The sequence below is a fragment of the Lepidochelys kempii genome, chromosome 14 (assembly GCF_965140265.1).
Source record: "Lepidochelys kempii isolate rLepKem1 chromosome 14, rLepKem1.hap2, whole genome shotgun sequence".
NCBI classification, from domain to species: Eukaryota; Metazoa; Chordata; order Testudines; family Cheloniidae; genus Lepidochelys; species Lepidochelys kempii.
In genome coordinates, this window is record NC_133269.1 from 21,856,822 (window position 1) to 21,917,769 (window position 60,948).

At 47.0% G+C, this 60,948-nt stretch overlaps 1 protein-coding gene across 2 annotated transcripts; it reads right to left on the reverse strand.

Moving 5' to 3' along the window:
• Positions 1 to 28,277: 28,277 nt before the first annotated feature.
• PMP22 (peripheral myelin protein 22) lies at positions 28,278 to 60,616 on the reverse strand. Of its 2 annotated transcripts, none has more exons than XM_073310398.1 (5): positions 60,373 to 60,616; positions 57,357 to 57,457; positions 56,470 to 56,569; positions 36,273 to 36,413; positions 28,278 to 29,911 (listed from the first exon to the last, which is right to left on the reverse strand). In XM_073310398.1, exons 2-5 carry the CDS (start codon positions 57,432 to 57,434, stop codon positions 29,745 to 29,747), a joined length of 486 nt encoding a protein of 161 aa, XP_073166499.1. In that variant the 5' UTR covers positions 57,435 to 57,457; positions 60,373 to 60,616; the 3' UTR covers positions 28,278 to 29,744. The 2 variants fall into 2 exon arrangements, with proteins under 2 accessions (XP_073166499.1, XP_073166500.1); XM_073310399.1 differs by lacking the exon at positions 60,373 to 60,616 and adding an exon at positions 59,027 to 59,322.
• Between the last annotated feature and the right edge of the window lie 332 nt (positions 60,617 to 60,948).

Consider the following 60,948-nt stretch of genomic DNA (forward strand, 5'->3'; position numbering starts at 1 on the left):
GTGAAACTTATATCCACCGGGGGGTGTTTTTTCACACCCCTGACCGACAAAAGTTTTACCGACAAAAGTGGTAGTGTAGACAAAGCCTCGGTCTCTTTGGCCCAGTCCCTCACTAGCCAGGCAGCAGGGATGGTAATAAAGGCAAGATTTGATAGAAGGTTATGTTCTCCAGAAACTGCATGGAGGCCACCAACCTTGTTTCACTGTGGCCACCAAACAGTCAGAAAGATAACAACTTTCCATTGCTACTGGCTAGGCCTCCTTGCAAACCAGTGGCCTAGAAGTCACTACAAACCCTTATACCCTCCTTGCTAGCTCCCTGATCTACAGGTTCCAGACTACGGGACTCTTGAGGCAATCATTATTTGTAGAAAAGTAAAAACAATGGTCACACAACCTACATTTTGGGGTAAGGGTGGAGACCTTGAGCCTGGGGTTTGCAGGGACAGGACGCTCTGATGGCTGCTCTTGAAATGAATGTCCCAGCACCATTCTTCTAGGGGTACATTCTGTCATTCTCTGTGCCTGGTCCCATTGAAATCAATGGAGGCTACTCATGTAATAGGAAAGAGCAGCTGTATCTGCTGCTCATAAGCAGGACACAGCCCAGAAGACCACTGACTGTGCCGTGTTACCTATATTCCCTCTGGGGGCTGGCCAGGGGTAATTTCCTTTCCTCGGTCACTTTACACTCACTGCAGCAGTTCTGTAAACCTAGGGCAGATCTTTATCTCCAGCCTTCTCTCTGGCTTTGCATTAAAGATGTCGCCTGGGGCTTGCCAGCGGGTCTGAGCCTGGCTGCTAGGTTTCAAGGCAGTGGTGTTGATTCAGACATCTCTTGTTGAGGGAGGAGAAAATTCCAGGCCCAGCCCCAGCAGGGATGCCACTTTAGTCCTTGCTCATTCCCCCACCCCACGCCTCAGGGACCCTGGGGATCCTTCGGCTAGGGACCCTCCCCTCTCTCTCACCCACACAATGTATGAGCTGGTACCACCAGGAGTCCAGTTCTCGGGAGACTCCCCTGTGCTCCACTGCACAGAAACAGACTCTCCTTGTGCCAGGCTGCAACATCATTTGGCCTGGCAATCACTCCATCCGGACAGAGGGCCAGTAGAAGGTCCCGGAAGGAAGCAGGAGTTTTCTAAGGCTGACAACAGGAGAGCAGCTAGAGGGGTTTGCCAGCTGACCTCCCCATGACAGGGCCAGAGGCAGGAGAGCTGTGGAACAGCGAGAGGGTCTGGGGGAATGAGGGCCGCTTCCCTGGTAAGGATGATCCCCCAGCAGAGAGGCTGTGGCGGGTCCAGCTGGGGAGAGCAGGTTGAAGGGCTGGGGTAGCTGTCCCAGTACTGGCCCAGAAGAGGATGGACGAGGAGCCAAGGTGTGACACAAGGTGCCAGCATGTGGGCCACAGGGCATCCTGTCCTGGGATTTTAAGGACTCTGTACACTTGGGTGATAAATGGACTATTTTGGGGTCTTTCGTTAGGGACATATTTGCATTATAGTTTTGATAATAAGCTGACCTCAAAGAAGGGTACTGCTGAAGTCAGAGCGTCCTCAGGTTACCTGAGAGGGGAAACCATGGCAGTTGCACTTGTCATGGCATGGCCTGCCACAGGAGGGCACTCCAGGCAGGGCAGAGAGGTGTGTGTGTGTGTCAGATTCATCGTACAGCACCTAGCACAATCGGGTCCCTGCCCATGACTGGGGCTCCTAAGTGCTGCAGAAATCCAGATAAATAAATAATAATATCCTCTGCAGACCAGGACAGTAACACACAATTAAATTGGTTAGTCTCTAAGGTGCCACAAGTACTCCTTTTCTTTTTACACAATTCCCAGTAGGTTACACTTGCATGTTGTGTCCTCTTATAAAAAATGCTGCAAAAAGAAAACCCTTCAGAATAACAAATTCAGATGAAGTCAAGATCAGCCAGTGAACAGCCAAAAGTGAGGCTAGATTTGTAATAGGCCTGATGAATAGCACCACCTTCCATCACATACAATTAGCACTAGTTTCCTTCACTTATTCCACTGCCCCATTCCTAAAAAGGGCTTCCTTAAATTTCCCCTGATGGGGACCTGAGTCAGCCTGCAGGGAAGAGCTCTAGCTCCATTTCTAATGTTCCTAGGGCGGTGAGAAATGGCAAGCCATAGAAACCTGCTCAGACAGTCTGCTCTTTAGCTCTATAGGGCATGAGCTGACCTAGTCTGACCTTACAGCACTAAACCGTCTGCTGCAGCCCCACCAGCACTGCGGCTAATAGATTCCCCCTCTGCACAGCTCTGTTTAAAGACCACATCGTTTACATTAATAGAGATTTATTGGTTCCTCCTTTTTTTGCCCTGCATCAGCCTCCCTTTTCCTCGGTCTTTGTGACCATTTGGCTTTTCATGGACCAACCACAGAGCAACGTGGGGCTGCAAGATGCTGGGATTCTACCTGTGCAAACAGCATCGCAGAATTCAGCAGAGATGTATCTCAACCATGCTTAAGGACCTCAGTAATCAAGGCTTTGGCCACTCTTGAGATTTCAGTCATCTAGAATGCCATGATCGGTTGACACGGTGAAATTTATCAGCGGGAAATCAGACTCTCAAGAGAAACTTTATTCTCAGTCCAAGAACTGTACTACAGACCTGCCAGCAACAGGGAGTATTACTCTCAGTCAGTCTGCAGATAACAAAAGTAAGTTTGCTGTCTCTAGCCAAAGAAGCTTTTAAAAGCAAACAGTCCTTCACGTGGATCAGTTTGGGGGGGGGGGGGGCGGCTAATGGAGTCCAAGCTGCAGTTTGGCTTCTTTTGCCATTGTGCAGAGGGCCGGTATCATGGCTCCGCTGGTCATGTTTAGGTGTCAACAGTAGTGCCTAGTGGGCGGTCAGGTTATGCCACATCTCTGCGCTGTTGACGGTGTCTGAGCCTGTGCAGAAGCAAACAGGCAGCATCCGGCAGAATGTCGCCTAGTATTCCAGTGTGAGGTCAGTGGGAATTCTGTGTAGGAAGGAGGCGCAGAGACAATCCCTGGAGCTGGAAAGAGAGAGGCAGCATGGCCCAGAGAAGAAAACTTTGCCCTTCATTTGCACTCGGTGACGGGTGCATCTGTCTCTCTGGAGGCACAGGCTAAATCAACTATTACTTCATATTCATGGCACAATTTCTGCCTGCATCCCAAAGCACTCCACAGATATGAATTAACTGAGCCTCAGGTCAAACACCTCCAGCCAGGTAGCTAAGTATCACCAGTTTACAGCTGGGGAAACTCAGGCACAGAGCAGTTAAGAGATTCTATGCACTGAACTGCACCAGTGTAAATTACAGTGTGATTTTAAACAGATGTAGACAAACTGGCACAAAAGGCTGTGTAGACACTCCTATTTCCTTTAGGTTGACTTTTGTTTGGCTTAAGTCACAGAACAGGTTTAAGCTAAACAAAAACAAAAAAAAATTCACACCACACTACTCTTAAACCAAAATCAGTGTCCACACTGGGGTTTTGCCCACCTTAATTAAACCTATAACACAAAATGAATTTAATGAAACCAGTGTAAATGGGAGTGTTGATCAAAGCCCAAATGAGTTGCCGCATGTCACAGAATGTATCACTTGAACATAAGAACAGCCATACTGGGTCAGACCAAAGGTCCATCCAGCCCAGTATCCTCTCTGCCGACAGTGGCCAATGCCAGGTGCGCCAGAGGGAGTGAACTTAACAGGTAATGATCTAGTGATCTCTCTCCTGCCATCCATCTCCACCCTCTGACAAACAAAGGCTAGGGACACCATTCCTTACCCATCCTGGCTAATAGCCATTAATTGACTTAACCTCCATGAATTTATCCAGTTCTCTTTTAAACTATTCTAGTCCTTGCTTGAGGAGGTTGTGAAGACTAGGAGTTCCACAGGTTGACTGCATGCTGAAGAAAGAAGAATTTCCTTTTATTTGTTTTAAACCTGCTACCCGTTAATTTCATTTGGTGGCCCCTAGTTCTTATGGGAACAAGTAAATAACTTTTCCTTATTCACTTTCTCCACACCACTCAATTTTATATATCTCTATCATCTCCCCCTTTAGTCTCCTCTTTTCCAAGCTGAAAAGTCCTAGCCTCTTTAATCTCTCCTCATATGGGACCCATTCCAAACCCCTAATCATTTTAGTTGCCCTTTTCTGAACCTTTTCTAATGCCAATATATCTTTTTTGAGATGAGGGGACCACATCTGTACACAGTATTCAAGATGTGGGCATACCATTGATTTATATAAAGGCAATAAGATATTCTCCATCTTATTCTCTATCCCTTTTTTAAATGATTCCTAACATCCCGTTTGCTTTTTTGGCTGCCCCCGCACACTGCGTGGATGTCTTCAGAGAACTATCCACAATGACTCCAAGATCTTTCTCTTGATTAGTTGTAGCTAAATTAGCCCCTATCATATTATATGTATAGTTGGGGTTATTTTTTCCAGTGTGCATTACTTTACTTTTATCCACATTAAATTTCATTTGCCATTTTGTTGCCCAATCACTTAGATCTTTCTGACGTTCTTCACAGTCTGCTTTAGTCTTAACTATCTTGAGTAGTTTAGTATCGTCTGCAAACTTTTCTGCCTCACTGTTTACCCCTTTTTCCAGATCATTTATGAATAAGTTGAATAGGATTGGTCCTAGAACTAACCCTTGGTGAACACCACTAGTTACCCCTCTCCATTCTGAAAATTTACCATTAATTCCTACTCTTTGTTCCCTGTCTTTTAATCAGTTCTCAGTCCATGAAAACTTACCCCATGACAACTTAATTTATGTAAGAGCCTTTGGTGAGGGACCTTGTCAAAGGCTTTCTGGAAATTTAAGTATACTATGTCCACTGAATCCCCCTTGTCCACATGTTTGTTGACCCCCTCAAAGAACTCTAACAGATTAGTAAGACATGATCACCCTTTACAGAAATCATGTACTACTTCACACAACACACAGTCAACCTGTGAAATTCATTCCCAGGGGATGTTGTGGAGGCCAAAACTATAACTGGATTCCAAAAATAACTAGATAAGTTCATGGATGATCAGTCCATCAATGGCTATTAGCCAAGATGGTCAGGGATGCAACTCCATGTTCTGGGTGTCCCTAAACCTCTGACTGCCAGAAGCTGGGACTGGACAACAGGGGATGGATCATTTGATAATTGCCCTGTTCTGTTCATTCCCTCTGAAAGCACCTGGCACAAGCTACTATTGGAAGACAGGATACTGGACTAGATGGACCAATGGTCTGACCCACTATGGCCGTTCTTATGTTCTCCCTCAGCCAAACACATCTAGTGATCATGGAGTGTTTTGCCTCTTGATTTAATTTGGCCACGATTCATTTTAGCTATATTTATAAAACATGCTTCCATTGCACAAAGCTCTGTCCACATGAATGCTTTTAGGAATTAACAATAATCACAATATATATTGCCTGAAAAATAGAGCATCATAGGTAGTTTTCCCACCCTGCAATAGGCCTGCAGAGGAGCAGAAGGATAGAGAGTTAAACATGCCATGGAGATTCAGTCCTAGAGCTGCTCAGGGCTGAGTTATGGTGGCAGGGAGGCGCTATGGAGGAAGCACACATTGCCACAGCCTAAGTCACCTCTGTTCTGTGGGGAGACAACTCCTGTCTCCAGGGCTCTGAAAATAGCACCTTTTGGGAGCAGTGAATTTGCCTCCAAAGAAAAGAGGAGTCACGCATGCATAGCTGGCATGTGCACAAGGCTTATGCTTTTGCATGCATAGGGGATCCAGACAACTGTCTGCTCAATACCATGCATGTTTATTTTTGCATGCAATTGCTTGCTTACGCCCACAAAGGCATAGTTTGCATATACAATTACCTCCTTGTACCTACAGGTATATAACTTGTGTGTGCAACTACCTGCCTGCAAACCCTGTGTACCTATTTTCCATGCACAAGGTAGGTGCCTATTGGTGCTGACAATCCAGTCCCTGCCCAAGCATTTTTGTTAAAAGTTAAGCTCCCTAGTTTCATTTTGTGGCCAAAGCTGAAGTATACCTCCCTCCCATCTCCCACAGCCAAGCTCTGCTCCTGAGCAACGGGGTCTCACACAACAGGGCTGGCTTGTGCATTGGGAAAAGGTAACCCATGGAGCTTTAACAATGAACTGCTGAGCCTGTCACTTCTGAAATATCCCAGCCACCATACCTGCTCCTCTGTGGCAAAGGGGTCAGGTGCAGGTCCACCTACAGCCATGTAGTTGGAGACACCAGCACTCAGGGGGTCTCTCATTAAGGGGAAGAAAGGAAAAAAGATTAGACACTGAATAATAAGGGAAAAGTAATTCATTATCTCAGCTTACTCTCAGGCCTATTAAATAGTCCCATCTTCTTGGCTGGGGAATAGGTGCTGGGAGTTGCTGCCATGTGCTAGGGCAGATGGGAACACTTCCAAATCACCCCCAGGTGCTTCACGGTGAATTAGAGGCAATGGCAAAGCAAGGGAGGGGGGTTAAAGGTTATGTAAAGGGCTGGGCCAGAGAAACAGCAGGGGGTTCCTCAGTCTGTATCATAGACACTAATTTAGTTTAATTTAGTTCAAAGACTTTCCTGTACACTGGGACATATGCAGGGGTCAGATCTATTTTTCCTGGAGAAAGGGGTAAGGAGAATACTCCTTTTTTCCTGAAAGCATCAGAGGGGTTTTACAAGGCAGATAAGAGAAGCGGTGGGAAGCAGGAGAAAAAAGAACAAGAAGGAAATTAAAGCACCACAGCAGTTTAAAATAAAGCCTGTCTCAACACAGAACCAGCAACCTAGCAATAAAACCACCATGCAAATGGCTAAACAAAGACTCCCTCAGAAAGTGCATCCCTGAGCGAAAGTTTAAAGATGTTTAATTACCCCAAGAGGCAAATAAATGGGAAAGGAGAGCAGAAACTCGGTGCTTTTAACCTTTAACCAGTCTAGCTGGGGAAGTGGCTTGTGAACTCTAAACTGGACTGTGAATGTTTTCACAGAGTAAACAATGAAGACAGATCCAGAGGCAGGCAGACCTATGGGGCATTGAGAATGATGAATCCTTAGCACTTTCCAGAGCGCTTGTCTCTTCCCAAACTTTCTGCAAATAATGACAAAGTTCCTCATGAATGCATTCGTCTACACACATTAGAACGGTCAGTTCAGTTTTGCCAACCACAAGTGCTCAAAAATCATGAGTCAGGTCCCCCAAAATTCCTGAGATTGGCTTAAAAATCATGAGATTGTTTAAAAAAAGCAGTTGCCGTTTTTATTTAGCTTCTGGTTTGGGAGCCTTTGGGGGCTCTACTCAGGTCAAGTTTGAAAACGTCTCTCCACAGTCATGATACTACAAACTCCCCCCACCCATGGAAGCTAAGATACTCATGTATTCACATAACTCCAGCAGTCAGGGCCTTAAGAAAAACACCAGACAGCACAAGGTTTGCAATGAAATTGTGAACACCGGCAATACAGTTAATGGTGGGGAGAGGGGAGGTTTGCTGAGGATGGTGTGATTCGTTTTTGGCTCTGGAAACCCAGACCCAGGATGGTTCATATCTAAGGTCACATTTTATACAGACCATAAAATTTTAAAAGGTTCTGATGAAAGATTCTAGTGTGGACTAATCAATGGCAAAACACTAGGGTCAGATCCTATGAATTGGCCTACATGCACTAAAATCAACTACTGTTCACAGTACTGTAGTACAGCATTTGGAAACATTACTGTAAAACACTTACAATATTTAGGGCTAGGTCCAGGGCTTTGCTGGTCTGTCTCCCAGGTGTCTCCCTGTTCTGTGGGGGAAGTAATCTACACCAGTAGTTTTTGCTCTACAGGCTGTTCTCCAGGGCTCTGTGTTAGGAGCTGTACACGGGAAGTCAATTGTCGCGGGTAACAACTTTACTGAATCCACTAATTTCCAGACAATGCCACTCACCACGATTGCGCACCCTGGGAGGCTTGCAGGGGCCCCCATCTTGGCACCCCCTGGTGACCACTTCTTTGGCCCCATGATGGCCTCTCTGTTTACACCTTCCATGAAGCAGCCCTCCAGTCAGGTCAGATTTAAGTTCAGTCCCCTTCCAGGGTAACGAAAGTCCAACCAAGGGGCAAGCCAACATCTAAACAAACTAGATGTCTGCCCATCTTGGGCCCTCCTTGGCTCAGCTCTCACCCCTTCTAGGCTCCCTGAAAGTCCTTCCAACTCTGTTATAGACAGCTGACTCCCAGGCTGCCTTGGCTGGAGTCCCTCTCATAGCCTGCAATTCACTGAAGTTCCCTGCACTTGGCCCCTGCTCCCACAGAGCTCTTTCCTCCTTTTAATGGAGCGCTGTCTCTCCAGAGACTCCTTTCCTCCAGGCAGATTCCCAGAGCCACTCCATGGCAGGGACTCCAGCAGTTTCTCCCAGTGACCTCCTTGTTTCTTACAGACCTATCTCAGGGCTTCCCCCAGAAGCCTGAGTCACTCCTAAGAGTATGTGCTCTTAAGCCTTTTTATTAGGACGCCCAGGTGTTCACCATCTTCACACCCTAACCCATTAGTCCCACCCCCTCAGGCCACAATCCAGTTAATCATGGCACAGGTGGGGCTGGCCCCATCTCCCCTTAAAGGGGCCTGCCCCCCTGCAACATCTCCCTATTTTTATGGGCCAGCAAATGATGGTATTTCTATTAACTGGCTACAGCCACATCTCTTTTATAGAGCACTCCTGCAACACCCCAAACCAAAAACTCCCAACCTTGCGATGAGGCTTGAGTTGGCTCAAAGCTGTCCAGGAGGAGGCTGTGTAAGATCTGTTGAAATGGGCTCCTTAAAATAGCTGCCCGACACACAGTGATTGCAGGGTGACCTATCTCATGGTGGGCTGGAAATCCGATGAAATGGGCTGTCTCCCAGAGATTTCTTTTTTTTTTAATCCATTTTTCTAGAGATGAAAAGTGCCCTTTGACAGATGGAGGCTCGTGATTATGAGAGTGAATTTCAAACCGAAGTGCCAGGGGAGGGGCGGCCGGGAGGTGCTGGAATCGGGCACTGTTTGGATTCCACACCTTGCCCCCATTGGAATCCGACTGATTTTTGGTTTGTTTCCTGTGTTTCCTTTTTGCTCTTCCCGCCTGTTATCCCTGCAATGAAAGTGTGTGTGTGTGTCATTTTTTAGATAACAAATAATAGAAAAGGGCAAAAATAGCCCTAGATAAAAAGTGACATTGACGAATGCAGAATCTAAAGCCGAGGGCTTGGGGTGGCCCTCCAAATCACAGAAGCAGCAGCAGTGTCTCAGCAGTCTCTGCAGAACATACTCAGCCATTTTAAGTAATGAAGAGCATTTGAGAGGCAGTGTGGTCAAGTGGGTAGAGCACCAAGCTAGCACACAGGAGACCTGACTACTGTTCCTAGCTCTACTACTGACTTGCTCTGTGACTCTGGGGAAGGTGTGTCCTCTGAGTGTGTGCCTCTTTCCCTGTCTGCCTGGCAAGGTCTCCAGGGCAAAGACTGTTTCTTAGTCTCTGTGTGTGCATAGTGCCCAGCATGATGGGCCTTTGCTAGGTGCAGGACTGTCAAAGTTCCTTCCCCACTCTGAACTCTAGAGTATGAACTCTGCATGAAACCCCCCCTAAGCTTATTTTTACCAGCTTAGGTTAAAACTTCCCCAAGGTACAAACTATTTTACCTTTTGCCCTTGGACTTTATTGCTACCACCACCAAGCGTCTAACAAATATATAACAGGGAAAGGGCCCTCTTGGAAACGTCTATCCCCCCCAAATCCTCCGCAAACCATACACCCCCTTTCCTGAGGAAGGCTTGATAAAAATCCTCACCAATTTGCATAGGTGAACACAGACCCAAACCCTTGGATCTTAAGAACAAGGAAAAAAGCAATCAGGTTCTTAAAAGAAGAATTTTAATAGAAGTAAAAGAATCACCTCTGTAAAATCAGGATGGTAAATACCTTACAAGGTAATCAGATTCAAAACATAGAGAATCCCTCTAGGCAAAACCTTAAGTTACAAAAGGACACAAAAACAGGAATATACATCCCATTCAGCACAACTTATGTTATCAGCCATTTAAACAAAACAGAATCTAACGCATCTCTAACTAAATTACTTACTAAGTTCTAAGACTCCATTCCTGTTCTGTTCCTGGCAAAAAACACCACACAGACCGAGAGAACCTTTGTTTCTCCCCCTCCAGCTTTTTGAAAGTATCTTGTCTCCTCATTGGTCATTTTGGTCAGGTGCCAGCGAGGTTATCCTAGCTTCTTAACCCTTTACAGGTGAGAGGGTTTTCCCTCTGGCCAGGAGGGATTTTAAAGGTGTTCACCCTTCCCTTTATATCTATGACAAGGACAGGCGCGGAAGGAGTTCAGGGGAGCAGGATCTGCCCAGGGACACAGCAGAAAAGTTTGGGTTTTTGTTCTGGGCAAAGGAGCAGCCATCAGAACCTGCAATTATCCCATTCCGAATTCCACTAAGTGTTTCTGCTCTGGAGGCAGCACACCATGCTTCTGTGAATCTGTCTGCGTTAGGGTTTTACCCTGAGGCCCATCGCCATCGCTGCAGAGCATCTCCCCGTATTGGAACATCCCCCACCTCATTCAAGGCCCTACCACGTTCCAGAGCTTCCTTCATGCAAAGAGAGCCGAAAACACTCAGCAGCAGCCAGACTTGGTGCAAGCAGACAAGCTCCATAAATTACAGGCATAAAGAGTCAGCGCTCAGGGAAGCGGTAATAATCACATTAAATAATTACAGGGGATGAAAGTTGACCATGTGAAAATAGAAGGACTCTGGGGTCAAAGTCAGGGCCCAGAGACAAGAGGGAGAGGTTTGAGGGCAGGTTTGAGTATTGGAGAGGTGGGAGGATTGGAGAGTTCTGGGGTCTAGAAACTGACTACAGAGCCTTTCACCTCCCCTCACCAGTTCAAAGCCTGCCTAGGTCATTAGGGAGATGCAAGAGGCTCCAGCCACCCACTCCGATGCCAGGCACCATTGGCCTGGAAATCCTATCCTGTGCATCTGGCTTTTGCTTGGGGTGGAAAGAAAATGTCAGACAAAACAATTGTTGTTAAAGTTGTTTGAACCTCAGGTTAGGTTTTGATTTGATTCCAGGTTTGGGTAAAATCTAGGGCCAATTGCCTAAAGCAAAACTTTGGATCCAAACCCTTCAGAATACTTGGGAGAGTCACAATACAAATCCCCATCTGGACTCAAACCTTGGAAGTGTCCCTGCTCTTTACAATGGGGCAAACCAATCCCTCCTCCTGAACTTGGGCAAATCAAATTATATTTCTCATTTTTACACCTTGAGCCCATTTCTAATTTGATCAGAACCAGCAGCCCCCATGAACATACCAGCTGTTGCAACCGGGCAGTGTTTTGTGGCCTTGTGGCAAAGTTGCGGCAGCAGCATGCCCGTGAGGGGAGGGTGGAAGGGCCATATGAGGTGCTGTGACAGCTGTGCCTCCGTTTCTCCCGTGCCTGTTTCAGCCATGGGCTTGACCTGGCCCTTTGCAGGGCCTCAACAGATTTCACCAGTAGACAGCACAACAACTGCATCTTCAGCCCAGCTGGGATCAGCTGGCAGCCTCCTCCTTTGCAGGCCAGCCCCAGCTTCAAACGGTCCCAACAGCAACCCAAGTTCCCGGGTTTCCCTCCCACCTCCCAAGGGTGGTCACGCTCTCCCTCTAGCCAGGGATTGAAGCAGGCTGCAATCCCTGATTGACCCCTGTCACCAGTCAGGGTTCCATCTCCAGACTCAGCCTCCCAGGCTTCTCTCACTCAGCCCTCAGCCCAAGAGACAAAGCTACCACTCTCTCTCAGCTGTCTGGATCTCCTCCTTGGCCCTCCTGCAACAGCCCTTTGCTCCGTCCTCTATGAACTCCCAGCCCCTCACTAGATGGGACTGATCACCAGCTATGCCTGACACCCCTCCAGGTGCAGCCCAGTGGGTTAATGGGCTTTCCAGGCCACTTTAATGCTTTCATCACTTGCGTGGGGCCTATTTGAAACAAACCAGGGAACTGGGTCAAGCGGGGCAGCGTCTCTTTAACAATTAACAAATATAATCAGATGTAGCATGACTTAGCGAGCCCCACAAGTGAAAGGTGCTGAGCACTCTTTCCTTGCCCTGAATTCGGTGGGAGCTGAGGGGCTGAGCAGCTGGCTGGGCAGGGCACTGGATTGGGTATGGTGGGGAACAGCGCGAGTGACAGACGTGGTGGCTAAACCGAGAGCTCCAGTTTCGGGTGAGCCCATTATAAAGTCAGGGTCATTTGCAAAATTCCGATCCCCTGGGAATTCAGGAGAAGAGGGGCTTGCTTCTGGCCTAGCTGGGGGCGCTCGTGAGAACTACACACACTTTAATAACATCTGGTTGCAAAGTAGGTGCAAAAATGTCCAAGACATGAGTGATCTCTGCAGAACCTGAGTCTCCTCTTCTCCCCATCCCCCACCGCACACACCACTGTCCAAACGCAGATCACAGGCTGGGGTTGTTTTCAGTGGGGAGGCCCTGTCCAAGGTCAGCTCCCCCATAACATTTTATGTCACATAAAACAACGGCAACAACAAAATCTGTGCCCCTTACCCTCCATTCTTGCAAAAAGAGAGTAATAAAAAATGACTGTGGATGGGCTTCTTTTTGTTTCGCTCATAAAAACAGAGTAAGCGGCTACTTTAACCAAAGCAGGAAAGAAAACGAAAAGGATGATCTGTACCAGGGCTGCTTGATTTGTGCCTCGTGCACAAACCAAAGGATCACTTGATCACACAGTTTTCTCCATGCAGCTTGGTCAGGATTATTAATTATGCATCGCGAACAAACTTTGCCGCTTTGCTAATTGACTTCAATACATTGCTCCCAAATCGCTGCAAGGTGTTTGGAAATGGTTTAGGCCGGAGGTATCCCAGGCCTGGGTTGCTTGATGTATTTATCTGGCCAATGATAGTTTCAGGCCAAGATGCTAACTAGTGATTTTTGGGTGCTCAGTTGGAGATGCCTTAAAGAGGCCTAATTTTTTTTGGAAATTTGCTGTGCTCTGAAAATTAGACCTCTTGAAGGAGTCTTGAACTGACACCCCAAAACTAAGGGACCCCAAATCACTAGTCACCTTGGAAAATCTTGGCCCCAGAATCTGCAGCCTAAAAACCTCTCATTTCTTTACAAAAAGGATATTTGTACTAGCCCTTATGGCCATGAAAGAAACTTTCCCTAATACAAATTGATGCAATGTTGTATATGACACACAGGTAACAGGTAAAGGGAACAAAGTTTGCCTCATTATTGTGTTAACTCTAGAACTTACTGGCAACACTTTAAGAGCTAGGTTTGCTAGAAGCTTAAGCAGGCAGTTGTACATGCAAATGCACACACAGTTATGTGTATAAGTACTATTAACGCACAAGCAGAAAGGCAAATGAGTCAATGGAGGCAGAAATGGTGAAAACTGCAAGAATGCCCTGTGTTAGTTTTCCACTGTGCAGTTCTGAATGCAACGATAATTTTAGTAGCTAAATTTCACTCATGCCCCGATCCCTCCCTCCACCTAGGAAAAGTGCAAATTCAGACTGGACTCCAGACTCTGCAAGTCAGGATTGACTGTAATGCAAACACGGATCCTCTGAGTCCAGTGACCAAGGAGTTTCCATTAGGAGCATTCTTAGGTTCCAGCATTTATATTTGGATTTCCACTGGATTTGTAGAGCCTTGGAAACCATCTAAAGACCCAAATAAAGGCAGATCTGATCTCCTTGTGATGTCTGACTTCCTGGGTGGTAGAAATACCCTGAAGAGGCCAGATCGGACTTTATTTCAGCCACGCCACCTCCCAGAAATGCCTAATAAACATATAAGCAATAACTGAAACTCTGAGGTCTTTGAGGCGTTTTGAATCCTTGCAGAAATCAGATGCACAGCCCTATTCTCAAAAAGAAAAGGAGGACTTGTGGCACCTTAGAGACTAACCAATTTATTTGAGCATAAGCTTTCGTGAGCTACAGCTCACTTCATCTGAAGCTTTGATTTGTCCTTTCAAACTGATTGTGCACTTTGAAATTCTTTACATTTTGTCTCATTTTCTATATTAGAATAGAATAGAACATTTAAATAGTCAAAATCACATGCCCCTATCAACCTGAAACCATTTTTTTCCCCAGAATTTTCTTTTGCAGTGAATTTTCAGGTCTCATTCCTAATTGGAATGAAAACAAAGTACAAAATCCGCCATGAAATGGAATGTCCATTCTTCGCACAAGCACTAATGTACAGAAGTGCTGAGTCAGACAAAGAAAGGATGTTACAAAATCACAAAGGGTGACTTCGTATAGAATCCTGCAACGGAACCAAGCTAATGAAATGGCCGCCAATAACCCTCCAGAAACAGGAACATAGGAATCGCCATACCAGTTCAGACCAATGATACAGCTAAGCTAATATCCCTCCTCCCCACCACACTGGGCAAACCAATGACCCACCTAATTTAGCATCCCTCTAGGTCAGAACACTGTCTCATCTAGATCAGGTTTCAGAGTAGCAGCCGTGTTAGTCTGTATGCGCAAAAAGAAAACATCCGATGAAGTGAGCTGTAGCTCACAAAAGCTTTATGCTCAAATAAATTGGTTAGTTTCTAAGGTGCCACAAGTACTCCTTTTCTTTTCATCTAGGTCCGTATCCTGTCTCCAGCAAGGACCTGTAGCAGTGGCTGTAGAGGAAAGTGTAAGCCTACATAATGGACAGTTGCACCTATGGGGGGAGTTTCATCCCACCCCTGTGGCTGGCTTATGCCCTGAAACATGCTGGTTGAAATCCCTTATATGTTTTTCACTACAGCTAATGGAACGGGGTTGGTTCTCGTTATTCACATAACTGTCCAAGCTAATGGCGCACGTCCCCCTGCTTTTGTATTATGAAAGCTGGGAAATAAGAGCAGCCACAGGACCTTTTCATTCCATTTGTTATTTTGTATCCCACTCTGTTATGCCCCGCCGTCCCCCCAAATTTGTCTCCTCCCTAACCTGTAGAATCCCAGGCTTTCCTCCTATGGAAGCCTTGAATCACTTCCTTTGTTCTTTTCTGAACGCCCCCCTTTCTGTGTTGTGGTCATCTAGTACTGCAGACAAGAGCATCCCATTCATTTATACAATGGCATTAGCATAGTCTCAGTATTGTTTTCCAGCCCATTCCATTCCTTATGCAGTCCAACGTGCTTTTAAAAGCATCCCTACTCATGGAGCAGAGATTTCCATTGAGCTGTCCAGAGGGCTTTTTCCCAAGAGGTCGTAGTGACCTTAGATCTGGTCTGTCAACACACTTTTCTACCTGAAATTTCATTTAAAATATGTGTTTTTAAAAAAACTGGGAGCCAGATCTTGACCTGGTTTCAGTGGAGTGACTTTGGTTTACAGCAGCTGAGGATCTGGCCCTGATTCAATATAGTGCTTCTGAACGTGATGAGCTAAGAGCCCTGGGTTTGACTGCAATCTAGTACATGCAGGTGCTGTGCAAGAAATACATACACATTGCTCAGCACATCGCGGTCCTCAGCCCTGTTGTCTCAGCCCGGGAGTTCCAGGCGTCGAGGCTGCCATTCCTGCTGAACTAGATTATGGATTTGTGATGGGAACAATAGGTTGAGATGAAGATTTAGACCCCAGTCTCCAATGCATTTAATGTGCATTCATCACCTCTTGTGCAGCTGCCTTTGAAACACATTAACCCTTTCTGTCACACCCCCAGCTCTCGCCCGTGTTTTAGTGCTGCGTAATACAAGCAGAACTACATGCTCAACCCAACAATAAAGTTTAGAGCCTCTGAGCTAAGCTGAATCTGACATGAACGTTAATGCCTGAAACAAACATCCTTGCGGCGCTTTAAATGTCTCATCTCTTGCTGCCTCAAGGGGGAACTTTATATGACCCCAGCTGCTCCGCAAACCCCATTCTCCTCTCCCTACCGTGGTAAAAATATCCTTTGTCTCCCTGCTACTGGCTGGAGTTCTTTAAGGGCCTGATCCTGCAAAGTGCTGAGCATCTGCCGCTACCATTGGCTTCTACAGGAGCAACTGGTACTCAGCACCTTGCAGCAGGTGCTCTGCCTCTCACAGGAGCAAGCCCTAAATGGCCAATGCACCTCAGTGAGCTCTAGATAAGCTATTACCAGCAGGAGAGTGGGTTTGTGTGTGGGAGGGGGTGAGAAAACCTGGATTTGTGCTGGAAATGGCCCAACTTGATTATCATACACATTGTAAGGAGAGTGGTCACTTTAGATAAGCTATTACCAGCAGGAGAGTGGGGTGGGGGGAGGTATTTTTTCATGCTTTGTGTGTATATAAAAAGATCTTCTACACTTTCCACAGTATGCATCCGATGAAGTGAGCTGTAGCTCACGAAAGCTTACGCTCAAATAATTTGGTTAGTCGCTAAGGTGCCACAAGGACTCCTTTTCTTTTCACAGGAGAAACAGCCTACTCTGGGTAAACACAGCTCACAAGCACCACCATGTGGTCCTGGAAGGGACTACAACTGGCTGGGCTAGAAGTTGATCAAAATCAAAAAGCTAAATAGTGCTTTCTAAACATTAAGTATTTTTTTAATTCCCACTATAATTTTGGAATTTACGAGGTAGTTATTGGAAGAGGAAGATACGGTTTTCTCGGCACATATGGCAAGAATATTTACTGCTGAGCGCAGTGGAAAGTCATTAAAATAATTACTTTTACGATATGATACCCATTAAAGAAACTTTCCAAATAGCGTTTTTTCCCCATCCCTCTTTGCAGCTCCCCACCATATTGTTGTTGTTCTCCTGTTCAACTGCCTGTTTTATGGGATTGTTCAGTTTTAATAGGCCAGCAGCTGCAGGCCATGCTGAAATTCCCGAAGCCAATTTGATTTGAAAGTGTCCTTTACAGCTGATCCGGTTGCAAGTGGTGAGTCCTGATTAAATGTTGCGCCTCTTCTCATGAGATGGGAGGAGGCGGATGGGAAGGGACGCAACAGAGAAGTCTGGAAGGAGACCTATGAGAACGCAGCGCAAGGTGCATCATAGCAACAACATGCCTCTGAACCTGGCCTCAGATATGGGGCTTACAATTGTTTGACAAGTGGCTATAGGCTTAGATATTGCAATGGTGGGAGCTATAAACCATCCTAGGTGAGATTAGAGAGAAAGCTGAACTCCCTCTGACAGGAGCAGAAGGGATTTCAGAATTGTATCCACAAGGCCGATGCACTGACTTTAAAGGAGAATGCATTGCGCGGGCACTAGCCGCCACAGCTGCCCCTGACTCGCTTCTGTTGGTGCTGAGCAATCTGAATGCGCACACAGGCAAAAACAGAAGGGGCTATGAAAAACATTTAGGAAAATGCAGCCTAGCCACTATGAAAGAGGAAAGGAGGGGGTTGGTAAACGTGCACAGCCATCCAATGGATGAAAGCCAATACAGAGCTCCAAAAGCGGGTGAGTCATTTGCTTACATACAGCAATGGCGGGGTGGGGGTGGGGGGAGAAGGGCATGGGGTGGGGTGGGAAATTGATAGGATGTTGGTGAGGAAATCCTAGTGGAGTCAAATTACAGACTGCAAAGTGATACCCAGCGGGATGGTAGAGCTGCAGCATAAATGTCAAACCCCATGTGGCAAAGATTGCAGTAGCGTGTTGGACAAGGAGGGGACTAAGCTCAAAGGAAGCAAAATTAAAGTACAGGAAGTGACAGGGAAGTGTGAGAGATACGTTTGTGCAAGCAGTAAAGGATACATGAGTGGAAACAGATTTGGCTTCCGCTGACAAGGAGTGGAACCTCCTCAAAAGAATGTGGCTTGTGGCAGCGGAAGAAGTATGCGGATGATACTGATGGGGAAGACAGAGGGCCAGAGAGGAGTGGTGGTGGATCAGCAAAGTGCAGGTAGCAATCCAAACCAAGAGAAATGGCAGGAATTAATAGAGTGGAAATGAAAGCAAATACAAAAAGGCAAAGCAAGCTGCCAAGCGGGCAGTGCAGAAGGTCAGGGAGAGTGCCGAGTTTGTAAATGACCCGTAGTTGGCTGGCAAAAAGATCTATAACATTACAAAAAGGAGATGCAAAGGGAAGGAGGCTGGCATTGTAACACGATTTGTAAATGACGATCGGAGGGGACTGCTAGTAACACCAGATCAAGTGAAAGAGAGGTGGGAACAATATTTGAGACTCTCTTAAATGAAGCAACCCTCTATAAAGCGGAGTTGCCAACATACGAGCCTAATGTGGCACCTGAGCCTGACAAAACGGAGGGGAGAAATGCAATCCAGGAAATGAAAAACGGTTAGGCAGCAGGACCTGAGGAAGTGACAGTGGACATGGCAAAAGTCTTGGGCAAGAGAGGCATAAAATGGATGAGCAGAGTGGTTAAAGTCATATGGAGAAACAAGAGAATTCCCAAAGACCAGCGGAAGTCTATCCTGGTTCCAATACATAAGATGGAAGCATCCATCAATGTGGAAACTATTGAGGGATAAAGCTATTGTCGCATGGAATGAAGATACTGGAACAGGTCCTGACTGCTAGGATTAGGAGAATGCTGGAACCCCTCCTTGAACAAGAACAGTTCCGCTTTAGGAAGGGACAAGGAACCCCAAACACCAGGTCTGTAATTCGGCAAGGGGTAGACAAGCAGCTAGAATACCAACAGGGCAGCGTCTGGGCTTTTATAGACCTAGAAAAGGCATAAGATAAAGTGGACAGAAGAATGCTCACACCATTGCTGACTAAATATGGAATGTCCGAGCAGTTAATAACTAGAGTGAATGCCCTGTAGAGCAGAGCACCTAAAACAGTGAGCCAGACAGGTTTTGAAACAAGTCGAGGGAAAATCAGACTGCACCAGGGGTCAGTGACTGGGAGGTGGGTGGTGGTAGTATATAGCCTTGTTTGTTAGCCTGAGATAGAATTTTGGGTTTGATTTCTGATACTTTTATATCCTTACTAATATGTGTGAACAAAGAACAAAGATACTGTGTATTGCCTTTCCCACAACCAGGTTTAGCACAATGAGAAAAGGTAAGGAATAGAGCTAAAGTATTGCTGGGTATAGTGGGAGTGTAATATACGAGCATATACTTGAAGGACAGTCCTGCCTCAACTCCTCTACCGAGAGAAGGTCAAGCAACCACTTGGGATGGGCGAGGGGGATGGAGGGTAAGGTATAAGAAACACTAAAAGCCAAAGAAATGCCTGCCCCTGACCGAAGCACATCCTCACTCCCTACCCCTTCCATGGGATACATAAGAGGTGATACCGAAGCCCCCAGACCCTCCAAAATGGAACATGACCATACATTGTAAGGGATGGGACTAGGGGCGTGCACTACAGGTATAATTATGCCTTCTAAGGAAGGGGAAACCGGGACACTGGGGAAAAGGCTCGACCGGCATGTAGAGCTATGGATAAGTTTGCTTGATTAATCCCCAATAAACATCGCCTTGCCTGCACTTTGGACTTCTGGTCTTCTGTTTTCTGGCTGCATGGCAAGAACCAGGGGAAGGTCAATGGGAAAGCCCTTAACAGGTGGTCATGCCTAGTGGTTAGCGCAGGAACCAGGTCTAGTGGTTAAAGCAGGAGTTGGTAGGCAGGAATCAGAGCCCAGTCAGAGCTGGAGTCGGAAGCCAGGAATCGGAGCCAAGGTCAGGGACCCGGTTACCTGGGGTGAGGGGAGACAGGAGAAGGGTTGGGGCCAAGGCAGGGAACAAGCAAGAGCAGCGCTATAACAGCCATAGGTGAATGCTCTGATCAGTCATTGAACTTTTTCTGGGCTTAAAAGCTGGTCTGCTGACCCTTCCCACCAGCCAGACAATGTAGCCAGTCAGGCAGCCTACTGCAGGCCAGCTGTGCTCATTAGGTTGCCCGGAGACTGGCTTTGCTGCAGGCCTCAGTTCCTTACAGGCCCTCAGGCCGCTACTACTTATCAGATTGATGGACTGCATCAGCAGGAAGATCCCAATAGGAAAAGGTGAGATGCTGCCACGTGCGGATGACAATAAGGGCATCCTCAGAAGAAGTTCTGGAGGACATCATAAACTAATGTTATGACCAGCTAAGCTGGCCTGGGGTGACCAGTTCAAGTACCTTGATGGCTGGTCATGGAAGATGGTGAGCATGAATGTGAGGTACAGTCTAGATTTGGGAGTGCTGGAAGAGCATGGAATAACATCTCAGGGGTTGTGTATGGCAAGTGTATGCCACTGAGACTAAAAACTCGACTGTGTAGAACAATGATGCCGCACGCAATGCTATATGCTGGAGCAGCATGGATGATAAAGAGCTGGCAGGTTCAATGCCTACAGGTGTTTGAGATGAGATGTCTTCACCCCATAAGAGGAGCTACATTAAGGGACAGATTTAAAAATGAAAGTATTAGGCTGGAAGTCAAGGTCCATGATGTGGCTGACAAAATTCAGGAAGTGTGACTTCTTCACTAGTTCGGACACATGCAGAGGATGAATGAAGGGGAGCTGGTGAAGATAGTATGGCAGGAAAGGGAGGTCGGAAAGAGACCATGAGGAAAGCCAAGGAAGTGATGGCAAGCAGGTAGCAGTTAGTGCCACATCACACATATGAAGAGAGCCAACGCTTGCATGATGACTCAACCCCAGTAGCTGAGATAAGAGGAAGAAGTAGGCAAGCGCTTAGGAGAAACCAAAATGCTCCAAGAGAAACTCAAGCTAAAAATTTTAACTAGAGCTGGATGAAGAAAGGTGATTCACTTTTGCGGGGGTTTTAGCTGTTTCAAAATGCAGTTTCATTCCTATTTAGAACAAAGCCCAAATATTTTGAAATTCTCTGTGAAATGGCAAAGAGTGGGTGCCTCATCAGCCCCCCTGCCAATGGCCCAGGTGGGTGCACTGGCAGGAAACCAGGTGGTGTTTCTGTCAGAACCCTGTCAGGGTTCCCTCAGACCTTCATCAAAACTGAATTGTCTCTGCCAAACCTTTCCAATTTGACTAAAAGAAATGTTACATCGACACCTTTCTGACTAGCTTTAATGCCACCAGAAAGCAGAAAGGCTACATCTGAAAGGGTTCAAGCGACTTCCCTGAAAGAGGGCCAGACTTTAGAATGATTTTACCCAGTAATGGCAGTCCCTAACCCAGAGATTCAGAAACAGAGCCTGGCTGTGCCCAGGTAGCATCTCTCGCAGATGAGCCAAGGGACACTCTCCCAGGCCAAGCCAGCTGCAGCCGTCCTAAGGTGGTCCCTCATCTAGAAGCTGTTCATACGTCACTGACATGCAATATTCATCTCTCTCTAGTGGTTGGTCCCAGTAGCTACAACAACCTGCTGTTACAGCAGGCAGGGGCTGTACAGGGTTAAGAGGCTGAGGCTTGTGCTTCTTGAACTGCAGAGCCAGGGTTCAAGCCCCACAGATGACTTGGTGGCCCTGCATCTGCAGTTAGGTTGTAACACTTGGTGGGGGCTGCTTAGAGTGGGCACCGGTGATATGTGAACCCAAAACGAAGCTAGGCACTTGGTTTAGGATGTGGGTATCTCAGAGACCACCTCACTCTTTGTGCTCTAAGACCCAGATCCACAAAGGGATTTAGGCCTCTAACATCCACTGATTCCAATGGAAGTTAGGCACCTAAATACCTTTGTGGATCAGGTCCTAATGCAACTGCTAAGATGCTCAAGCAGACAGCACCCCCTGTAGGTCGATGTGTCTACAGGGGCTGGGTGTGTTCACCAGAAGGCCCTCAGCTTCAGAACTTTGGTCCAACAAAGCCCAAATGTATTGATCCTCAGGACACACTCCATGGCATACTTATTGGCCCCTGCTTCCCCTGCAGGGGTGGGCTGAATAGAGAAGCTCCAGTCTTTGGGAAGGTGATAGTGGTGGCAGGGGAAATTCTCGTATTGCTGTCTAAGAGGTGGTTTCAGATTACATACTGTGTGTAGGGTCTGGGGAGTTTTAGGGCCTGCTACCTATTATGCTGTGGCTCACAATGGAAGCAGTCAGTGCTTTCTCTTCCCGCTCTGCCCCATGGGACAGTGGGGCAAACAGAGGAGAATGCCCATTACCTGCACTGTTTGGAGAATTCACTGTATAACCCTCTCAGGAGTGCATTAAAAAAACACTACTTGCAAATCCCCTTTAAAAGCCAGAGGCCTTCAGTCAACGTACAGGTTATTCATACAAAATGCAGCATATCCAGTGTTTTATTCTGCTCTATGCACACCAACTCTTCAGGCCTGCTAAGTAGAGCTGGCTGTGTTTTAAGATCTGCTTCTCATACTGAAAAGGGGGCATTTTATTCCCAGCTGGAAATTATTTTAGCAACCATAAGGGGAAAGTCTGCTTCTGCCTGTGCTGAGAGAAAGTGGGTCAGGTAATATCTTTTATTAGACCAACTTCTGTTGGAGAAAGAGAGAGAAGCTTTTGAGCTACCCAGAGTTCTTCTTGGTAGGTTGCACCACAAGGGGGCAGAGTTACACCACATTTCACACGGCCATGCAGCTGGAGGACTGGCCTGTGCAGGCATGAGAGAGAATAGATTCTGCCTAGGCAAGCGTGGCTGTCTGCGCTGTGCACAGGGCCACACATGCAACCTCCCTCATCAGGGCCCGAGCAAGACACAGGGCTGTGTGCAGAACCGCCAGCCAAACCGTGCTTCTCCGGGGCACTGCTCTCCAAGTCTGCTGCAAAAACCTCATCTGCAAACATTCCTGTGAGATCAGCATCCACTGGCCACCCCATGGGGACAGGGCCACTGCCTTTAAGATAATGAGATGACATGTCAGCTGATGACTTGGGCTGGGCAGGGCTGCAGGAGCCTTCGTCTCCCCTGGTCTTATTTGAGCCCATTTATTTCAATAAATTGCTCGTTTCTCTGCTTTACCATGGTAGCTGGGTTCATCCCCATAGTGCCACACCCCAGCTCTGCACCTAGATACCACAGGGCTGAGGACCATAAGCCAGAGTGGCCACTCAGGTATTTCCAGGTGCCGGACATTCTGGTACTTCCGGGAATGGCATGGGCCCACCACCGCCAGCGTGACCTCGCACACATGGACCATACAAGGTCACCCACAGATGCCATTTTGAAGAGTGCACCTCTCCGCCCCGACCAGTGCGAACTCACTCACATGATGCGTGCGAGGTCACACCAGTGGCGATGGAGTGGCATCCCCCGTCCTTGATCCCGGACAAAAGCAGTTTTGATTTTGTCTCAGTATCGGACAGGGGACAAACCACCTGAAAAGAGGACTGTCCGGCTTAAAACTGGACCAAGGGCCTGCCTACTCTAGTCATACCCAAACCAAAGAGATTTCACCTAGCTTGGCACACTGTCCTTTTATCATCTCAGGTGGCAATAGTGGGATGCAGGAATCACTGGTGAAATCCTCTGGCCTGTGCCAGGCAGGAAGTCAGACTAGATGACCATGAAGCCTGAAGATTTGTTAATGTAAACAGCTACATTCTTGTTTAACTCAAAAAAGGAAGGCAGTTTTTGTTCAAACATCATGGAAAGTTTCAGACTCAGAAGAGAATTTTGAAGGACTTGAAAGTGAAAACAGGGTTACTTTTAAAACTGAATTGCAACCATAACTGGAGCTCTCATGACCCTATAGCTTGTTGAAAAGGGTTTTTTTTGAGGAAAAATTACCTTATTATTATTATTTGCATTAGACTAGTGCCTAGGAATCCTAATCATAGCCCAGGCTCTCTTGTGCCAGGCACTGTATAAACCCAGAATAAAAGGATGATAAAAAAATGTAGAAAGGAGGGGCATGGGTGGGGGCAAAAATAAAAAACTGGACAAAGAAATGGAACTTTTCATTATGTTTTGCATTTGTCCATCAAAAAATAAAAAATCTCTGTAAAAAATTTCAAAATGAAATGAAAACTGTTCATTTTGTTTTTAAAATGTAGCAGAAATTAATTAGGATTTTTCTACTAGCCCTTATAGAAACTATCATATGTAGCTGGAGGGGGCGTTAAACATCTGGATTTCGAACTGCAATACGTAGTCCCTGGTTTACCTGGCTTGGTTCCCTCTATCCACCCTTCTTCACTGGTCTGGTATGTGGATTGTAAAGCTCTTTGGGGCAGGGGCCATCCCATCGCTTTGTATGTTCAAACAGCATCTAGCACTGCAGAGTCCTTGTCCATGCCTGGGTCTCATAAATGCTACCATAACAATAAAACAATCTCACTAGAGATCTCATGAGACTAATATCAGCAAGGATTTGTCTTGCCCCAAATTACTCCTCCCCACACCCTGGGCATTACACAGTATGTTGTCCTCCTGGCTGCCAGGATCCACCCCAGAGGAGGCTGCATTTCAGTGGGGGTGTGATTTGTTCTTGGTCAGGATGAAAGAAGGCTATGTCACGCCAGAGGAAAACCTGGAGCCTGCACAAAGTTCCTGGTAAAAACCTGTCATACAGAATGACCAACTGTTTCTCTTGCTCTTACAAGGGCCTGTTATTCCTGCAGCAGCAATGTCATGCATTGTACCCAAATGACCCTGCCCCTCTGCCTAATCAGAGCCCAGCTCTTAGCTAAGTGCTGGGGAGCACAGAGGCCCTAACAGCACTGCCAGGAAAAACAAGGTTCCTTCAGCCAGCCCTAACACGGGCCGCGAAGTTCCAAAAGCTGCCGGAGCTGTGTGAGAGCGGCCAGGCTAGCCAGTGGGGACCAAGCAAACTGCACCACACCCAGGCCAACTGCCAGAGCATGGAGTCCCTCACCATGCCATAATGGTGATGGGCATATTAAGGATACAGACAGGGAGACGTACATAAGAATGGCCATATTGGGTCAGACCAAAGGCCCATCTAGCCCAGTATCCTGTCAGTGGTCAATGTATTAATACAGCTGGTGGAAATCCTTCATGCAGAACATTTTCCCGCCAAAACAATGTGGTTTCCTCAAAACCTGTTTTCACTGGAAAATGTCAATTCTAACAAAAATTGTGCAGTTTCCTGCGGGAAACGTCGAAGGGGAAATTCTCGTTCTGAATCAACCTTTCGAAAGGCAGAAAGAACGTTCCTTTAGTGTCAGCAGCATGCTATTTTCTTTCGGTTTTAGCCTACCTCCTGCCGAAATAAAACGACATTTTATGTCAAAGCGTTAATTGGAAGCAACAAAATGTGTTTCGACTTAAACTATTGTCCCATTTAGGTATTTTTGTAAACTAAAACAAAATGCTATTTTAAGTCAAAGCAAAATGAATGTTTTTGTTTCCTTTCAAAAGGTCAATCCAAATATTTTTTCCCAGCGTTACCAATGGGGGATAAAATATCAGTTTTCTGACCCGTTCTAGATGAGGCAGAAGACTTTCAATAGAGCAAAAGGATTGTCCTAACCGAGGCCTTGAGAGACCAGGGCTTGAATCTCTGCCCTGCCACAGATTTCCTGTGTGACCTTGGACCTCAGGCCCAGACCCTCAAAGGTATTTAGGTGCAAACCCCACATTGAGACCGTTAAGGATCTGGGTCAAGCCTAGGTGATCAGGCTGTTGGACCACACAGAGAGTATGTCAGACAAGGCACCTCCCATCTCAGTGCCTTGTGTGTGGCCACTGCCCCTCAGGATGTGTCCTGTCACCGGACAACCCCACCAGTGGTTGCGGTCCTGGGCACTGCACACGTTTGTGTGGCAGATAAGCTTATTGGGCTCATCCCTCTAATTGTGTGACTGTTATAAGCTCTTAAGGGCAAGAACCATCTTTTGGTTCTGTGTTTGGACGATGCCTAGCACGACAGGGTCTTGATCCATGACTGGGCTCCTAAAGGCTACCGTAATACACTTAAGAAATAGCAATAATAAGGTACAACAGAGCCCTCGTCTATGCCTGGGACCCCTAGAACCTACCATAATACATCTAATAAATTACAATAATAACGTACAGTGTCTCACACAGTTGTGGCCTGGTCCGTGGCTGATATTTCTAGGCGCTACCATAAAACACCTAATAAATAGCAGTAATGCACAGCATCTGGTCCATGACTGGAACTCCTCGACTACTGTAATGCTATTACTGCTAATGATAATAATAAATTGTGACCATTTTGGAATGCTCCTTCATTCACCCTGGTCCAAATCCTGAGTTCCTTACTCAGCTGTAATTCAGTCTTTACTCATTCAGAATTCCCATGGACTTCAATGAGCAAGGGCTTAGTAAACTCTGAATAGGGTTGCCAATTTGGGTTGGACACATACCTGGAGGTTTTATCATGACATAGTCTTTAATTAAAGATTAATCTTTAATTCCTGGAGACTCCGGGACAATCCTGGAGGGCTGGCAACCCTAGTAGGGACGGAGTAAGTGCAAAGTAAAGGCCTCAGGATTTGGCCCAGTAGTTATAACTAGCCTCAGGACTTGGCCCATGGTGAACCATTGTATCTCTGCCAATCCCCTTGCTAGATGAGCTCAGATTCTCAGCAGCCAAAAGCAACGAGTGAATGGAAACGTGAATGTTTCACCACTAAGACAGTACATACTGTTCACAACCTGCTAATCCCCCAAGTCACCTTCCTAACTGCATCCTCAGGGCTTGGCACTTCAGCTCATCTTACCGGCACATTAGCAGAAACGCTTGTCCATGGAGGAACTGCAGAGGCCCGTCAAAGCTTGCTAGTGATGTGTGACACTTATCGATTTGTATAGCCCTACCCATCGTTTTGGAAAAGGAAGTGAGTGAGGTTGGGAAAATCTTAACCATGGCAGACGGAGGCTTTTCCGTGTGATGGAAACAAAGACAGGCCCAACATTAACCAGCAATGCAGGTGCAAAGGGGTGTCTGCCATAATTTCAGGACGCAGGTTGGCTGGTGCATGTGCCTCTCTTTCCTAAAAGAGATCTGCCATTGCTCACACAGCACGTCAACCAGGCTGGGCCTATTCAGCAGCCAGCTGAAGTTAGGCTCCAAACAGAGTTACATCTCAAAGAAGCAAAATCATTCCCAGATCTCCCACCACACACCTTTACAGAATGCAGCACGCTCCTTTGCATCCACCCCACTCAGCAGCCCTCACTTCTCGCCATTTCCTTTGGTGAGAGAGCAGTCCCCATGCTCAGGAGACCATGAAAGCACGACCTTACAGTGTTCCCTCTCATACCACTTCAGCTGTGAGGACTAGCATGGTGGCCAGCCAGTGGGCACTGGCTCCACCCATTGGCTCTGATGGGAAGTAGGCTTTAAGTGCAGTTCCACTCCCAGTCAGTACCCAGCCTGGCCCAGGGAAGCTAATGATCCAACCGGCGGACCAAATTCGGTGATGAATCCTGGTCACGTGCCACCTGAGGCATGTGGCACATATGCTAAGAAGCAGCAGCACCCACCTGCACCTGGGTGCCTGGACCTTGGATTCTTCCTGAAGCTGTCTAGCGTAGGAGGAACACCTAATAGTTAAGGCACCGGACTGGGACTCAGGAGACCCGGGTTCAATGCCAAATTTGGCTGCAGGCTGCTTGCGTGACCGAGTCACTTCACCTCTTCTGTGCTTCAGTTTCCATCTGTAAAACAGGTTGTGATGGGGTGTCCAGCCCCCACATGAAGGTTAAACAAGTGGCGGTGCAGTACTAGGCCAAGGTCATGTTCCTCAGCAGCTGCCTATGGAGGACCACGGAGCTCTGTAGGGACAGCAAGATGGCAGAGAGGCTGCAGCCACAGAGGCAGAGCGCGATCTATGGGGCAAGGATCAGGACTGTAAGGCCTGGCCCAGAGGCCAGGGCCTGACCAGGAGGAACAACTAGACTCAGAGTGGGATAGGAAGCACCCCCCTCAGGTTTAGAAATGGCTGAGACTGAAAGAAAACTGAAGGGAAAACAGGGAAGGGGATCAGCCTTCCCTGGGCTGCTTCCATGAGTAGCAGCCAGAAGGGACTCAGCCTCCGTGGCCTCTCCTCACCTTGGGCCAGGCCCAGACCTGGTGGAGAGGGTGGGTCCGGGTACCCCTATCCTTCCTTCCTCCCACAGCCTACTGAGACACCCTGGAGGGCTTGGGCGGAAGGGGGAAAAGAAACTAACTTGGCCATTGGGCCCCCGAGGCTATCCAGAAAAGCCCATCCCGAGACCCGGAGACTGTTTGGCTGCAGCCTGACCACTATGCCTGCTGGCCCCTGAGCAATGCCCACTTTACAGGGATACTTCCTTAAACAGTAGGGTGGTGCGAGGCTCAAACCCAGTAACGAGGTACTCAGATGCTACGGCAAAGGCACATAAGTAGATCAATTTGGTGCATTCACACTGTAGCCCTGAATAAATAAATAAAGCTGAACCAGTTGAGTTATTCTGACTTTTATTTCATTGCTGCTTAGTCCACACAGTCGGTATAAAATCAGAAAAGCAAAGCAAAAAAACCAATAAAAAACAAACAGAATGTCTGGAGTCTTAGCATCAGAAGGCACCGTATATGAATCTACAGTAAAATGCCCATACAATTCATTGCCAGACACACCTCTGAAGCACAGAAAGAGGATTACAGAAGCCGGACTCCAGAGGATGAAGACCTACGGGTTCCATCCAGAGATTTGTTTCTGCTACTCCTGACCATGAGGGAAAAAAAACTGGTTATAAATGCTTTTATTAAACAATAATACTAAGAGCAACTTGTCTAAGTACAAAAGCAGTTATAGACCACTTATATTACATAGAATTATTTATCATTTCTATCTTCTTTGTTTATCTCATAAAATTGTTAACTGAATTTCCAGTGAGTAAGGTTAAATGGCTAGTGATATAAGGAATGGCAAATAGATAGCACCATTTCACATATTTGGTATTTTATTTCATAGATATATATTGTTTTTGATTCTTTCCCATCTGTATCTACACGGCAAGGAAAAAATACATTTCAAGGTCATAGGCTACAGTTCTTGGGTGGTTTGGGTGTGTGGGGATGGGTATGTGAGAGTTTGTTATACACAAGGCCTAACACAGGAAAGTATTGGTGTTCTAAGGGGAAACTTCCAAAAGAAAAAGGGGTTAAGGTACACTTGTTTCAGTAAAATTTCAATGGACCTGGTAGGTAAAAATTTTAAACGTGCCTACGTGACTTAGAAGCCCAAGTTCCCAACTGGGTGTGGTTGGCAAGTTAATGGGACTTGGGCTCCTACATCACTCAGGTGGTTTGAAAATTTGGCTCTGTGCTCCTAAATTCCTGAGGCATGGTATTTATACATGCACTTCAGGTAATAGGATCGTGGCACTTTTAGGAGGAGGCAGATCCTCAGCTGATGTAAATGGACATCGCTCCATTCAAGCCACTGGAGCGACCCTGATTTACGCCATCTGGGGATCTGGTCTGACTTGGGGTTTCTTTGGTGGGTTGCCTCGCGGTGGGAGCTTTCAAAGAGGATTCCATTCGCATTCAGGGTAAAACAAAAACAAGGACCCAAAAAATACTGCACTCTTGTTACACTGTTAGGAGTAATAGTTCTTTAGGCACTTCTTTAGGCTTTAACACATAGCAGATGATCAACAAAAGCAAACAATACTATGTACATATATGTAAAAAGTGTTATAAATAGGTTTTTTAAACCATAGATACTATATACATCTTCAATTAACACAGTAACCCTTGGTGTGTTTCCTTTTGGGGTTTTTTTGGTTGGGTTTTTATTTGGGGGGTGGGGGTTTGGTTAACTTCCCCCCCCCCCAAGTTTTGTCATCTTTTCTTCCCCTGCCTCAATCCCCTCCATGGACATCATGAGTGCCCTTGTCTTGCCCCCCCCCAGCCTCATGCTTCATTATTCGCGCTTCCTCAAGATGACGTAGATCACCCCGCTGACGACGGCCAGTGGGAAGGCAACCCAAGCCAGGATGTACGCAAAGCCGAAGGAGGTATCACTTGTGTCAGGCTGCCAGTCCGTGTGTCTCACAGTGAAGATGGCTGCACCACTCATCACGCACAGGCCTAGGGAGAAGAAGTAAATATGGAACAAGCTGCACTGAGGATGCTCTGTGTAATGCAAGAGCTGCCCTTGCTTTCCTGGCCGGTGATGCTGGCAGGGACAATGCTGAACAACACTGATTAAACCCACCCATCCCACCTATAACCATGTGCCACAAACAGAGAAGCCTGATCAAAAATCTGGGTGTATGGGGATGCAGCTGAAAAAAAAGAACCGAAAACCTGCTGTGGTTTAAGAATGTAGGAGTTGATCAGAGCTCTGCATTCATTTAGGATTTTTGGACTGACATAATCAAGCTCGGCAATCACACTCGTGAGACCTGCTCATGGAATCTGATCTATTAAAAGGCAATATCGTTTGTGTAACCTATACTCTTGGGGGTGAACTTTCACTCCCAGGGGTACTCCCACTGAAGTTCACGGGACGAAGTGCTTACCAGGGTAAGTAAGGGCTGCATAATCTAGCTAATGACCCCACCACAGCGTACTGTGCGTGTTCCTCATAGACAGCTCTGCCAATGCGCCTCAATCCCGGTCTGCACCACTTGCCTATTTTACAATTCCTGAGCCTCTCTAGAGGAGAGATCACCCATCATGCCCACTTTTGGGATTTCCTCCAGCCAACTCCTGTTTCATGTGATCCAAGCCATGATTCAAACCCAGGGTCTGCAGGGTGCATGAACCAATGTTCCAGCTACAGAACCAGGCCAGGAGGACACATTTTGTGTCTTGAGGAATTAAAGCTCATAGGAGGGTTAGATACCTCAAATGATTTCAATGGGCCTCAGATTTGATACATGGGGCATTCAATGTTCAGGTCTTTTCTCTGAGCAATATGGCAGGAGCCCAGATTCATTTCCAAATTCTTGTGCCTTGTGTTAGGAGGGAGAGGCACAGAATTTCCCAAGGTCACTCCACACCTGCTGATGCAGTGATGCAGAGAGCCGTTCTGCATTTGAAATCTAAGCGTTCTTTAAAATGGGCCCCTATCCAAGCTTATTTGGTAGAGGTGTGCTCTCAGTCCCCCCTTCTAGTCTCCTCCCCATGCTCTGTGATCAGCTCACAGATGGGGGCAGGAGAGAGGAACACAGTGTCCAAAGTACATCACTGCCACCCTGGGAAGAGTTTCTAACTGTCATGGGATGAGTACACTGTCTCTATTTCCCAGCTTCCCCAAGCTCAGGGCTGCCAAGGATCAAGCCTGTGAGTCCTGTGTTTATGGTGGGCCAGGCATGACCCCTCAATCACAGCATCGACCAATACTCCAGCAGGGTCGCAAAAAATATCCACATTGGGGGCTGCAAAGTGCTCACACAAAGCCACCACTATCCCCCGCCAAATACAAGGGCTTTTAGTTGATCCCCGCAATTCCATTATCCATTCACGGTGCTATCGAAGCCAACTCTGTTCCAAATCTCTCCACCGGGCATCAGGACCACCTACAGCTAACCGCAGTGCTATTTGAGCTGTTATTTCACTTCACACTGCTCCTTTGTTCACAGAAAGTGCAGAAGTGGGAATATGTTTAATTAATAAGCTGCTGAATGCTGTTTCCATTTTCCAGGCACAGAAGAGAACTCCTACTGCACTGGCCCATGCAAAGAAAGCAAAATGATTGTCTGTTGACTCTGGTGGGATAGAAAACCAGCAAGCGACCATTCCAGAGCCACCTACGGATGGTTAGAAATACTGCAGTCAATTGTCCATTGAAGGAATCTGGTAGAAGTGAAGAGATGACAATGACTGCGTTTCTCTTGGAGATACAGAATTAGTGATTCTGACCCTGGGAATATACTCCGGTGAGTAAATTTCAGGGTAGGGTATCAAGAGAGCTGGGGTATCTTTCCCGTTCTGATGCGTACCTTGTGCAACTCCTTTGGGGTTTGATTTTCAGCCACCTGATGGTGCCGTTCAGTGCACAAAGGCATGTGCATTTGTGTGAATACCGATCTTCCAAGGGGCACTGTGATGTCTTAATTACCTGATGTCTGAAAAGCACTTTGAGATCCTAAGACAGAAGGGCACGTAGAAGTGCAAAGTACTGTAAGGTTATCCTGACCATACCTTGCCCTTGATACCCTATCTTCTGTAGCTCATGGTAGCCTGATGTGGCAACTACTAGGCTAGAACAGCCATGAACTAGGAAGAACTTTAAGTCTAGCCTCCCATTTGGGATAGAGCAGCGTGGGGAAAACTTGAATGCTGGGCTCTAGCCAACGTTCTCTTTTGGGAGCTTCAACACCAACATTCCCCTTGTATGGTCAGAGGAACTGTCCTTCAGAAGAAAGTTTAGCTCGAGTTCCTTGTCTGTTCTCACCGGTCTTAGGGTACCAGGGTTATCTTGCTACTCAGTCTACCATCCCCCTGTTGCACACAAGGTGTTCCAGCATGCAAAGCGGCGTGCAAGCTGTTGCTGGGTGCAATAGCTGCGGTGTTTGCGTGCGCAGCCACCTTTACCTCTCAGGGCTTTGCAAAATGCCTTGAGATGCATGGAATGCAAAAGTCAGTCAGTAAAACCAGTCTGTATCTGACAGAGCCTAAGCCACAAATTAGCCAAGTGTGCTGACTGCAGTCCTGGGCACTAGGGAACAAAAAAAAGACAAATGAAGTCCGAAGAACAAAAATTATAAAGGGGCCGGAAAGATGGACTTGCAAGTGTTCTTTCAGTCTGCCGACAGCCTGATTCTTCTTACACTTACACTGCATGTGGAATCCATCTAGAAATATTTGCAGCGTGTAGACACCCATGATAGATAGGGAGGAGTTTTTAAGGGTGGCAGAAGGGGGTCCAAATTAGGAATAACAGGGCTGAACTCACATCTAAGAATCTTTAGGCAGACAGTCAGGAAAAGCTTCCTAACAGTGAGATCTAGATGCTGGAATAATCTCCTAAAGGGAGGCTCACTGCATGGGTCCTAGGGAACATGCTCTAGGTGTACCCAGCACTGGCCCAGGTGGAAGGACTAGATATGAACTCATAAGTCTTGTCTATCCCCAATGCCTACAATTCTGTATGTTCCACGAGGCAGAGATACACGAAGGGACTATGAGCTGGGTCACCTCACCAGAAAGCAGCAGCAATGGTGAGAGACGAGCGTCTCCCCCGAGCTGAAAGGCCCTGCATGGATTGGAACCAGCACAGCCGTTTGGGAACATCAGAGCTCCTGCACTTGACAGCCCATTGGCTTCAGCCTCAGCACGGCTGATGAGTCAGGCTCCACAAACAGAGGAGTTTACACTGTGGATCCTGGCCCTGCCAGGGTGACTCACCCAGTCAGTGGGTTGCCCTGGAAGCAGGATCATCTGAACAGACAGTGCCAGGGCTGAACGATGTGTCTGGGAAGAGACATCTCCTCACCTCCCACAGAGGCACTTTGCAGCAGCTCCACCCAGCCGCAATGGAATTTCCATTGCTCAAACTAGCCTTGACAGAGACCTCTAGCAGGAAAGACACAGGCAGGCGATGGCCCGTTCCTGAAGGGATCCTGAATCACGGCTCCTCAGGAGTCAAGCCAGGCCTTTCCAAGGCTATAGAGAGGGAGAAGACTAATATCCACAAAGACTGGATGCCACAGGAATTTGCTCTTTTGGCTTTAAACCCCAGCCCACCTTTTTTGGTGCATGAGAAAATCTGAGAGGAGGGCAAGGGGAGACCAGCCGGCTCCTCTGAGCACGACTGCTCAGCTCTGGACCAGACCGCTCTGAAGGAGTGGAGGACATGGATTCTAGCTGCTGTTTACAAACAGCTATCCTGAAATTCAGGATAATGAGGCCTAACAACTGCCCTGAGCTTCTCCATACAGAAGTAGGGGCACGCACTCAAGCTCTTATTGTATCCATTTCTTTTCAGCCTGTTGCTTCAACAGAGGCAGAGATGCTGACGGAGTTGATTTAGGATGCTGCTGCCAGCATTTAGTTCCAGCCTAGCCAACAGCAAGGGTATGAGGACAGCGGTACCTGTAGTGCTGGGGAAGGACATCCTGTGTTTATCCACAAAACAGGTAGGTGCAGGCAACAGGGGTACAAACACCCCCACCCCACTGCCCGCCCACAAGCTGCCTCAACCCTGGCTTGGGCAAGAGGGGAGTTCAGTCGCTGTGGCCCATTCACTCTTTGCCTTCTTCTGGGACCTCAACAAGGAGCCCATCTGGCTGGATGTGGACTTGTGTCCACTAGGCAGTGGGCTCGGCCAGTTAACCGACACACACACACACAACCAACCATCCCTTGAAGTCAAGGCTCCCATTCTCTTCAAAGGGCATCAGACCAGGCCCTTCGCCTCCTCCCTAGCTGCTGGTATGTTTGCATGCTGTGAAGAAGGGACTGGAAAAGTTTTTGATCTGGGCTGAGGCCAGGCCTGTGACTCAGAGAGGACATGGATAATTTGGATTACAGGCTCCAGGGTTAGGGTCAGATCCTTGCCTGCACTTACCGCTGCATGCAGGGCTTACTTACAGAGAAGGGGGCTAGCACAGCAGGAAGCCCTCTGGCTGGGGGCGTGAAGGTGAGCTGTGTAGTCTGGCTGGACCCCAGGATCTGGTTCTAACCTCCAGTGGAAAGATACCCTTTTCCTTCTGCATCTTGAACAGTGCTGAGCACATCATCTGCTCACCACCATCATTAACAACAGGCCATATCCCTGTGTGTGTCCCTGGAATCATCAAACCCTTTTTCACCCATGTGCAGAATTTGAAAGTCAGATACCAACAAGAGAACCACATCCAGAAAAACCCTGCCTGCAGAAGTTACAAGCAGGAGAAAACAACTTTTTGGAGCAAACATAGCGCAGGGCATACCACTCAATAAGGAGAGGGATGCCCACTGCGGTCAGAACTATTAGATCGATTCTCAATTGGAGAACTTCATTACTAATGTAGAGTGCGTGGTTAACTATCAATATCCATTTTCTTTACTTGAATCCAGAGCTGTAATGAGTTATTAGACAAAGCCTCTTCCAGAGATCATTGCCCAATATAAGCTCACCACCTGCGTGAAGTCTTTCTACACAGGATGTGTAATTGGTTTCATACCATTCTTGCTACGTAGCTTTGTGCTAAACTTTTCCAAGTCCCTTCTTCGCAGCCTGCTCACTTGCCAGCCACTAAGGAGAGAATTCTAAAACTGATTGGGAGCCTTTCCATTAACCTCAGTGACCTCTGGATCACCTCCCAAGGTGCTTTTGGATCAGTGTGTCAAATAAAGCTCTGGCCAGCAACGTGGCTTCTGCCCTTGAGTCTCATGCTCAGATTGTTCTCCTTTGGGAATATAAATTTCACAAGAGCCTATTTGCATAATTTGGTTCTTTTTGATTTAACTCTTAGAAATCATCTGCATAATTCTATACTAGGCAACCTAACAGACCCCTCTGTGTTTATGGCATCTACGTCTAAACAAGAGCTGTACCTAACTACATTTAAAAGAAACAGGTTTTCAAAGCTGAACTATAGCTAAGACTTAGATGATGCAGCTGGATATGAAAAGCGGCGGTCTAATTTCGTAAGCTGTAGTGGCCCTGGCTGAGACGGAAAGCACTGTGCCCCCCCTTACAGCACGCCTATAAAGAACGTCTTCTGGGGAAGAAGTCACATGTCTCACGCTGTCAGTTTAGGAAGCCTGACTCTGTTCAGTATGAAATCTAGGAGATGCAAAGTCCCTGGGGCAGCCTAACTCACTGCAGGCTGTCAGCATCCAGTCTCTCAGCTAAACAAAAGGAAGATGTAGCTACTGGGCCAAACTCATCCCTGCTGTAACAGCACAGAAGTCTATGGAGTTACCCCAGTGTCTCTGCAGACCCTAAAAGGTGAAGAAGAGGGCATTAATTATGTGCCCAGCCTGAAAGGCACAGGGGCTGATTTTCAGAGGGGCTGAGCACGTGTAATTCCCAGCGAATTAATTGGGAGTTAGCACCTATGAGGGCTGGTGCACTTGGGTAGAACCAGGAACCTCTGGGGCTAAAAGCAGAAGCTGCTGCAGCTTGAGCTAAAGCCCTCTAGCAGGGACTATACCAGACTTCTAACCTCCGTGGATCTGGCACAGAGCGGGGACCACATAACACACACGTATCAGTGGACTACAGACCTATACATCTGAAGGCAGAATTGTGCCCTCCCATTCATGCTCTGTTCTCTTCAGTCACGTAGTGTAGGTGCCAACTCAGAGGCCTTCGCATTGCAGCTTCTAGAAAAGCCAATTCCCACTGCCCCAATCCTAATCCCTTGTCAACTAAAACTAACTAATAGCCAAACAGAGCCCTCTTTGTTATTCAAGAGCTTGCTTGTCTGTCATTAGCCCTCATGCCTCCGCCCGAGAGGGTTTTCCCCTTTACGTCCTCCAAGCCATCGCCCATTTATCACTCCCCACTTACCGGCAAGGATCTGGAAGATTCCAGTAATGTAAAACCGTCCACCCTTGGTGAGCGTAAACAGCTGGCAAAAGAATAGGAACAAGGACAACACGCTGAAGATAATGGAGAGGATCATCATAGCTTGGACAGACTGCAGCCACTCTGGGGAAAACAGAGAAACACAGTCAGGGCAACATTAGTTACAGCTGTGATTTCTCTGCATGGATCAGCTGCTGCTCCTACTAAAAAGCCTGATTCTGACGCCATTAAAGTCCACGAACACCTTCCCATGAACTTCATTGTGCTCTGGATCTGGCTCATAGGCTCTTGCTGAGCACATGTAACCTCTTGAGGATCCATGGGAATGACACTACTTGCCTCCGTTCTTGCATAGCAAGGAACAGCCCTTCTCTGCGGCCTTGCAGGATTGGACTGGCGAGATCTTTTTTCATCTCCACCATTTGCCATTCATGGGAGAACATACGTCCTTCCCTTATCAGACCCCAGGTCATCACAAGAAACCCCTGCAGAAGCCAACCCCAGTTACACAAGGAAGAATGGCTCCAGGATTTCTAAGGGCAAGCCGGCTTGGACAAATCATGGTGTGGTCCCAGTGTAGTCACACAAAGCACAGTATGATCTCAGTACTGCTCCTGGGTACCTACCCAAGGGCTGGCATGGGGGGTACAATCTGGTCTCAGGGCTAGCCCTGGGTATAGCCCTACCCAAGTGCTGACATGCAAGGCAACCAGGAGCTCACTCTTTAGCGATTCCTCTTGTCCATATTTGCTCAGCATTAAGAATGAGATTTTTCAAAGCTGCCTAAAATATCTGGATACCCAATTCCTATTTCCCTAAAGTGAACAGGAATTGGGCATCAGTCCATTAGGCAGCCCTGGAAGTCCCACTTTAAATGGATTATTTTCTTGGTTGCAACCACTTATCTCATTTCATTCTGTTTGGAGCATCTTGTGCTATACAGTCAGCAACACCCAGTAGTCCTTCCCATTTGAGGATAAAACAAGGTGTAATGGGTAACACTGGGATCCTGGAACACGCCACCAAATCAGTGGGCAAGGCTGTTCATTTGTAACTTGAGGAACATTCATATTAGTGGGTCCACAGGGACTCAGAGCCTGATCCAAAGCCCACAAGAGTCAACTGAAATATTTTCATTGACTTCAGTAAGCTTTGGACCAGGCCCTGAAGAGAAACACGAAAGCCATTCTTAAACAAGACAGACAATAAGCTGGCCAGCTCCTAGGTGATATAAATAGACAGCTGGTATAAACACTCCCACTTACACCCTTATGGAACTAAGCCCTTAGGAAAGACACTTTATCGTAGCTAAGTTTGAAGACTGGTAAAGAGATTAGTCAGACCAGCCCCTCCATGAGTCACTGCCCAGCTATTTCCATTGTTCGTGGGTGTGTAACTCCCCTTGGAAAGCAAAACAAATGCTACAGCAATGACCCAAAATACTGCAACTAGGGACCATTACAATATCATTGTAATAAACACTGCAGTAGTGGCTTTTTAAATAAAACTTGACATCAAAATTCTTTATTATCCTGAGATCTCAAAGCATTTCAAGTTAATCAATCACGTACAGGAAGCAAGGATCATCATCCTCATTTTATTGAGGTGGAAATTGAAGCACAGAGCAGGGACGTGAGTTGCCCAAAGCCATGTACAGAAAATACATGGCAGACCCAGGAACATAACCTACGGAGCCAGCTGGTGTGAACAGATGTAGCACCACTGACTTTAATTCACACCAGCTGAAGATCTGGCCAAAGTCTCAAATCCCAAACTTGTGCTCTTCCCTTGCACTATATAATATTGCTCCCACCCTACGTTTTAAGCCGTGTCCCAGCTTCAGTAAGACAGCCAGCCAGCCATTATTAAATCTGCACCCTGCCTGCTTATTTGTTTAGCCACATGACAACCAATGACTCGTCTTCTGTGTCCAGCTGCCTCCACGCTGCTCTAGTAAAGCATTATGCAATGGAAAGAAGCTATTTTAGAACACAAAGGTCAACTGCTGCACTCAGTGACATGGATGTTACTCCCACTGAAGTCCATGGGAGCTGCACCTGTGGAACTGAGAGCAGAACTTCCCCCAAAAATTTAAACACAGACTTCAACCAGAACTCGAATTGTAATACAGGCCTGCATCGTGCTATTGTAGACAGCTGTGGAAGAGTCCTACAGAATTTAACAGAAAATGATCACTTCACTCTAGACTTTTTTGAAACATCCTATGGAATAAAAGAAAATACTAAAGGACAATGCATACTAATCTGACTTGGTTTAATTCCATACATTTTTAGAGGAATTTTCATGGAGCTGTATTGCATTTCTGTAGTCCTGGTAGTTTCACTCCTTTTGGATTTTTGCCCCACAGGGCTCTTTTAAAGCTTACATATGTCATAAGAGCAGTTGGGTTAGCCCCACGGTCCACACCCAATTCCAATTTCCTTTAAGATTATCCTGCCCCCGTAAAGTTCCATACAGTGGGCCAAATTCAGGTCTTGATCACACAAGTGAAATGAAGTCAACGAGAGCTGCTCCTGTGCATGTCAAAGCACAGTTTGCCTCATTATTCTATTGTGCTTCCTATCCCAAAGCGCTGTGCAGAGTTGCTCTGAGCTATTAAAAATAAATAAATACATAAATAAATAAATAAAAAGCTGCTGTATTTTATTCCAGAGGTGGCTGCATCTCAGTGGTGAGCAGGCATCCCATTATATACCCGTTTCTAACAATATTTGCCATCACTTAGGATGCAAGGGTTATCACCACTGTAAGCAAGTAGAGTACCAATGATCACTTTATGTTTTAAATGCCATGCACATGAAACGCTCTCAACATCTAGTCAATCTCAAGTCCTGCCTTAGGTCAACAAAACCACAAACTCTGCACTTTCCTTCAGATCTTTTGCCACTCGACAGCTCCTTGAACATAGCCTTGTTATCAGTGAGATAAGAGCTGTTGAAGTACCGCTAATGTAATCAAATAATAAATCAGGCTATGTCTACGCTTAAAACACTACAGTGGCACGGCTGCAGGGTAGACACTCGCTACAGCGACAGGAGGCATTTTCCCCTCACTGTAGTTAATCCACATCGCCAGAGAGGCGGTGCTAGGTCAACAGAAGAATTTTTCCTTTGATCTAGTGCTGTCTATGCCAGGGGTTAGGACATCTTAACTGCCTTGCTCCGGGAGGGGATTTTTCACACCTCTGAGGGAGACAGCCATGGTGACAGAAGTTTTCAGCACAGATCGGCTCAAATCATTGAACTCAGCCATAGACAACTGGCTATCGGGAGGAGCAATATAGCGACTGCATCTTCAGCACATCAGCTAACAGCCAGTGCTGTTAGGAAAAAGCAGTATGGTTTGTCTGTTCTCAGGGGAACATCAATGGAGAAGGGGCGGGGAAATCACAGTGATAAGCACAGTAACAATCTTTCTTGTTGTTTTCTCGCTGCCATGTGAGCCTTAAACTATCAAATAAGGAGAGATGGTTCAATACACCAGCTGGCTGATTAAAAGCCTGCTGCATTTCGCTCTTAATATAGGATCTGAGTCAAAGTCCAATGATGATGATGCCAACTGGAGCCTTTCCTGATTTCAGTGGGCTCTGGATCAGGCCCCTAAATCTTTTTCCTTTGGCGGCGATTAGTTTATGAGAGGGCCTTCCAGAGAGCAAAAAGTTCTGCTGAGTTAGAGGGTGAGGACCCCTTGAACTGCATCCCTCTTCTTGGTTCTGCCACCTGAAGGCTTTATACCAAATGTGCACATTCCCATGCTAATAGCAATCCACGTCATAGGGATACACAGGCAGCCACTGAAAGCAGCAAGAATAGCCACTGGTAAGTAACAGCCATGGGGTCTAGCAGACAGTGCTCTTGACTGAGACTCAGGAAGCCTGGGTTCTAGTCTGCGTCTGTACTCAGAACCTGCCGTTTGATGCGGCTCTTGGCCTCCTCTATAAAATGGGCACAAGGACACTTGCCCAAGTTAGTGAACTGCTTTGAAATCAACAGATGAAGGCTAGTATTGTTAATGGAGGCAGGTGCCCAAGTCTCAATGAGTTTCAACTGCCTTAATCTCTTTTGAATATCCCAACCTCCAAGTGCAGAATGCTATTGTCCAATCACTGCCCCCGAATTACATTAACTCTCCTGGTTTAGTATTATAACCTACAGATGGGTCTATTTTTCACTTTATAAATAAAAAATAACTTCCAGTGGAAAGATTTGGGGCTAATGGAATCTACTATCGGCTCCTCAGAATCACGTCATCTCAAACGGTTGTTTGTGGCTTCCACGGTGGATTGAGGGGCTTAATCTGAATTTAGGTAAGCATCTATCCAGCCAAGTGTTTGCATCCTTATTTCCAGGAGCAGATGGAAGGAAATACACTGGAGGTGGGAGGGGAGGGGCAGCAGAGGAGAAGACAGCGCACCTTGTGCCAGGGGTTTTTTAGAGCCCCCTTTCTAACACTAATTAAGCAAATGGCTTTTGGGAAAGGCTGGAATTATTTGAAGGGCTGCCACTGAAATTCTACTTAGGATCTGCAAGCCCATCCACATTCATCCTGCTTCTCACACCCTCACCAGCAATGAAGAGTCTGCATTCAGAAATGTGAAGTTTTGCTGACGACTCGTGCTGTAGTGTAGACTCCAGTTCAGTCTGTCAGAGAAAGGAAGGGTTGTCCTGTGGTTAGGACACTAGTCTTGGACTTGGGAGAGCTGGGTTTGATTCCCTGCTCTGCCACCTGTGAGACCTTAGGTAAGCCATGTTCTGTGCCTCAGTTTCCCCACATATAACATGAGGGTAATAACTCTTCCCTACATGAAACACTGTAGAAGTGTCAGATAGTTCAGTGATGGTCACCACAGAGAGCTATGAGCCCTGCTGGGGTAACAGCAATGAAAGCTTAAAATGAGCAGGTATAATGAGAACACAGCTCTGTGCCATTCACTTAATCATCATTTACAGTTTGGCAGAATGAGCACAGAACAAGTGGGAAAGGCGACCACTCAGGTTTGTGAATGACGACGCAAGGTGCAGGACAAGGGAGAAGCCACCACCCAGGAAGCGGATATGCTGTGAAAAATGGTCATCGTAGTGCCATTTTCCTGACCTTAAATTTAATTCCACAGTAAATTACAAGTGAAAAGAATCTCGAGGTAGATTTGAGCAACCTGCCTGCTTAATCTGCAAAGTATTAAGTTCAGCACATCATGTGAAATGGTGACAGGCACAGAACATACCCATGTGCTGTAGTTTGCAGCTTATAATGATACTGTATTTTGTATGCATGGGGCATCCTTCCTCCTAAAAGATCTCAAAGCCCAACCTGTATACAAGTGGCACCCCCAAAATGCAGCCACCTATTGGGAAGAAGGCATCAGCCAAGCACACAGCCATAGCACACAACATGCATACACAAAGCTAAGGGGAAGGGAAATTCCTGACCAAGAATGTTAGGGCAAAACTCTACGGTTTCAGGGCCATGGTCTGGAAAAGGTCAGCAGGGTTCATTAAAAACAAGCCTCTACTTTTTGAGCGAACGGGCTAAGCCGGTTAGTGGGAGAGACACCCCCCACCCCACATACTCTACAAGTGGGTTGCAGAGGCAGGATCTTACTTTTCAAGCAGTGTCTGCTTAAAGAGGATGAAAACCACAACACTGTCAACCTTACAGCAGCTGTAGCCGCTGTAAGGTCCGTAGCATAGACATAGCCTTAGTAATAGCTAGAAAATACACATGAGGGTGGCCATCTGAATGAAAGAATCTTCTTGCAGTTGTTGTAATCTAGGACTCCTACACACGTCCCCTAGCTCAATCCAGATACAGTTCATTCATGCATGGCTGGTTTGTTCGATACCAAACACCCTCTAGCCAAGTGTAGCAGGCAACATCTACACCAGTCACGGGGTGTGACTGCAGTCTGTCGATGTACCCAAGCTAGCTTTAATCTTGCTAGCTTCGAGCAATGAAGTCGCAGTATGGGCTTCAGTATGTCTTAGCTGCCTGAGTGATTACCTAGGGTTCCAGGAAGACTGCCACAACCCCTGCAGAAGCCCACATTGGTGCGGCTTCACGGCTATTGGTACCCGTGCTAACGCGATTAAACCCAGCCAGGGATTGTCTATATAAACTGCAATCACACCCCACGATTGCAGTGCAGACGTACCCTAAACCTGTAAAGCAGCCAGAGATTTAGTGGGGTTGCTAATCCGCCTGCATATTTTCCTATGTAAAGGCTGGCACCATAAATATGGTAACTTTCCCTCTGCTTTGTTCCCAACCCCCCACGATCCCTGCAGCAATCAGAGAGGTTTGTGTTAGCCTCCCACTGATGCCTCTCTGAGCAGCCTGTGTAAGGAATCTCAGATGGATGTTTCAGTGCTGATCCTCAGAATGGCAAGTACCACACTGTTTTGGTTCGTGCCATTCCAATGAGGCGGTCAGGTATAGCATGGTACAAGTGTTCCCGACAGATCTCTGACTCACACTGTGGCTGGACAGACTCCCAGCAATAACAAGTAAAGAGGACACTGGAGAGCAACAGGAGTCTGGAATTAAACAATTCTAAAACTCCACTTCGCAGGCAGGACAGGACTCCTTCTGGAGAGAGGAGAAGAGGGAATTGTTCTCTTTAAATGAAAGAATGAAGAAAATGCAGCCAGGCCCCCTTTCATGTCTGCCTCCTCTCCTTTATGGACTGGTAAATATAAAGGAGCCCAGAGGCACTTTGCAAGATTCCTGACCGATAAGGGTGCTAAGCATTACATGGAGGAGCTTTCCAGTGAGGCTATATCAGCCCGTGCAGATGCCTTACTGCTGCCCTGGCTTCTATGCCCAATCCCTTTGTGTATTAGGGAGGCAAACATCCCAGGGAGTGCCATTTGAGATCACGGACATTCCTGAACACTACTCACCCATTTCCCTGTGCAGAAGAGCAACACTAACCACGCCCCATGGCCATCCAAGAACACTCGCTTTGTAGCACCTCGTACCAGGAGAGGTGGGGTGGTCCTGCAAGGAGCATGCTGCCCTAGAAGTCGAGGTGGGGTGGTCCTGCAAGGAGCATGCTGCCCTAGAAGTCAGGAGACCTGGATTCTGTTCCCAGCTCTGCAACAACCCACCCCTTTCTGGGCTAAGGTTTCCACTCCCCAGTCTTTGTCTGCCTTGTTTAGAGAGGAAGTTGCACCAGAGTGACCCTCTTATTCCAGCATAGGGGTGGCTTAAACCAAAGTACAGAACTGCAGATCAGAGTTAAATTCCTTCTCTGTGACTCAGTTTCCCCCATTGTAAATGAAAATAATAATTCTGAGATCTGATGCTAAGAGCCAAGTATTACTATTATGCCCCTTCCCAAGCAACATAAGCTAAACTGAAAAGAGTCTCTCTTATACTAGAATCGGAGTGTCCACAGGGTGTGTGCGTGGGGGGCGGTATACTGGTATAACTATCAGTTTATAGGTGTGTGTCCAGCACCTAGCACAATGGGGGCACGGCTCTTGGATGAAGTTCTAGGTGTTACTCTACTGCAGATACCACCACCACCACTCTGCTGGGGAGACTGGTATGCATACCTAGCAGTGTTCTCCCCAGGACATTTGATCTCTTAAACCCACTATCCACAATGCTGTTTAACAATGATCCCTGCTCTCAGTTTTGTCACGTTTCTTGCAAGAAATGTTTTTGCCTATTGTTGCATTTACTGTTCCATCAGACTAGCCTAGGCTTCTGTTCAATAGGCATTAGCTTAGCTTATGGAAAACGGAACAGAAACCTAAGGAAATCAATCTCATGGACTCAAGTATGTTCCCATGACAATATCTTGTACTTTGCCATCCAAGGATGCAGAAGATGAATGAACTGAGCTTCACAACCCCTCTGTAAGGCAAGATTTCATCGCCATTTTCCATCTGGGGAAACCGAGGCAGCTAAGGCTAATGGTCAGGATTTTCAGAGCAAGTGAGAGATTATTTATGTTGCACCCCACCCCACTCCACCCCAGTCACAGACCAGGCTCTCACTGTCCTAGGTGCTGTAGAAACACAGCAAAACGTAGTCTCACAACTTCCATCAAAACTAATAAGAGTCATGTATCTAAATGCCAAATTGGCTTGGAAAATTCCAGCCAGTATTTTGGGCACCAAAAGATAGTCACCCACAGCCAGATATTTAAAGGCATTTAGGTGCCTAAAGATGCAGATAAGCACCTAGTGGGAATTGGGTACCTAACTATGGACCTCTTAGTTCCCTCCCAGGGCTTCCTCTTTTGCTCCATTTCCTTCCTTCTAGCTGTGGATCATTCTCCCACCTTGTCCTCTTTTCTTTGCCTCATTCTTCCCTCCTCCTTGCCTTTCCCTCCAGTCCACACTGAAAAAGGCCCTTGTCCAGAAGGCTAAAGCTCTAGAAAGCTCCGTAGACTCATATACAAGTGCACTGCATAAACAGGGCTGTGAAAGACACAGCGTGCCTTCCCACTCTGCAAGAAGATGCCATTCTGGGCTTCCGAAAGCAGCAGATCATTGCTACCATGGCTAGCTAGATTGCACCTCCCCCCACCCCCCCGGGGGGGAAAAAACAGCATTTCCCTGCTACTCTTGAGGAATCCTCCCAATTCACGATACACAGTGGCCAGACCTCTGTGGTTTGGATCCACACTAACTCAATCCATTTGGACCCTGAAGGTTGACATCTAGATTTTAAAGTGCCCTGCTGGCACTGGAAAACTGGAGGCATCAAGGAAAAAGCTAAGCATCTTCTCACTGCCAGCTTCATGATGTCTCAACTAGCTTCTCGGCAAATCCCTGGGGTTCAGGCTCGTGAATCTGTGGCTGGGTTTTGGCACATGTGGTATCTCCTGAGAGCAGCCAGGATGGAAATGCAGTGCGCCTTGGGGAGCCCCTGCCAGGCAGAACAACTGAATCCTTAGTGCACAGTGTCAAGGTATGAGGGAGATATTTGTATCATTTCCTCTCTATCACTCACATCATCTCAGCAACAGTAGTCAGGGGAAATCCTGCTGCTGTACAGAGATGGGAAAAATCTGGTGTAGGGTCTTATGGGAGGCCAGGTTGTCTGCGCCCTCTGTGCACAATGATGGGGCGGGGGAAAGCCTTGCAGAAGGATGATCTATAGTTAAGACACTTGACTGAGAATCAGGAGATCTGGGACCTGATTCTGCTCTCAGTTACTCTGGTGATTTGCAGAGAAGCTAGCTGATATGTCCCTTTGACTTCAGTGGAGTTATTTGTGCTTTACTCCAGTGTAAGAGTGGAGAGAAACAAGTCCTTGGGTTCTATTCCCAGCTCTGCCTAGGACCTGCTGGATGACCATGAGCAAGTCACTTAATCTCTCTGTGCATTGTTTTTTGTCATCTGTAACATGGGTATAATGATGCTTCCCTCAACCACTGGAATGGAGCAAGGATAAATTCATCGCTATTTGCAAGGTGCCTGAACACTACAGTGATGAACACCGCAGAAATGCTTACAAATAGAAGTTAAGGTCTTTCATTGCCCTTCGCTCTGCTAAGCATGTCTATTCATGGTCAGACAGGATTCGGCCCTCAAAAGAGATTATGAGAGATATGCTAGCACCACCAGATACTTCTTCCTAACTTGAAGCCAGTATCAAATACAGTCACTGAGCCAGATTCACTACAATGCTCCAATACAAAGCAGCCAAAATCCACTTCAACAAAGTGGTGCAAAGCCACTTCAGGCTACTGGTGAATCTGTCCCAGACATCCCTCATCTGCAGGAAAGTAGTATTACAACAGGACAATGAATTACATTTGTTCTGCAGCACAAAGAAGGACACACAGAAGGTGACATTAGTCACTTCAATCCCAGAAGTCACTGGAACTTGTCTGAAAAGATTATACATGAACTGCAGCACACTGCAATCTGCATTAACGACTAACGCAAGGAATCTTCCGCCACAGAAAACATTCACCCCTGACTTCACCCCAGGAAACTCCCACTGATGTCAAAGACAGGGATGACTAAGACACCCTTGACACTACAAATTTATGTTTTATTTTTAGCATGTCACCAGTATCGTAAGGAACATCATCCAGCTGAAATCTATTGCCCGGATCTGGCAAAGATTTAGGCATGGGATTAGCTTCATGCCTAACCAATTCAAAAAAAAAATTATATATATAAAAAGGAGTTTCTAGCACTACACCCTTCCCCTGAGATTATGTCTACACTGCAGTTGTGGGGCATGACTGCCGCTCATCTAGACATACGGGAGCTAGCTTGAATATAGCTAGCACAGGTTTGGGGGCAACATGGCTGCAGCAGCCCAGGCTTCCATGAACCCGCCTAGAACCCTGGGTAATTACTCAGGCAGCTAGCCTGCTCTGCTCTGGCCTCACTGCTCCAGTACCCAACCTTGCCAGACTAGAGCTAGGTCAGGTATAGCTACACAAGTCACAGATGCACCCAGTGATTGCAGTGTAGACAAACCCACAGTCCCCCCCCAACAATGTTCGTGGTTTTACAATCACATTTTTTCCCCAGATACTTTTTTTTTTTCTTTCCCCTGTTGCTGGGTAAAAGAAACTCCAACAGGGGAAACTAACTCGCGATACAGGGGAATGCTGAAAGACTAATTATTCAGTTAAATTGAAAGAAGAGGGAGAAAGATACCATGGACTTCTAATCTCATACAGTTACAGGAACGGCAGGTGTTCGTAACAAAAGTAGGTAGAAAAACGTCAGACAAGTGTAGCTTTTAAGCTGACAACATCCTTTTGATATTTTCAGTATAGAACATTGTAAAAATTGGACAGAAAAGTAAGATGTTCCTATAGACCACGTAACAAGAGTAAGATTTAATAGCTCAAGCTTTCATGAGCTACAGCTCACTTCATCGATGAAGTGAGCTGTAGCTCACGAAAGCTTATGCTCAAATAAATTGGTTAGTCTCTAAGGCGCCACAAGTACTCCTTTTCTTTTTGCAAATACAGACTAACACGGCTGTTACTCTGAAACCATTTAATAGCTCTACATTCTTGACTTTGCCCGGTGGGAAGCAATTCCAGAGCTATGGTTGCCTAGATGCTAGTAGACACTGGGTGGATTCTAACCTCCGTTAGGCTGGTATTATCCTGGAGGCACTCCATTGACTTCAGTGGGATTACTCCACGATTACAATGGTGTTACCGCCATCAGAATCTGTCTCTTTTTCATAGTGAAAATTCTGATGAGCTTGAATTACTGTAAACTGAGACATTTAAACGTAGCCTGCAAACTGCATGGGACCAGCCTTTGCATGTGATCATTAGTACATCTAGTCTAAAGACAATACGATTCCTGGATTCTATTGTAAGAGTGCTAGGCGTTGCATTGGCAAAACTGACTACAGCCTTGTTAATGTCATTCTGCTGCTGTCTGGCAAAGCTATGAGCAGTGGCGGGGTTGGCTGTCTTCCTGCAGGCTCAGAAAGGTGACACTGCATTAAGTCACATTTGGAAGGCTATCTTTGCAACCTGAAACACTACAAACCTTTCAAATGTTTTAAATAGACACATTTTGCAGAAATTAATGGCGTAGGCCCCACCCTGCCATGGAAAGCATCCACCTCTCCAATGAAACAGATATTTTAAGACTTGGTCCAGCTTTTCCAATCCAGATTTGCACCAGGGTAGCCGAGTAGAATTTTCCTGTATCCCCGTTTCCATGATGCAGCTCTTTTTGCCCATATGTTTGATTTATACTTGCTGCCAATAACAGAATGAGACACTGTGTGACACTTCTCTTTGGGGCAAACCGGTTTAATGCAGTTTTCAGTCATGGGTCAAGAGCAACACCAAAGACAAGTCTGCAAGGAAGATCCCCACACAGAGCAAATAGGACTTTTTAAAGACAATCTGTGGTACTCTCCTGAAATGTCGGTTCCCAGACTACATTACACAATACCTCACTGGGAAACTTGGTCAAGGGTCTGCTCTGGTTAAGCTACTACACTCTGGGTCAAATTCTGCTCTCCATTGCATCCATATAACCGGCCTCAGCTCAGATCACTTGCACCCATTAGCAAGAGCATCAGGAGAACCTGGAGAACTCTAGCAGATTAATCTTGAACTGAATTTTCAGCTGGCATTAGAAGGCAGCACTTACATGGATTTCCAGGGACGTGGGCCAATTTACACCAGCTGAGGATCTGCTCCCTCGTGCAAATTAATGAACTAACAGGATAGGAGACTCAATGCCAGCTCTCTGCCTCCATTCATATCCTACACTGGAGTTACTCCTAATTTAGAGTAGTGTGAACAAATCAAAATAAGGAGCTTAGGCATTTGCAGCTAGGTGGACAATTCTCCTTCTGGGTATTTACCTTTCCCTGCTACTTGGTCTCTTTTGCTCTGTCACCCTTAAGTAGCTAATTGAAAAGAAAACCTGTATTAATCTGCACTAGGACTATATTTCACAAGATGACATTGAGAATACCTGTTACCTTTTAAACACACTTAGATAAAAACGAAACGAAAAAGATAAAAAGTAGTTCTGAATCACAGAAATGGCAAATCCATTCAATGAGAAGGCTATGAAGCAGTGTGTATTTCTGCATCATGTGTTTCAAAGTAGATATGAATAGTGGAACTCTTATTAAGAATAGCAGATAGGTCAAATTGCAGGGCTCACGGTATTAGAGAACCATAACACAAATGCTATGTTTCTTTCCTGCTTCTCCCGATCCAAAGAAAATCCATCTGAAGCCTCAGTCTTAGGCAAGGGCAAAATTTTCTTTGCCAGTCTAGCGTGGCTTGCTGTCAAGTATTGTGCACCTATTCCACATGCACGGCTTCCACTGCCCTCCCTGCTTTTCATGTGGGGTTTGTGTCACAGCAGTGTGATTAATCACTGCAAATTCATGGAGAGAATTTTCCTCCAAAAGACGACCTCTCCAGCAACTCAGAAGCACTGTCTAGTGGTCAGGGCAGGGGACCTAGGAACTCCAGATTTCTAATCCTGGCTCTGCTGCATGGCTCTGTCTCTCTCAAGGCTTGGCTGCACTGGGGTTTTTAGCCACCAATGTAGGTACATTGCTGTAGCTGCACCATCACGAGCCATCTCCCTGAGTAAATGGTGACTTGCGTTGGCCTGGCTCCCATCTATGCAGATTATAGACTGGACACTCATCAGTGGATGTGGAACACTCACCACAGCAGCAGGAGGGGGCCTAAGAGTTTCTCTGCTTTCCTGGGAATTTAGGGTACTCTGAGCTAGGCCAGTCCCAGCAGCTAGGGACTGCTGGGGCCCAGGGGAGCACTGGACATACCACCTTTCCCCTTCCTCACGCCAGCAGCAGCAGGGAGCCACTATTATGGCTCTAGTCTATGCCACTCAAGGATCGCTCTACAAGGAGGAAGCCTTCCAAGGCTCAATGCAAGGTTGAGGGCCTGGTGTGCCAGTGGACCAATGCAGAGCAGTCAGTCCAGGATCAGAGTCTGTATTGCTGTGAGGTATCCAAGTGTCATGAGAGCCGTCTTCAGAACGGTCAGTGGAACCCATGGGTGGGCGTGTCACAGGTCCTGCTCTGTGCCCAATCCATAGAAGGGTAGGAGTTTCTTACGGGCCTGCAGCAAGTGAGCCTTGGCTCTTTTAGTTCAAGCTTAGCAGCTTATGCTTTTAGCTGTGCAGGTCCCTCTTCCAGTCCCTGATGTATGGACCAATATGGTGGTCATCATATCAGCAAACTGGAAAGTCCCTTTCCTCCCGTGGTGCTTAGTAACCATCTGCTTTGCAGTCTGCAAAGTTCCCATAGGATTATTTTCAAAAACCAATCCCTTCAATTACCAAAGGATACCCACAAACCCAAGCAGTGACCAAGCCAGCCAACAAAGTCACAAAGTGGCAATTTGAGGAACAGAAAGAGGAAACAGGAAAAACATGTTATCAAACAATCCTGAAGCCAGTGGGGATGGGAGGGGCAGGGTTGTCCATTTAAAGATTCCATCAAAAAATGTTTGAAAAACATAAAAATTGGAAGGTGGAAAAAATCTGCACATTCTTGTGAAAAATTCTGTTTTTTGCAGGGGGGGGGGGGGGGGAGTTTGAAAAGTTTGAAAAATTCTGTCCAGCTCTACTTAAGAGCTTTAAAACTCATAGGGTCAAAAACCTCTGCTGGCATAACTCTAGACTTTACTAGATTTACACGAGTACATAGGTACTGGAACTAGGGGTTCTGCCTGCCTGGCTTGAAGTGTTTTCCATTATATCCAGGGTTTACAGTTTTGTTCAATGGCTCTCAGCCCCCACACTTTACAAATTGTTCCAGCACCCCTGCTAGTTGAGAATCTGACCCATAACCTGTTAAATATACAATTCTGGGATTCAGTGCTGAATTCCTCAGATAAATCTGCTCCAGGAATGCCAAGCAGCTTAAATTAAGCAGCGATTGCAACATTTTTGGCATAATTCTCAGCCTCTTGACAAATGACATTATCTAGCAAGCAAATGCTGCAAACAAAGCAATGAGCCCACAGACATGAAAGCCAAAGGAACGGGGCATCCCACACTGACTGTGATGCTTACTCGTCTCCGAACGTCCTTCCATAGTATTGCAACATGCCTGCCAGACTCGTGTGCTCCGGAAAAAATTCCTGAAGTCATTATTCAGCTTCAACCGGGAGCCAACCCACCAGCTGCTGAAAGTTTACAAGTTCCAAATGAGGGAACTGTGGGCTAGTGGCTTGCACCTAAACACTAGGAATCAGGAGAACTAGGTTCTGTTCCCAGATATTTAACTTCGGGGCTGGTTGTGCCACCCACTGATTTCAAAGGCATGACCTGCATGGCACAGGAGGATGGGCTGAAATGTCAAAGGCTCAGCACCCGCCACTGGGACCGGATCTTCCGGTTTGCTCAGCTCCCATGAAAGCACCTAAACAAAGACTATGTTCTCCAAAGCACCCACCATCTCCTGCTGGGAGACACATAGCTTGGCTTTCAGCGCCCAACATTCTAAGCTCTTCTGAAAATTCCAGCCTCAACCACCACTCGGTGGAAGTTGGACGAATTCAGCTTGTTTGATTTTGAGCAAGTTCCTTAGCCTCTCTTTGCCTCCATTTTCCCCATCTCTAAAATTTATGAAGCTCTGGGATCTATGAACAAACAATTATTATGATGTATTTGTAGCACCTGGACCAGGACCCACTGTGCTAGGTGAGGTACAAACACAGACTCCGCTCTGCAGAGTTTCCAGTCGAAGTATGAGCACTATGCAATTGATGTGGAGCCCAATGAAGTCAATGGCAAAACTCCCATTGGACTTCCAAAGTGCAAGATCAGGCCCTATTTTATTGCTAACAATTATGATAATGTTGCAGGAGGTGGTACATGAGTTTAGCGAAAGAGAGGGGGGAAATCTGGCAAGTGATTACTCTACAATACAGACTTAACTCTTATGGCGGGTTGCCCGGGGGCGGGTGGGGAGAAATCATCTCTACTAAAGGACTAAGTTCTGCCAAATTCTTCAGTAGGAATTTCATATCCACCCCCAAGGGCGGAATTTAGTGCCACATTATTAAATGTTGAGCAGTGTCTTTGACAGAGGCACAGAAAAAAGTTTTCCTAAAGCTTTTTAGGATACTGTGCAACAGGCATGGTGTATGTATTGAAAACATATTTCCATGAGTCTCCCCTGGACTCTTGTGGAACATACTTTGTATTGGCGGTGGGGGAGGGGGGAAATAAGTATACTTTTAGCTAATAGCATAGAAGATGGAAACAATATGCTGAAAAAATTGAAAATATATTGGGGGGAGGGGTTAATGTGATTTATCCCCCCAAGAGAAAGAGCATTTAAAGTCTCTGATTCTCTTGGGGTGGGGGAAGGGGGGAGTTGTCCAGCACCTAGGTTCCTGACCTGAGACCCAGGCTCACTTCCATGCTCCACCACAGACTTCTTGTATGACCCTGGGCAAATCGCTTAGTGTCTCTGTGCTTAGCTTCCCATCTGTACGGTGGAAATAATACCACTGCCCTACCTCAAAAGCGGGATTGGGAGGATGAACACAGTAAAGCTGGTGAGGTGCTCAAAGACAATGGGAATGGGGGCAAGATTAGCTTACCTTATCTAGAAAATAAAAATATCACACAATATTTTCTCTATTGAAAAAACACAACAAAACGGATCAGCCTCAAGCAAAATGGAAAACAACTGCAAGAGAGAGACTGTGAGCTCTCTGGGGCAGGGACTGTCTTTTTGTTCTGTGTGTGCCCAGAAAATGGCACCATGGGCCCCTGGCCCATGACAGGGGATCCTTGGGGCTACCATTCTAAATAGTAATTTAGCTAATGCATAAAGCCCTTATCCTGCAAAGAGATGGATGTTGTCAGACCCCCTTTGCCCATGCAAAACCCCGCTGGCGTCCCAAGGGTTTTGCATGGCTCCAGCAGCCTGTAGTTCATGGCAGGACCAGAGTCTTCATGTAGGCAAACGGCAGGAGAGGAGCATTCAAATAAGGATGGAAGGTTGAATTTATGTGAATCTTCCTGGCTTGTGTTGGATTTGGGTTACAACTCCTCGAAGTAGTTCAGATTTCATTATTCTGCCGGCTCGCAAGAATGGAGGAGCTGGGCATAAGCAGGAAAAGCACTACTGTACACGCATGCATCCTGCAATCCAAATATCCAACTAGCAGTGGCAGGTCAAATTTTTTACCGGCTGCTCAACTGTGTGCCTCGAATAGAAAAAATAAATCACTTGAAAGGATCTAAAAGGGTTCCACCCTCACTGGTTACAGGTGTGTAATTTATTCTGCTATCACCATCAGCATTCAGGTCTGATCACAAGTAGCTAAAGAGTTCCCCCTTTAAAAAAATACTCTTTCCCAAGGTAAGATTATCTTGTTATTTACTATATTCCCTACACTGCCCTATAGAAAATGTCGAGGATACTGTAAATACTGGGGTCAAGCTATTTAGCTATCTAAAGTAACAAACTGTCATCCATAAAAATATGCCTTTCTCCCTCTCTGCAAAAAAAGGGTGCCCATGTTCAGGGCGCAATTACTGCAGCCCTTATTTTAAGCACATGTACAGCTGGTTTTGAGCATGCATGAGTGAATCTGAACCAGCCTACCTACGTTGCAGATAGCAGTATAAGGCCAATATTGCCAAATGCTGATTCAGGACATAACTATGATAATTTACAGTGATGCAACAGAAGATTCCAGCTGGTTTCCACAGCTGGTCTGACTTGTGGCCACTAGGTGTTGCTGGAAGGCTGTGAAGAAGGCCTAAGCCACTCCACCAACACCTTAGAAATTTGAGCCTCTTCCCGAGATGAGAAACATGCTACTGCTTTAAGTACAGTTAAAATTAGAGGTAGGGCGAGCGCCTGCTTGTATCTCCCAACATGGGGTCTCCACGAGTATTTCACTACCAGCAGACTGGCTAGTTTGGAGTGTTTTAAACCTGATCTCCAGAAAACTCCTACTAGAAAATTACATCAGAGACTCACTTTCCTGCAAGGTAGAGAGTGATAAGAACTTGCTAAGTTACACGAAGGCTTCACTCCCTGCACATACCACCCGCAATGCTCTCCTTTTCCACATAGCAAATGTTCCCCACCAGCCCTGGCATCAGTGTTATGTTCAATCTAGTGGCTCAATCTTAAGATCCTTCCCCCTCCTTGGCATCTCAGGGGCAGCAGGTCACACTGTCACAGACCAGAGATGTGGTTCTACTCTCAATTACACTAGTGTAAATCAGGAGTGATTCCACTGAACTCACTGAGGATATGCTGGGATCAAACTGTTCCGAGAGGAAAGTCAAGGTACAAATTCCTAAAGCTAGCAATGATAGTAATAAAACCCCATACCAATCACTCAACTAAAAAATTGTCCAGATAATTGTACTTAGTTCTTATGTAGCACTTTTCATTAGCAGATCTCAAAGCGACTTCTAAAGGATGCCTGGATCATGATCCCATATATATGTCTGGAGTGATTCAGCAGAGTTGCTCTAGATTTATACTGAGCCCAAGGAACCATATCATATATATAGGAGGGAGAAACTGAGGCAGAGAGGTGACGTGGCTGGGTACAAGGTCATTCAACATGCCAATACTAGAATGCAAGTCCCCTGAGCCCCAGTCCAGTGTGCTATCCACTATACCACTCTGCCTCCCCTGCATCACTTGGTAATTCTGTACCCACAATGTACAGAGGCAACTCCTTGGCCTCACACAACGCGGACAAGCCAGCTGATCAAAGCGTGAGGCACTCCGCTACCAAAGCTAGCTTTGGATCAGTGTGCTTTCCATGGGACTTCTACACACCTGAATCTGATCTCATTGACACCACTGTCACCCTGGCTGAAATCAAATGGGGTCACTGATGATTTACACTCATGTAAGGCAGAGTAGAACCGGGTCCCTACCTTCTATGCAGACTTTTTGTGCTCTGAAACTCGTAGGTCATAATTCTGAGCCGTTAATTCTTAAAGAAGAGCTCTGCTCCCACTGATTTCAACGGCAGGCTAGTCTGAAAAGTTGATGGCAAGATATGGCTCCCTGTGCTCAGTATAAATCTAGAGCAACTCCGCTGAATGACTCCAGACATACATGAAAGTAAGTAAAATGTGATAGATACAAAAACCCTATTTTGCTCTCTACCCAATATACATGCTACAGAAATAACCATGCATATAAGGATAACTACAACAGCATGGGTTACTGTGGCTCAAGTTTTAATAGAAACTTTGGGAGTGTGACCCAGGCTCCATTCACACAGGCGGATGTAGAGAGTGCTGGACTAGCCCACCCCAGCCAAGGAATGGGAAGCTCTTAAATGCTTAGCTTTCGCAAATCCACTGTGCTCAGGAAACTGCAGAGATGGGAGCATAGGTAGAGAGCAAGCATTGGTGTAACGGAGATGGAGCAGGGAACGTCTGCAATGGTCAACTGTCCTCAAACTCCTTCCACCTCCCTGGGATAAGTGACCATCTGGAGCACTAACTTGCACCATAACTGCAGGGAGTTGGGACCCATCCTGGGAGTAGCAGCTAACCACTGGCAGAGGGGAATGTTGGAGTTCTGTCCTGGTTGCTTAGCAATATGCACAGAGGCAGGTGGTATAAAAAGAAGTGACTGACTACCCCAAGGACCCAGCGGGTGTTTTTCATAGAGCAAAACTGCTCTGCTCTGGCCCTTTAACACTTCATCCCCTTCAGCAAACAAGAGGCATGCCTAGAATAACTAGCGCACACTTGTCCCAGCAGTAGAAAGCCCCACTCCAAGGACTGCCCATGTTTGTTTATCTAGGTATTACCTAGTAAGAGTAATGGTGAGGAGCATATTGCAAAGAGGTCACATGGGGTCATCCCCCACTGCAGCTGAGGGTACTGTCAACATACCACAACTACAGAACGTAGCAAGGCCTGGGGACAGGACCTGACCCATGGCTTCTCCCCAACTAGTAATTCAATGGGCCAAATTCTGCTCTCAGTTACACAGACATAAATTTGGAATGATTCTGCAGATCTTAATGACGTTACTCTGGGCTCACGCTGACATCACAGAGAGCAGGAATCTGATCTACTGACTTCACCATGACTCACATGTGCACATCTGAGCCCAGAACCTGGCCACGTGGGCCTGATCCTTCATTGCACAGCATCTCATGCAGCCATGCACGCCAGTGCGAAGTGGGTATCCTGCCCCACCTAGTCAGCACGGTGTAAATGACTGCACAAAGCTCTGTGCATCAGTGAATTAAGCCCTGGTGTTCTAGTGTGTGATGAGCTGCTGTACAGACAGAGGCCCTGCAAAACAGGTGAGATGTGCCCACTTCAGGTACAAGTAAGGAGCAATCCAGAAGAACCATTAATAGAATGGCAGCCCTTATATGAAATTAGTTAAATTCCTCTCCCTCAGTTCCACCCTGCTCTGTAGCTTTATTTAGGGCCTAATTCTTCCACCTCTATTCAGGTACTGTACTCCAGAAGCAGTACTGAGAAAACTGCCTGAGTAACAATGCTTAAAGAACCTCTGACATGAGGGACAGAACCAAGCCCCTCGATTAATCATGCTTGACTCTGCAGGCTCTGTCTGGTACAAGATTGTTCTGCAATACAGGTCTATTTCTAAAGGTGTGGGGGAGGAGTTAAAGGGATGAAAATCTCCATTGCTGAAGAAACAGACGAGATGTCAGAGCACTCACCGTTCGTGGAGGACGTTACACACTGAAAGGAACTCTGGACCCCTAAAGTGCTGCAGTTCTGCCAAAGGTCTGCCGTACGCCCGTTAACTATGAGCCATTGCTGAAAGAGATGCACAAATCTGTGAGAGGCGGCAGCAAATGCCGGGGGGAGGCAGAGCAGGGTTACCAAAGTAAAAGATAAGCTTTTGCTCAACTAAATGCGCTTGCAAAGGATCCGACATAATAGCGCATGTTCATTCTTGTTATCTTTTGCATTCTTACAGTTGCTTTGGTTATTTCTGTTTCATGTCTCTATTTCAATGTGTGCACATGCATTACACACACACACACACACACTTCAATTGAGTTTTGAAAAAAAAAAAAAACACTCTGCGTTGTTCTTTACCTGATTTAGACTCAGCTGCGTAAAAGAGAAGACTTTTGTGATTCTCTTTAAACATGTACCAAAGCTCTCAAACGCTTCACTTCTCTCTCACATTTTCTTGGCAGCATAGAAAGCTACAGTAACTGTTTCATATGAATCCCAACCAGTTTAGAGATTATTATAGAAGTAGTTTTTTAAGGTCGTAAAAAAAAACAAAGCTCTTTGAAAGCTAGTCTGGAAGTGACTAGCTCTGCATTAAAAAAACAACAACAAAACCCACAAACATGTCTGTCTAGATTGGCCATGTTAATTCTTTCAGAGGCCCTGTATTAATTAAGGTCTGGTATTGGAGGAATGAGGAGCACCCTTTAATTTCAAAAAATCTGTCCCTTAGTTTTATCTACATAGACAAATCTTACACATGGAACTGTGCAATGGATTCTGATCTACTCACATCCCCCATGTTCCCATGTGAAGAAGATCGATCACGGGGGCGCGGCGGGGAGATAAAGTTTGTACTTACACTAACGATTGTTGAGACAAAGAGCAGCACCAGAACCGCAACATGCAGCACGATGATCCCCAGCAACAAAAGGAGCATTTTGGCTGAAGTTTTGGAAAGATCTGAAGGGGAAAAAAAGAGACACGCTTTTAAGTGATAGCAAAACCCCTTGCAGTCAGCCCTTGCATTTGTGTCTATGTGGGGTGTGTCCAGCATTTAGGGATAACTAGATCTGAAAGGGCAGCAGGGGTCGCTGCAGCAACAGAGACTAAGCACAGGGGCTCAAGTTTAATGAGGCTCAACAATTTGTATTAAATGCATTTCTTCGCCAGAGCAACATCTCTTTTAGCAAAGAAATGCAGCTATTTGGAGGGGTCGGGGAGATTTTTAAAGCGCTAACTGGGGTTTACAATGCGAAAGGGACAGGCTCCCAGGGTTGGACAAAAATCCCTGGTGTGGCTCTACAGTACTAGAGACAAATGTTGCAAGCCTGAAAAGGACAGAGCCAGCTTTGAGAAATGCCAGACATCGTCCAGCTTGGAAAAGGGCAGCAAACCTATCTAAGAGGGGTTTTCTTTGCCATGCCCAGAGAAGGGCTGGGAATGTTCTAAAAAATCCGGCAAAAACACCAAGGAACCTTCAACTTCTACATTATTTTCCTTCCACCCTTTCTAACCTTCCACGCTTAAAGTGTTTTATGGTCTAGAGTTTGATGGCTCAGGATACAGGGAGAAATGCAAATTCCATTACATTCCTCAAAATTTCCACTTGGCTCAGCCTGTCTTGGAAGTGTCATTAGCCAAAGATAAAATAAGGGTTTCTTTTTCCTGAAGCAGCATCACAACAATACGAAAGCCCAGGTTTCCAGCCAAAGATTTTTTATATAAAAACCCGCCAGGACTAGTCCCTTGATCAAATATTTTTAGCTCAGAGACTCAGGTAGGGGGAGGGGGCTGGAAACCCTTATTCCACAAAGCCACTATTCTCCACTTCACAGCCAACATTTAGACTCCGTTAAAGTCAGGACCTCCTCGACGAGATCCATGCCCCAACTCCAGCCACTGGGCTTCTCAAATAGCTGAGCAAGGCCAACAGAGCTGGTGAACCAGCTCTGCGGAAAGAAAGGGAAATGACCACGCAGCGCATTGTGTGTGTGTGTGTGTGTGTGTGTGTACACGTGCGGAGTCTTTCCATAGAGAAACCAACACAGCTACACCCCCACTGCAAGCAACCGTCCGTGCACGCAGCCCATGGAAATCAACCAGGTTACAAAAATACAAAGCGGGTCTCGGGGAGGACAAAAAACCCAGCTAACGTTCTTCAATGGTCAAACTGTTTCTAATTATAACAAAGTGAGGTCAGGTCTGGAGCAGGTTCATGGAATCCGTATAGGGGAGTGAATCTGCTTTAAAAAAAAAAAAAAAGCAACACAACAGAACAAGCTGGGTTTGGCACAGAGATTACTACAGAACAAGAGGGTGAAACTGCAGCGTAACCAAGCAATAGGGGACCCACTGACAGGCAGAATCGCGGATGATGAAGGGGATTTATTTGCAGACAGAGGCAAGACAGCTACTGGGTGGGGGTCATACGCTGCCACACTACTGGGATCGCCTCATCTTCCCCCAAATCCTCCCCTCGCTTCCACGATCGAAAATAACCCGCTCCTGGGCGGTGCGGCTGCTACTTACTTCCCTGCAATCGTCACCCACCAAGCGGCGTCCCAGGGGCTCGACTGGCCCGAAAAGCTCAAACCGAAGCAAAGGAGCAAATCCAGCTGGTGGGTGCGGGTATGCGCCCGTCCCTTTGCCCACGGCAAACGGAGCCAGGGGGCTGGAGAGAGGGAGGCGAGGAGGGCAAAGCGCGAAGTTATAAAGTTTCTCCTTTAACGAGGAACAACGCCCCGGATTGCGTCTGTGCCGCAGGGTGTGTCCCTGGGTCCGGCAGAGGGAGCCCGGCCAGGCAGCGGAGCCGGCTATAAATAATCCCCCAGGAAAAAAAAAAAAAGCCGCTCGGTCGCCGCTGCCGCCGCAGGGAACTTTTACTCCCGCCCGTTTGGATCACGCCGGACTCGGCACCCCCCCCGCGCATGTCTCATCGGCCCACGTGGGGAAGAGGCGAGCCCACGGCTTGGGGGAGCCGCATGTCCCCGCAGCACCCCAGAGCGGCCGCACCCTACACGGCGGCGCTGGCGGGGTGGGGTCGGGGACCCCCCCAGTGCAGGACGCCCCGTCCCCAGAGGATCCGCTCGGCGGGCTGCTCCCGGCCCCCTTCGATTCGTGCGCGGAGGGCGGCGAGGCGGCTGCAGCCCTGCCTGGGGGCTGCAGGGGCATCCGTGCCACCGGCCTGGCGCTCCGCTAGCCTCCAACCGAGCCCCCACCCCAGCCTGCGGGCTCCTGGCAGGGCGGCGGCCCTTGCTCTCCGGCGAGGGGCAGGCGGCTGCAGCCGGGGAAAGGCCCGCTCCGCCAGCCCCGGCGGGCACCGTGCGAGTGGCCGCCCCGGGAACGCGAAGGGCGCAGCGTGGCTGGGGACGGGGGGCGCATGGGGTGAGCCCAGCTCCTCACCCCTCAGATTCCCGCTCCTCACCCCTCAGCGGTTGGGGGGGGAATACACGCCCCCCTGTTCTCCTTAATCCTCTGGGAAACCAAACCATTCACCCTGCTCCTAAAACGCTCCTCCACCCGCGGGATCCCCAAGCGCTTCACAAAGTCCTGAAGAGAGGCGTCAGCCTAATTTAAATGCACCAGACTTTGCTTTTGCTGCCGCTGCTGCTTCGGTCTCTTGCCTTTTTGCTTTCTCCCGCGCTCACCCGCCTGGCTTTCTAATGGTCTTGCTGTGTTAGGCTCATCCAAATACAATCGCGCATGTTTGCCACTCGCTTATTTTCTTGTAAACGCCTGTCTCCAAATTGCATGGCGCTTTGGAGAGGAGTCACAGTGCAGGGAAGAGAAAGGCCAGTAGAAAGCGCCCCCCTCTTTGCTTGTCTGGTGGTGGGGGCTTTGCTGACAGAGCTGGGATTTCACCACCAAAGACTTACCAAGCTCCAAAGCGTGCAGCTCTTCCTGACAATGGTAGCTCCTAGAAAGCCAGCCCAGCGTGCATTAAAGTTCCTCCAGCAGGGGCAGGATCCCAGAGGATGCTAAAAGCCACTCGTGGCGTGGGTCGAGTTGAAAGGGGGATCCCTGACGGATCGGAGTCCTTCTCTGAAACCACAGATCTGGTGCATTCACTGTTTATTCATCCCCCAGTCCAACGCCCAGATATGTCACGGTGGCCTGAGAGAGCACAGCCTCTAGTATTTAAAGAGACAGCTCCTATCCTTATCTCCTCCCCAGAACACAGCCGGCACGCAGGGGCTATTTAGGGGGCGCTGGAGATTAAATGGAAAGGAGTGGCTGAGAGACCTCCATCCCAGTTAAAAGGCTTATTCAAAGCCCTGGATGCTAGAACAATAAATAGCGATCTCCTCCTGGAAGCTGTCATTCAAGGAGTTGGCAAAACAGCTAAATGTTTCCAGGCCTGAAGGGAGAGGGAAGAGGCCAGACAGCGCTGCTCGGGGGTTAGGGTCAGATCTTCAGCTGGTGGAAATTGGTGCAGCTCTATTAATTCTGAG

Coding starts and splice junctions, on each gene's coding strand:
- PMP22 (XM_073310398.1), bottom strand. CDS start 57,434: ATGCTCCTTTTGTTGCTGGGGATCATCGTGCTGCATGTTGCGGTTCTG. Junction 36,414..56,469: donor TGTAACGTCCTCCACGAACG/GTGAGTGCTCTG, acceptor TGTTTTCCCCAG/AGTGGCTGCAGTCTGTCCAA. Junction 29,912..36,272: donor AATCTTCCAGATCCTTGCCG/GTAAGTGGGGAG, acceptor TCTTCTCCCTAG/GCCTGTGCGTGATGAGTGGT.